Here is a 72,089-nt window from a genome sequence, read left to right on the forward strand (position 1 = left end):
ATGATTGTGTGTGAGTTAAAGTGATTTTCTCATATTTCAAATCATCATAACATGTATACACTTATGCAATCTTGCGATGTTTTTAACACACAACATGCAATATTTTTTGCCACTTTTGATACATGTGCAGGTACAATGTGATTTTGCCATCACAAAGTTTACATGTGTTAATGTACGATCACTAAACTGTCTTAACTTGTTTTTGAAATATAAAATTGGTTAGACTTGTTTAGTGTGTGTATGTGTGTTTTGGGATCCATGTGCTTAACAACTTTTGTTGAGAGATATTTTTGAGAAATCAAAATGTTGCTTAGATCTTTGGTTGAGTTGCATGTTTGATTGCATTCATATCTATGTTTTCCTCTTCTTGAAAAACTGTTTTTAAGCAATCTCGACAGCTCCTCGACACCTCTCGATACCTGGCTTATCTATCGAGCTCTTCAGTTGCTTTTTACCGCAATCTCGACACCTCTCAATAGCTAGGTGTTGTGGTTTATGCCTTAAAATCCAATTTATTGGCATGTCATAAATAATTAAATTCTTTAATTATATGAGCCTATTTATAAATGAACTAATGGGACATTATCTTAGTCCATGAGATATATTGTATGTGATTTATGTGATTTAGTCACAGAAGATGTAAATCACAAGTTCCTTGTAAACTCAAAATGTAATTCATAGTCGGTGATGAAATTGGGCGTTTCATCTGCGAAGACTATAACATATCAACTAAAATGATTTGTCTTGATCATGGAAATGGAGATTTCTAGTTGGTATGTTGGTATGTTTTAAGAGTTAAGACATATTGAACTGGGCCGTTGTGAGATTTATTATTCTCCTAATGACTGTCAAATGAATAATAAACTCACGACTTCTAATTACATGAACTCTTAATCCTGAGAGAATAATGGACCTGACCATGAGATGTAGGTTGCTTTGATATATCAGGAGTGAGATCTATTAGTCGCGGTTAAAACCTCAGTATGTTGGACAACCATATTTAGTGTTGATGGAACATATATTCTCAAGATGGAATTCATACTCTCTTAACGAAGATACAAAATATTCCATTGAGATAAGTTTAATGGGTTTGCTTATTCAGAGAGTTGGGCCCAACCACTTTAGTAAGGAATTACTAAAGTATTTATTTATGGAATTGAATTTCATAAATATATAATGAATAATTTAAGGGATTAAACCTGGTACTCAAGGATTAAGACGTAGTAATCTTCAAAGTGGCAGTTTACTTTCATGACTTTGTATTACTACAAATATTTTATGAAGGGGTTGCATGTATAATAAAGTCTTGGGATATAATTTATAGATAAGGCCTAGAGTGCAACTATATTTATATAGTGGTACTAAATATAGTTAATGGTAACATTGGACTTGTCAAGAGTTGACAGAAAAACCCAAAGCCCATTGGAGCTCGTGTCTTATTGGTCCCTTTTGGTCCCACTCCAAGCCACACACAAGAGCCCAATTGGATTGACCTAAAAGGCTAGTCCAATTAGATAATTAGTTATATATAAGGAGAGAAACATACAGAATTTCATAATAAGGTTTTTCATAAGTCTTTTTCATGAGTATTTTCGTTAAGAACATACAAGGAATGTAATGGTTTGCATGTGAGTGTTGGACACTCTCCTATTCTCTCCTTGAGAAATGATTAAGAGACCACACATCTGTCAGGATTAGTGCCCTTAAATCCTATTGTATGATGCTATGTATGTTATTATTTATGACATTATGGATGACTTAATGTTGTGTTCAACAAAGTTGTTTTATTATTATCTAAAAAATAATGGTAACATGAATATTAGGACATTATCATATAGTCCATGAGATGCATTGTATGTAATTTATGTGATTTAGTCACTGAAGATGTAAATCACAAGTTCCTTACAAACTCTATATATAGTTCGTAGTCGGTGATGAAAATTGGGCATTTCATCTGCGAAGACTATAACATATCAACTAAGATGATTTGTCTTGATCATGGAAATGGAGATTTCTAGTTGGTATGTTGATATGCTTTAAGAGTTAAAACATATTGAATTAGACCGTGTGAGATTTATTATTCTTCCAACGACTGTAAAAATGAATAATAAACTCACGACTTATATTTGCATGAACTCTTAATCCTGAGAGAATAATGGACTTGATCATGAGGTGTAGGTTGCTTTGATATATCAACAGTGAGATCAAGAGTAACGGTCAAAACCTCAGTATGTTAGGCAACCACATTTAGTGTTGATGAAACATATATTCTCAAGATGGAATTCATAGTCTCTTAACGGAGATACAAAATATTCCCTTGAGATAAGGATAATGGGATTGTTATTCAGAGAGTTAGGCCTAACCATTTTAGTAAAAAGTTACTAAAGTATATATATTTATGGATTTAGATTTCATAAATATATAATGAATAACTTTAAAGGATTAAACCGGGTACTTAAGGAATTAAAATGTAGTAATCTACAAAGTGACAGTCTTCTTTCATGATTTTGTATTACTACGAATATTTTATGAAGGGGTTACATGTATAATAAAGTCTAGGGATATAATTTATAGATAAGGCCCAGAGTGCAACTATATTTACATAGTGGTATTAAATATAGTTAATGGTAACTTTGGACTTATCAAGAGTTGACAAAAAAACCCAAGGCCCATTGGAGCTAGTGTCTTATTGGTCCCTTTTGGTCTCACTCCAAGCCACACACAAGAGCCCAACTGGATTGACCTAAAAGGCTAGTCCAATTAGTTATATATAAGGAGAGAAACATACAAAATTTCATAAGAAGGTTTTTCATAAGTCTTTTCATGAGTATTTTCGTTAAGAACATACAAGGAATGAAATGGTTTGCATGTGAGTGTTGGACACTCTCCTATTCTTTCCTTAAAAAATGATTAAGAGACCACACATCTGTTAGGATTAGTGTCCTTAAATGCTATTGTATGATGTTATGTATGTTATTATTTATGACATTATGTATGACTTAATGTTGTGTTTAATAAAGTTGTTTTATTATTATCTAAAAAATAATGGTAACATAAATATTGGGACATTATATTATAGTCCATGAGATCCATTGTATGTGATTTATGTGATTTAGTCACAGAAGATGTAAATCACAAGTTCCTTGTAAACTCAAAATGTAGTTCGTAGTCAGTGATGAAAATTGAGCATTTCATTTGCGAAGACTATAACATATCAACTAAGATGATTTGTCTTCATCATGGAAATGGAGATTTCTAGTTGGTATGTTGATATGCTTTAAGAGTTAAAACATATTGAACTAGACCGTGTGAGATTTATTATTCTTCCAACGACTGTAAAAATGAATAATAAACTCACGACTTATATTTGCATGAACTCTTAATCCTGAGAGATTAATGGACTTGATCATGAGGTGTAGGTTGCTTTGATATATCAAGAGTGAGATCTAGAGTAACGGTCAAAACCTCAGTATGTTGGACAACTACATTTAGTGTTGATAGAACATATATTCTCAAGATGGAATTCATAGTCTATTAACGAAGATACAAAATATTCCCTTGAGATAAGTATAATGGGATTGTTATTTAGAGAGTTAGGCCTAACCACTTTAGTAAGAAGTTACTAAAGTATATATATTTATAGAATTGGATTTCATAAACATATAATGAATAATTTTAAAGGATTAAACCAGGTACTCAAGGAATTAAGATGTAGTAATTTACAAAGTGACAGTCTTCTTTCATGACTCTGTATTACTACAAATATTTTATGAAAGGGTTGCATGTATAATAAAGTCTAGGGATATAGTTTATAGATAAGGCCTAGAGTGCAACTATATTTATATAGTCGTATTAAATATAGTTAATGGTAACTTTGGACTTGTAAAGAGTTGACAGAAAAGCCCAAGGCTCATTGGAGCTAGTGTCTTATTGGTCCCACTCCAAGCCACACACTTAAGCCCAATTGGAAAGGCCCAAAAGGCCAGCCCAATTAAAATAACCGGTTAGACACAAAGGGAGAAACGTACAGATTTTTCTGTAAAGAATTTTGTAAGAACTATTACAAAGTGGTGCAAAAGAAAGTGTTAGACACCTTTTTGACATTCTCCCTTTGAACTGATTGAGAGACCACACATCTTGGGCGTTAGTGGAATTGGAATGAAGATTGAACGTGTTCCCAAGTGCTTCTGATCTTCGGTTTTGAAATTCACCGCTTCAAGGTACACTCTCTTATTCTTAAATTCTGAAACTTACATAGCACATGTTAACATTTATGAATGAAGTAGATCCGTTATTTTTTTAGCTGCGCACATGCATTTTTCCATGAACATCTTAGGCATTGAGTGGAATTGGAGTGAAGATTAAAAGTATTCCCAAGTGCTTCTAATCTTCGGTTTTGAATTTCACCACACCAAAGTATGCTTTCTTATTCTCTAATTCTGAAACTTACATAGTACATGTTATCAACTGCGAGTGAAGTAGATCCGTTAATTTTTCGCTGCGCATGATTTGTATGAGATACAAATACGTATTTTCCATGTGTTTTTTTCCAACAATTTGTTAGGATTAGTGCTCTTAAATCCTATTGTACAATACTATGTATGATACTATGTATGTCATTATGTATAACATTATGTATGACTTAATGTTGTGTTTAATAGATTTGTTTTATTATTATCTAAAAATAATGGCAACATGAATAGTGGGAGATTATCATATAGTCCATGAGATGCATAGTATGTGATTTATGTGATTTAGTCACAAAAGATGTAAATCACAAGTTCTTTGTAAACTCAGAATTTTAATTCGTAGTCGGTGATGAAATTGGGCATTTTATCTGCGAAGACTATAACATATCAACTAAGATGATTTGTCTTGATCATGGAAATGGAGATTTCTAGTTGGCATGTTAACATGTTTTAAGAGTTAAGACATATTGAACTAAACCGCTGTGAGTTTTATTATTCTCCTAATGACTGTTACATGAATAATAAACTCATGACTTATATTTGCATGAACTCTTAATCTTGAGAGGATAATGAACCTGATCATGAAGTGTAGGTTACTTTGATATATGAGGAGTGAGATTTATAATTATAGTCAAAACCTCCGTATGTTGGGCAACCACATTTAGTGTTCATGGAACATATATTCTCAAGATGGAATTCATAGTCTCTTAACGGAGATATAAAATATTCCCTTGAGATAAGTTTAATAGGTTTGTTATTCAGAGAGTTAAGCCTAACCACTTTATTAAGGAGTTACTAAGGTATATATTTATGGAATTGAATTTCATAAGTATATGATGAATCATTTTAAAGGATTAAACCGACTACTCAAGGATAAGATGTAGTAATCTACAAAGTGGCAGTCTACATTCATGACTTTGTATTACTACGAATATTTTATGAAAGGGTTGCATGTACAATTATGTCTTGGGATATAATTTATAAATAAGGCATAGAGTGCATCTAGATTTATATAATGGTATTAAACATAGTTAATGGTAACTTTGGACTTGTCAAGAGTTGACAGAAAAGCCCAAGGCCCATTGGAGCTAGTGTCTTATTAGTCCCTTTTGGTCCCACTCCAAGCCACACACTTAAACCCAATTGGAAAGGCCCAAAAGGCTAGCCTAGTTAGATAATCAGTTAGATACAAAGGGAGAAATGTACAGAATTTTCTGTAGAGAATTGTAAGAACACTATTGTGAAGTGGTGTAAGAAGTGTTAGACACTTTGACATTCTCCTTTTGAAAACTGATTGAGAGACCACACATCTTAGGCATTAGTGAAATTGGAGTGAAGCTTGAAAGTGTTCCCAAGTACTTCTGATCTTCGGTTTTGAAATTCACCGCTCCAAGGTACACTCTCTTGTTCTCAAATTCTGAAACTTATGTAGTACATGTTAACTTTTATGAATGAAGTAGATCCGTTATTTTTTTCTGCTGCGTATGTTTTGTATGCGATACAAACATGTTATTTTCCATCAAATGGTATCAGAGCAGTCTTCATTTCATATCTGTTTAACATGTTTAGAGTTTTGGAATTATAGACAATAGTTTCATGTTGTTAAAAATTGGTTTTCTGCATGGTTGTTGAAATTATTGTTTGATAAAAACTAATTTTGATATTATGATGTTGTTTAATTCTGTAGTTTAAGTATGTTGAACTGAACTTTAAGGCTATAGCATCAATGTAATTCAGTTTTGATATCAATTTATGTTCATTATGATCATATGATGGTTGTTTTGTTCATGAAAACATTAAAAAACTGTCTTAGAAAAATTCTGGAAAATTCAAAATTCGCGGCGCTCGATCGATCGAGCATCTGTCGAGCATCGATCGAGCTTCGCGGAACTATTTCTCGATCGATCGAGCATCTGTCTAGAATCGATCAAGCATCTATCGAGGATCAATCAAGCATCCAGAAGTTTTTTCAATCGATCGAGCACCTGTCGAGGATCGATTGAGGACTGAGGATCTAGAATTTTCTCTAAGTGTTTTTAACATATATTAAAGAACAAGGCTATGTGTAATTAGATTATGCATGTTTTATATTTAAAAACCTGTATTTTAAAACAACTAGTGGAAGAGAGATACAAGAGTTGGATCTCACGGCCTCCATTGTTGGTTCATAATAGTGTGAAATATGTACTTTGTCTTTGCCTTGAGCTTAGCATTCCATGCGGAGAGTATTTATTTCATGGTCCTACAAGATTGAATTTCCTAGTTTATAGTAGTTTGATCAAACACCTTGTCTTAGCTTCGAGCTTCGCATTCCATGTGGGGGGGTGTTTTTATCATGGTACTACGAAATAAACTTGTTAAAGGGATGAAATGTGGCTACACATGATTCTAGACAATGGTATACACTAGACTAAGTATTATAGTATCCTCTATGCTAAGTTCTTACTATTATTACTTAGAGGCAAAAGGTAATATGATATATTATTAGTGTTTGATAAGAGTTATCATCATAGCACTAATAATGAGAATAGTTCTCAATCATGAAGGAAAAATTCTGGTTTTGCATCTCATGCAAAACCCACAACGGAAGCAACGAACTAGGGTCTATTTCATTCATGATTGATAACGTGCACAATGTAAATTTCAGAATTTAAGAACAAGATAGCGTACCTTGGTGTGGAGAAATTCAAAACAAAGATTAGAAGCACTTGGGAACACTTTTAATCTTCACTCCAATTTCACTTTACGCCCAAGATGTGTGGTCTCTCAATCAGTTTTTCAAAAGGGAGAATGAAAGTGTGTCTTACCCTCTCTCACACACCGTTTCTTTTTCTTTTTTAATCTCTTCTTCACTAATAAAAATTCTGTATGTTTCTCCCTTTATAACTAACTGATTATCTAATTGGGCTGGCCTATTGGGCCTTTCCAATTGGGCTTTAGTGTGTGGCTTGGAGTGGGACCAAAAGGGACCAATAAGACACTAGCTCCAATGGGCCTTGGGCTTTTCCGTCAACTCTTGACAAGTTCAAAGTTACCATTAATTATATTTAATACCACTATATAAATATAATTGCACTCTAGGCCTTATTAATAAATTATATCCCAAGACTTTATTATACACGTAACCCCTTCATAAAATATTCGTAGTAACACAAAGTCATAAATGTAGACTGCCACTTTGTAAATTACTACATCTTATCCTTGAGTACCCGGTTTAATTCTTTAAAGTTATTCATTATATATTTATGAAATCCAATTTCATAAATATATACTTTAGTAATTTCTTACTAAAGTGGTTAGGCCTAACTCTCTAAATAACTAAACCCATTAAACTTATCTCAAGGGAATATTTTATATCTCCATCAAGAGACTATGAATTCCATCTTGAGAATATATGTTCCATCAACACTAAATGTAGCTGCCCAACATACTGAGGTTTTGACCGTCACTTCAGATCTTACTCCTGATATATCAAAGCAACCTACACTTCATGATCAGGTCCATTATTCTCTCAGGATTAAGAGTTCATGCAAATAGAAGTCGTGAGATTTATTATTCATTTGACAGTCGTTAGAAGAATAATAAATCTCACAGCGGTCCAGTTCAATATGTTTTAACTCTTAAAACATATCAACATATTAACTAGAAGTTTCCACTTCCATGATCAAGACAAATCATCTTAGTTGACATGTTATAGTCTTCGCAAATGAAATGCCAAATTTCATCACCGACTACGAACTATAAATTCTGAGTTTACAAAGAACTTGTGATTTACATCTTCTGTGACTTTTCACATAAATCACATACAATGCATCTCATGGACTATATGATAATGTCCCATATTCACGTTACCATTATTTTAGATAATAATAAAATAATTTTATCAATCACAATATAAAGTCATACATCATGTCATACATAATGTCATACATCATGTCATACATAATGTCATACATAATATCATACATAGCATCATACAATAGGATTTAAGGGCACTAATCCTAACAAATCAATCATAGTATTTAATGTTCACTCTATGCTGAGGGATATTAGATATGAGATTAGGTTGTCGTTGCATATATTATGTTATGGTTTTATTAAGGTTCCATACTATATGTTTATATGCTAAATTGATAATGAGTTTACTTATTATATTCATGTTTATTGTTTTCAGATTTTATCATGGCATCATTTAGTCCACTTGTTTCTATTCTTAATCAAAACAAATTGACTGGATCCAACTATGTTAACTGGAAAAGAAATTTGGATATAGTTTTTACAATTGAAGAGCACAAATATGTGCTTACTCAACCATGTCCTAGCTTTTCTTCATTAGATGCTCCTCTTGAGGAAAAACAACGATATGATCGTTGGCAAAAATCTAATGAAATGGTCAAGTGCTACATCCTAGCATCTATCTCAAATGTTCTACAGCATCAATTGCAAGATGTAGAACTAGCTTCGGACATTATGTAAAGTCTGAAGGAGATGTTTGGTGAGCAAGGTTGTTCAGCAAGGCAAGAAACCATGAGGAAAATTTATAATACCAAAATGGATTAAGGTAGTTCAGTGAGAGAGCATTGTCTTACAATGATCTCTAATCTGAATACATTAGAGGTTTTAGATGCCGACATTGATGGAGAATCCCAAGTGGATATGATACTCCAGTCACTACCGGAATCATTCAAGGAATTCAGACTCAATTACAATATGAACAAAAAGATTTATTCTTTGTCTAAATTAATGAATGAGTTAGTGGCGGTGGAAGGCATCCTTGGTACTTCTAGTGTTGAAGCCAATGTGGGTGAAGGTTCTACTTCTCAACCTAAGTCGAAAGGCAAGGGTGAGAAGATGAAAAAGAAGGACTTCACTAAGCAAGAGGGTAAGCAAATTGCCTTAGGGGTTCCCGATAAAGGAAAGAAGATCAAAGGAAAGTGTTTCCTTTGTGGTGAGAAAGGACATTAGAAGAGGAATTGTCCAAAGTTTAAGGCTGCCAATAATAAGGGTATGAAAATTTCATTCCTCCTTGAAATATGTTTAGTACAAAATCCCACAGATTCCTGGTGTGTGGATTCAGGTTGTACTAATCATATCTGCAATTCTTGCAGGGGTTCCAAGAGACCAGAAAGCTTCATGAAGGGGAATTGTTAATTTGTGCTTTGAGTCTAGGGTTTTAATATTGAAAGACTGTCTTTATGTACCTAATGTACGTAGGAATTTAATTTCTGCAACTTATTTAGGTAAAGATAGATATTGTGTTATCCTTAAAGGCAATGTTGTAATAAAGAAGGGTAAAATGTTTATCTATTCTGGCAATATTGTGGATGGTCTTTATATTTTAACTCCTGATAAGCATGAATTATACAATTCTGAATTAAATAGTAACTCTCATGTAAAATCATTAAAGAGAAAGTTTCCTTCTAATGATGCATATCTTTGGCAATTGCTTTTGGGTCATATTAATTCAAATAGGATTCAAAAACTAATCAAAGATGGACTTTTATAGCCCATGGACTTTGATGAATTTCTAGTTTGTGAATCTTGTTTGGAAGGTAAAATGACCAAACGACATTTTAATGTAAAAGGTAGAAGAGCCCAAGAGTTGCTTGAATTAGTTCATATTGATGTATGTGGACCTATGTCAACCCAAGCAAAAGGAGGTTATGAGTACTTCATCACTTTTACGAATGATTACTCAAGATACGGTTATGTGTACCTAATGAGACGGAAGTCCGAAGCCTTTGAAAAGTTCAAAGAGTTTAGGGCTGAAGTTGAGAACCAATTAGGCAAACACATAAAGTCCATTCAATCTGATCGAGGTGGCGAATACCCTCTTGGGAATTACAAGGATTACTTGATTGAAAATGAGATTATATCCTAGTTGACTGCACCTGGAACTCCACAACAAAATGGTGTAGCGAAAAAAAGGAACAAGACTCTTTTAGGTATGGTTAGATCCATGATGAGTTATTCGACTCTACCAATTTCCTTTTAGGGATATGCCATAAATACTACAATGTATCTTTTGAATTTGGTACCTTCGAAGTTTGTTCCTAAAACACGTGTAGAGTTGTGGAATGGGTGTAAGCCTAGTATGAGACATCTCCATATTTGGGGTTGTCTAGCACATGTGTTGAAAGGAAAGTCTGACAAGTTACAGTCTAAAACAGAAGTGGTTTTTTTTGTAAGGTATCCAAAAGGAACTGTTGGAGGTTTATTCTATAGTCATAAAGATAATAAAGTGTTTGTTAACACAAATGTCAAATTCTTGGAAAATGACTATATGAATAATTTTACTCCTAGAAGTAGAGTTGTCTTAGCTGAAATGAATGAACCTATAGTTAAACAACCAATGTATGAAGCTAGGGATGATGTGGTTGTATTAGATTCACCGTAAGATACTACTCATGAGATGTCTAGTACACAAGTGCCTCGTCGTAGTGGGAGAATTATTCAGCCTCCTATGAGATTTATAGGTTTGGGAGAAACGTATGAAGCTACCTTAGAAGAGACTAAATCGAATCCTTACACTTATGAGGAGGCAATAAATGATATAGATTCACATCATTGGGTCAATGCTATGAAATCAGAATTAGATTCTATGTATTCCAATTAAGTTTGGGATCTTGTAGAGGCGTCTAACGGCATTAAACCTGTTGGTTGCAAATGGGTTTACAAGAGGAAGAGAGAGATAGATGGAAACATTTAAAGTAAGACTAGTGGCGATAGGGTATACACAAAAAGAAGGCATTGACTATGATAAAACTTTTTCGCCAGTAGCCATGCTTAAATCTATAAGAATTCTCTTATCCATTGCTGCTCATTACGATTATGAGATTTGGCAAATGGATGTCAAGACTGCATTTCTTAATGGCAATCTTGAAGAAGAAATCTATATGTTGCAACCAAAAGGTTTCATAGCAAAGAACCAAGAGCATGTGTGTACAAAAGACATCATGACAAAGTAGTGATGTTCCTAGTGCTTTATGTAGATGATATTCTACTCATTGGAAATGATGTAGGGGAAATGTCATCGGTTAAAGTTTGGTTGTCAAGCCAATTTGATATGAAGGACTTGGGTGAAGCTAACTATATTCTAGGGATCAAGCTTTGGCAAAATCGAAAGAATAGGATGTTAGGTTTGTCACAAGTTGGACATAAAGATAAGGTTCTAGAATGGTTTAGCATGCAAAACTCCAAGAAATGATTACTTCCTTTTAGACATGGAGTTCCTCTGTCTAATGACCAAAGGCCTAAGACTCAAGTGGAAGAAAACATGATGAGACAGGTTCCTTATGCTTCTGCGGTGGGAAGTCTCATGTATACCATGCTTTGTACTAGACCGGATATTTGTTATTCAGTTGGCATGGTCAGCCGATATCAATCAAATCCAGGACCTAAACATTGGCAAGCAGTAAAGCATATTCTTAAGTATCTTAGGAGAACGAGAAATTATATGCTTGTTTACCGATGTGAGGATTTGATTCCCATTGGCTATACAAATTCAGATTTTTCAGTCGGATTTAGATTTCAGAAAATCCACGTCGGGATGTGTTTTCACCTTGGGAGGTGGAGCCATAAGCTGGAGGAGTGTTAAACAATCTTGTATTGCTGACTCCACCATGGAAGCCGAATATGTTGCTGCTTGTGAGGTGGCAAAGGAGGTTGTTTGGCTCAAGAAATTCCTTTCTGATCTTGGTGTACATTGTTCTATGACAATAGTGGAGCGGTTGCACAATCCAAGGATCCAAGGAATCACAAGAAAGGAAAGCACATAGAAAGAAAGTACCACATCATTCGAGACATTGTTGCTCGAGGAGATGTGGTTGTAGCAAAGATTGATAGTGCAAAGAATCTAGTAGATCCCTTTACCAAAACCTTGCCCTAAACGACTTTCGAGTCACATTTGGAGGAGGTGAGAGTTAGATTAGTGCACAATAGTCTTTAGGGCAAGTGGGAAATTGTTAGGATTAGTTCCCTTAAATCTTATTATACGATGCTATGTATGATACTATGTATGTTATTATGTATGGCATTATGTATGACTTAATGTTGTGTTTAATAAATTTGTTTTATTATTATCTAAAAATAATGGCAACATGAATATTGTGACATTATCATATAGTCCATGAGATGCATAGTATGTGATTTATGTGATTTAGTAACAGAAGATATAAATCACAAATTCTTTGTAAACTCAAAATTTTAGTTCGTAGTCGGTGATGAAATTGAGCATTTTATCTGCAAAGACTATAACATATCAACTAAGATGATTTGTCTTGATCATGGAAATGGAGATTTCTAGTTGGTATGTTGATATGTTTTAAGAGTTAAGACATATTGAACTGGATTGTTGTGAGTTTTATTATTCTCCTAAGAATTGTCACATGAATAATAAACTCACAACTTATATTTGCATGAACGCTTAATCCTGAGAGGATAATGGACTTAATCATGAAGTGTAGGTTGCTTTGATATATCAGGAGTGAGATCTATAGTTACGGTCAAAACCTCAATATGTTGGGCAACCACATTTAGTGTTGATAGAACATATATTCTCAAGATGGAATTCATAGTCTCTTAACGGAGATACAAAATATTCCCTTGAGATAAGTTTAATGAGTTTATTATTCAGAGAGTTAGGTCTAACCACTTTAGTAAGGAGTTACTAACGTATATATTTATAGAATTGGATTTCATAAATATATGATGAATAATTTTAAAGGATTAAACCGGGTACTCAAGGATAAGATGTAGTAATCTACAAAGTGGCAATCTACATTCATGACTTTGTATTACTATGAATATTTTATGAAGGGGTTGAAAGTATAATAAAGTCTTGGTATATAATTTATAAATAAGGCCTAGAGTGCAACTATATTTATATAGTGGTATTAAATATAGTTAATGGTAACTTTGGACTTGTCAAGAGCTGATAGAAAAACCCAAGGCCCATTGAGGCTAGTGTTTTATTGGTCCCTTTTGGTCCCACTCCAAGCCACACACTTAAGCCCAATTGGAAAGGGCCAAAAGGGGAGCCCAATTAAATAATTAGTTAGATACAAAGGGAGAAACATACAGAATTTTCTCTAGAGAATTGTAAGAACACTATTGTGAAGTGGTGTAAGAAGTGTTAGACACTTTGACATTTTCCTTTTGAATACTGATTGAGAGACCACACATCTTGAGAGTTAGTGGAATTAGAGTGAAGATTGAAAGTGTTCCCAAGTACTTCTGATCTTTGGTTTTGAAATTCACTGCTCCAAGGTACACTCTTTTGTTCTCAAATTCTAAAACTTATGTAGTACATGTTAACTTTTATGAATGAAGTAGATCCGTTATTTTTTTCCGCTGCATATGTTTTGTATGCGATACAAACATGTTATTTTCCATCACAATTGGTTTCAGAGCTAGGTTTTCAATTTCGAATTGTATAATATGTTTTGTGAGTTTTGGAATTAGTGACAATAGTTTCATGTTGTGAGAAATTTAATTTTCTGCATGGTTGTTGAAACTATGATTTGATGAAAACTGATTTTGATGTTATGATGTTGTTTAAATTTTAAGTTTAAGTATGTTAAACTAAATTTTAAGGCTATAGCATCAATGATATTCAGTTTAGATATCAATCTCTATCCATTATGTTTATATGATGGTTGTTTTATTCAAGAAAACGTTAAAAAACTGTCTTAGAAAAATTCTGGGAAATTCAAAATTCGCGACGCTCGATCGATCGAGCATCTGTCAAGCATCGATCGAGCTGACAAAACTTTTCTCGATCGATTGAGGATCCGTCGAGCATCGATCGAGCTTCGTAGAATTTTTCTTGATTGATCGAGAATCTGTCGAGGATCGATCGAGCAACTAGAAATTTTCTCTATCGATCGAGGTACATTCTCGATCAATCGAGAACTAGGTATTCAGAATTTTTTCTAAGTGTTTTTCGCATATATAAAGAACAAGGATGTGTGTGATGAGATTACACATAGTTCTAACTAAAAGACCTAATGAGATCAATGGTATTAGTTAAATAGAACTCTTAGTCCTAAATAGTTTGAGACTTGTCTTTTAAGAAACATTATAATAAGATTAGAATTGTTGTATGATTGAAAGTCCTTAATTTATTTTAATTAGAAGTTTTAATGAGATTAAAGCTTAATTAAAAGGTATATAGTTTCTAATGAGATTAGAACTTTTCATTTAGTAAATTAAGGATAGAGTTCTATATAACTAATTTTTGATTCATTAGTGTTTAAGGAATCCTAAATAGTTTAGGACTTCCATTTTAGTTAGTGATTCTAATAAGATTAGAGTCTTCAACAAGTGCAAGGTTATAAGTTGTGATGGGATCATAATTATCTAAGAAAAACCCAAATAACGAATGGGAGTGTTTAAATATCCCTTTTGTTAAGTTTATTGTAATGTGAATAGATACCTTGTCTTGACTTCGAGACTTGCATTCCATGCTGAGGGTATTTACTTCACGGATTACAAGGTTAAACTTCTTTGTGATTACGCGAATGTTCGTTACGCTGTTGTGACGTGACTTAGTAACATCACATCGAATTTAAACAATCAAACACATTTGATGTATAGGGTTAAAATTTTGATGAGATCACAATGATTTCAATACAATCCACTTGTTTTAAAATTTCTAGTGGGAGAGAGATTCAAGGGTTGATTCTCACGATCTCCATTGCCGGTTTATAGTAGTGTGATTAGGCACCTTGCCTTGGCGTATATGCCTTGCTCTCTTCGGAGGGTGTTTAATTCATGGTACTACAGATTAAACTTCTTAATGATAGATGAAGTGTGTTTTTACATTGAGAACGACCACGCTTCCGTGGAGTTACTTGGTGACTCACATGGATTCTAGGCAATGGTGTACACTAGACTAAGTGTAATGTTAACCTCCCTTTGGAGCTATATCATTATTACTTAGAGGCTAAAGGAAAAGTGGCAAATGATTTTTATTTGGTAAGAGTTACCATGATAGCATTAATAATGAGAATAATTCTCACCTGATCATAGTGATTGGTATGACCTCGCTTCTGAGGAATATTAATTGCGGGATTAGGTTGTCGTTGCACCTAATATAATATGTTTTTATGAGTTCCATATTATATGGTTATGGTTGCAAAATATAATGTCCTTGTAATTGTGTTCATAGTCTCAACATAAAGTTGTCATAAATTTTGTTCTCAAGCTACTATTTTAATTGAATCACATTAACTAAGAAATAATTTTGGACATGTTGCTTAAAGGAGCTAAAGTACATAAATATGTTTCGATTCAGCATTGTCATGATTTCTTACGCATAATGCATTGATGGAATATAGCTTATGATATGATCATAGTCTCCATCGAAATGCTATAATGTTTCATTGGCTTCTATCTCAGTTGTACTACCGCATGAGATGCAAGAGTTAGTACTAGACTTAGACTTTATATTAAGTCTAAATGATTTATTCAAATTCTTAGCCTAGACTGAAAGGTAAGGGTGGTAAGAAGAGGAATTATAATACCAAACAGTTGGACAAGCTAGTTGTCCTAGTAGTTGCCAAAAGGAAATTAGACTCAAAAGCATGACCAAAAAGAAAGTGTTTCCGGTTTTGGTAAAGCTAAGCATTGTCCATGATTATTTTCTAGATGGAAATTTACATGTTTTACTTTTTAAAGAGAAAGTTTTCATCCTTTAGCAATGTAAGTTTTGACACTTATGTTTAGATCTTATTAATCTAAACGATATTCAAGATTGGTGAAAGATGGCCTTTTAGAACCATTATTTTGTTATATTCCAGTCTATGAATTCTATTTAGAGGATAATATGATCTAGGGCTCCTTTTGTAAAGGAATGTAGTTTCAATGACTTTTTCAAGTCAGTGCATACATGAAGGAGGAATAAGACTCTTTTAGAAATAGTAAAGTACATGATAAGTATTTCCATTTGCTTATTTATTTTGGAGATATACTGCAATTAATAATATACATTTTCTAAAACTAATTTTAAAAGTTTTTTCCTAGGAAATTTTTCTAATTGTGGATTGGGTGAAAACCTAGTATATGATACTTCAACTTTTGGGGATGTCCAGCACTCGTGCTAGAAAGGAAGTCTAACAAATTCAAATCAGAGATAGAAAAATGTGTTTATGTTGGGTATCTAAAAGGAATTGTAGAAGATTGTTTTGGTAGTCATAAAGAAGACAAGATGTTTGTAAACTACAAATACAAAGTTCTTAATGATAACTATGTGAATAATCTTAAAGCAAAACGAAGAATCATTCTAGAACAAAAATGTGAGAATTTGTTTTAAGACAACTATAGAATACATTTAGAAATGAGATGGTCGTATGAGATACACCACAAGGCATTATTCTAAATATATAGCTAGTACACAAGTACAATATCGTAGTGGGAGGATTGTTAATTACCAAATAAATTCACACTTTTGGAATAAACTTTTGAAGTAATTCCACAAGGATATGAATTTGATCATCGGTCCTACGTAGAGACAATAGATGATATGAATATGGATTACTAGATCAACGTTATATGAATAGAATTAGATTCTTTTTAAAGTCTAGAACTTGTAGAGGCACCTAAGTGGCATTAAACCTATTGTTCTCAAATAGGTCTACAAGAAAATGAGACTGATAGATTTGAAGGTGCAAACCTTCAAAGTCATGACTAATGGTGAAAAGATTTATTAAGAATGAAATGATTCGACTATGAAAAGATTTTTTCATCAATAGTCAAGTTTGACACTATCTAGATTCTCTTATCCATTATATTTCATTTGGATGAAATATGACAATGGATATCAAGAAAGCTTCTTTTAGTAGCAATCTTGAGAAAGACATCTTTGTGATCTAATTAGACTTGTACATAACAAAGAACCGGTAGTGTTTAGTATGCAAGTTGCTTAAATTCCATTTATGGACTAAAGCAAGCATATGAATCATAAAATATCATCTTTGATCAAGAAATCAAATTGTTCGATTTTGATCAAGTATTAAAAGGCCTTATGTACGTAAAAGCTATATAGAATAATAAATTTCTTAATGTATGTTGATGACATTCTAATCATTTAGAATGATGTAGAGTTATTGTCATCAATGGAGTTTTTGGTTGTCTAGTCCAGTTTGATATAAAGTACTTGGAAAGACTGGTCACATCCTAAGAATTAAACTTTGTTAAAATTCAGAATTTAGGATGTTGGGTCTATCTCAAACTGCTTGAATAGATTAAATTCTAGCCAAGTATAGCATGTAATACTTCAAGAAAGGATTCTTTCCTTTTATGTTTGAATTTCCTTTATATAGGATTGTGGTCCTAAGACATATAAAAGGAAGAGCATATTAAGACGGTTCCTTATACTAAATCGATAGGAAGTCTTTATGCTATGCAAAATACTAGGCTAAATATCTCTTTTGTAGTGGGCATGGTAAGCAAATATCAACTGAATCAAAGATTACTTAATTTAGTAGGAGTAAGGCATATACTCAAATATCTTAGGAAAATGAGGGATTATATGCTTGTCCACCAAAGTGAGGTTTTGATTATTACTGGATGTACAAATACTGATTTGTAGTTTGACTGTGATTCATGAAGTTGGACTTCAAGATATGTGTTCATCCTAGGTGGTGAAGATACACATTAAAGCGTAAGTATCATCTCATTAGAGAGATATGAGTACATGTGAAGTAGTAGTAGAAGAAAAGATAATTTATGCAATAAATTTGGCTGTAACTTGTTTCCAAGCCTTGCCTTAGAGTGATTATGAATTAAAGGGAGACAAGTTTCGGACATATGATAAATTGTCTTTGAGGGCAAATAGGAGATTGTTGGGGTTTATGCCCTAAAATCCAATTTATTGGCATGTCATAAATAATTAAATTGTTTAATTATATGAGACTATTTATAAATGAACTAATGGGACATTATCTTAGTCCATGAGATGCATTGTATGTGATTTAGTCACAGAAGATATAAATCACAAGTTCCTTGTAAACCCAAAATGTAGTTCGTAGTTAGTGATGAAATTGGGCATTTCATCTACGAAGACTATAACATATCAACTAAGATGATTTGTCTTGATCATGGAAATGGAGATTTCTAGTTGGTATGTTGATATGTTTTAAGAGTTAGGACATATTGAACTAGACCTCTATGTGATTTATTATTCTCCTAACGACTGTCCAATGAATAATAAACTCAGGACTTCTATTTACATGAACTCTTAATCCTGAGAGAATAATGGACCTGATCATGAGATGTAGTTACTTTGATATATCAGGAGTGAGATCTATTAGTCATGGTCAAAATCTTAGTATGTTGGGCAGCCACATTTAGTGTTGATGGAACATATATTCTCAAGATGGAATTCATACTCTTTGAACGGAGATACAAAATATTCACTTAAGATAAGTTTAATGGGTTTGGTTATTCAGAGAGTTGGGCCCAACCACTTTAGTAAGGAGTTACTAAAGTATATATTTATGGAATTGGATTTCATAAATATATAATGAATAACTTAAAGGATTAAACCGGGTACTCAAGAATTAAGATGTAGTAATCTTCAAAGTGGCAATCTACTTTCATGACTTTGTATTACTGCGAATATTTTATGAAGGGGTTGCATGTATAATAAATTCTTGGGATATAATTTATAGATAAGGCCTAGAGTGCAACTATATTTATATAGTGGTATTAAATATAGTTAATGGTAACTTTGGACTTGTCAAGAGTTGACAGAAAAGCCCAAGAGCCCAATTGGATTGATCTAAAAAGCTAGCCCAATTAGATAATCAGCTATATATAAGGAGAGAAATATACAGAATTTCATAGGAAGGCTTTTCATAAGTCTTTTTCATGAGTATTTTCATTAAGAACATACAAGGAATGAAATGGTTTGTATGTGAATGTTGGACGCTCTCCTATTCTCTCATTGGAAACTAATTGAGAGACCACACATCTTAGTCATTAAGTGGAATTGGAGTGAAGATTAAACGTATTTCCAAGTGCTTTTGATCTTCGGTTTTGAATTTCACCACACCAAGGTACGCTTTCTTCTTCTCTAATTCTGAAACTTACATAGTACATGTTATCAATTGCGAGTGAAGTAGATCCGTTAATTTTCCGCTGCGCATGATTTGTATGAGATACAAATACATATTTTCCATGTGTTTTTTTCCAACACTAGGTGGATCGATCGAGAATCTTTCTGTCCCCTCGATAGCTCCTCGACAGCTACCTCGATCTATCGAGCTTCTTTTGCCTTGGACACCTTCTCGATAACTACTTCTATCGAGCTCTTTAAAGCTCAATAGATCCTAGACACCTCTCAATCTGTCGAGAATTACTAAGGTACTATATAAGGGGAGCTCGAGATCTCAGACTCATTTTGCTCGATATCTCCCGATCTCTCTAGCCTTTTCACCTCCCAAAACCTCTCTCTTTTACCTTAAACCTCTTCCTCAAGGATTCTTCGACCTTAATCAAGATTTCTTCAATTGGTAAGTGTCTAAATCCCTCATACTCGTGCATTTCATGATTTTTAACCTAAGTTTTTTGGGTTTTTCAAAATCAAAGAGGTTTTTGCAAATTTTTGGGATCGGTTTTAAAGATTTAATCTTAAAAACTTCATGCATTGCATCTCATGTGCATTATAACTATATTTTCATGCATTTAGATGTGTGTTATATATGTTATCTGATTGTGTGCTGGTAGTATTGGATTGGGCTGAGCCCATAATGCCTTCTCTATTGCATGTCACATGTTCATGCATTCCTATGCATACGTTCCTCTTTTTCAATATATTTTGATATATTTGAACTGCTTAGGACTTTTCTGATTGTCTATTTCTCCCTCTCTCTCTTCTGTTTGCATTAGTCTGCTTCTATGGTACCCAAATGCAAATCTACTCCATCCCGGAACCCTCTTCGTTCTGGGGCATCCACTTCCGCTAATCCTACTCCCTCACATGTCTGGTTCCATGATGAGAAGGCCAAATCAGACTTCTTTAAGAACTTTTTCTGATAAGGCATTCATTCTAAACACCGAGTCATCTTGTCGGACTTCTCCGACACTGACCTTCTCACTATCATCCACAGTAGGGAATGGAAGTCACTGTGTGACGTCCCGGTCACATGTCCATCCATGCTAATCCAGGAGTTTTACTCCAACATGAATGGATTTTATTATTTAGTACCTCTTTTTGTTACTCTCATTCGAGGTACTCGCATCATGGTCACTTCGGATATTGTATCCGACGTGCTCCATGTCCCTAGGGTAGCGCATCCGGACTACCCTGGTTGTGATCGTCTTAAGGCAATGTCTAAAGACGAGCTTATTTATGCTTTTTGTGAGCACCCTTCTGATTGGGGTGAGCGTTAGTTCACTTATTGTTCAAGCTTTTCTAAAGGCCCTCGGTTTTTGAACATGGTTATCACTTTTGTTCTTCATCCTCTATCTCACTATAATTCTATCACAGATCCCCATGCTCAGTTTTTGCTTTCCCTTCTTAAGCATCTTAATATAGATTTTCCTTCTCACTTTTATTCTTTCTGTCATAGATGTGTATAGAGATTCAGCGACCCGTGATAAGCTCATCTTCCCTTCGGTTATCACGAGGATTTTATGCCATTTTTCTATTCCCTTTCCTGCATCCGATCACTTCCCTATTATAGGTGCTATAGATGCCGCTATCGTTAAACCGTTCGGGTCCGTAGCTCCTCCCACTCCTTTACCTCAATCCACATCTGCTCCCTCTTCTTCTACGAGCGGTATGACTCTCAAGGACATCATGGTGCAGCTTCAGCGCATGGATGCTCGCCTCGACACTCTCAGTGATAAGTTGTGTCAGGTGAACACCCGTGTTGGTCGTATTGCACGACGGTAGGTGGTCATGGGTGGCTTTGTTGCTTCTTCTCCACTTACTCTAAAGGCTTCTGAGGATGAGGATGATGTTGATGATGATACTGCTGTTAGGATTAGTGCCCTTAAATCCTATTGTATGATGCTATGTATGATATTATGTATGACATTATGTATGACATGATGTATGACTTAATATTGTGATTGATAAAGTTATTTTATTATTATATAAAATAATGGTAACATGAATATGAGACATTATCATATAATCTATGAGATGCATTGTATGTGATTTATGTGAAAAGTCACAGAAGATGTAAATCACAAGTTCTTTGTAAACTCAGAATTAATAGTTCGTAGTCGGTGATGAAATTGGGCATTTCATCTGCGAAGACTATAACGTGTCAACTAAGATGATTTGTCTTGATCATGGAAGTGGAAGCTTCTAGTTGATATGTTTTAAGAGTTAAAACATATTGAACAGGACCGCTGTGAAATTTATTATTCTCCTAATGACTGTCAAATGAATAATAAATCTCACGACTTCTATTTGCATGAACTCTTAATCCTGAGAGAATAATGGATCTGATCATGAAGTGTAGGTTGCTTTGATATATCAGGAGTGAGATATGAAATAACGGTCAAAACCTCAGTATATTGGGCAGCCACATTTAGTGTTGATGGAACATATATTCTCAAGATGGAATTCATAGTCTCTTGATGGAGATATAAAATATTCCCTTGAGATAAGTTTAATGGGTTCAGTTATTCAGAGAGTTAGGCCTAACCACTTTAGTAAGAAATTATTAAAGTATATATATTTATGAAATTGGATTTCATAAATATATAATGAATAACTTTAAAGAATTAAACCCTGTACTCAAGGATAAGATGTAGTAATTTACAAAGTGACAGTCTACGTTTATGACTTTGTGTTACTACGAATATTTTATGAAGGGGTTATGTGTTTAATAAAGTCTTGGGATATAATTAATTAATAAGGCCTAGAGTGCAATTATATTTATATAGTGGTATTAAATATAATTAATGGTAACTTTGGACTTGTCAAGAGTTGACGGAAAAGCCCAAGGCCCATTCGAGCTAGTGTCTTATTGGTCCATTTTGGTCCCACTCTAAGCCACACACTAAAGCCCAATTGGAAAGGCCCAATAGGCCAGCCCAATTAGATAATCAGTTAGTTATAAAGGGAGAAACATACAGAATTTTTATGAAAAAAAAGATTAGAAAAGAAAAAGAAACGGTGTGTGAGAGAGTGTAAGACACACTTTCATTCTCCCTTGAAAACTGATTGAGAGACCACACATCTTGGGCGTAAAGTGGAATTGGAGTGAAGATTAAAAGTGTTCCCAAGTGCTTCTAATCTTTGTTTTGAATTTCTCCACACCAAGGTACGCCATCTTGTTCTTAAATTCTGAAATTTACATTGTGCACGTTATCAATCATGAATGAAATAGACCCTTGTTCGTCGCTTCCGCTATGGGTTTTGCATGAGATGCAAAACCAGAATTTTTCCTTCAACTGCTTCCGATGATGTTGATGATGTTACTACTTCCGATGATGAGGATGGTGAAGATGCTAGCTCTTCCAGTGCTGATGAGATGTCTACTTGACACTTTTACCCTTTGTCACTCGTGACAAAAAGGGGGAGTAGTTTTAGATGGATATGAGAGTAGTCATTTTTAGGATTTTAGGGGGAGAATTAGTATAGGAGACTTTTGTTAGGGGGAGTGTTGACTCTGAGGGATGTAGTGAAGATTTCATGTATCTTTTTCCTTTCTTTCTACTTTAGATACATTGTTCTCGTATATGGGTCTTGTGACCATTTTGACATACATTGTACTTATATTATTTATATATTGATGTATGTTGTTCACCTACCCTTACTTTTTTCTTCTTTCTTTTTATGCACATGCTTCTTATATCTTGTATGCATTCTATTACTTTTGTTTCATACAAAGATGCCTTTATGAGTTTTGTTTAAGTATTTCTTGCCATGAACTCTCTTCTTGCAAAGTTTTTCAAGAGTTTGTGTTAGGATAAATTTTATCGTATTCAACAAGTGAGTATGAGTTGAGTAATTTATGACTTCTCTCATATGTTCATTTGTTTGTTGTAGTTTTGGCACAGATTGCCAAAGGGGGTGATTATTAGTACATATGTGATTCAATGTTAGGAACATATGTCACTATTTTATGTAATTGACTAATCCTTTGACAAAACACACTTTACTTGTAATTGGGTAGATCTAGGATGTGTTTGATGCTTCAAGAAACCTTCTTTCAAGTTCAAGTGTTAAAGCCATGCAAGTTTGTCCAAGATTCAAGTGTGAAAAGTGTTGTTCATTAAAGCTTGACAGCTAGCATCTATTGAGCCTTGAAGAGCTATTCAAGCCCGTGGCTCAACAAATAGGGTATCTGTTGATGTTTATGAAACTCAAAATTTCTGGTCTGTTTTTCATCCAATCCGTGATTGTATGTTTGGGCTTTCTTTTCTCACAAACCCTAGACATATAAAATGATTATTTTAAGGGCTGTCAAAGGTGACATAAGTTACACAAGTGTTGAGCAAATTTTGTTCATGCCAATTGTGACCGGAGATAGAATTTGTCATAGTTCATCTTTCTTGTGAAGAAGGTACTGTGTTTGTACACCGTAGGGTTTTGTGACCAAGGAGCTTCTTGATCTTCATCGTGTGATGAACTGAAGAATTTTGCAGCCAACAACCTTCTCTAGTTGGTGATTGAAGTCACGTACTAGGATCCACGCAATTGGTTAGTCATGTACTGGGAGCCATGCATTGAAAGGAGAGATTGTCACTACAGAACAAGTCCAATTGGGTATTGGGGTAAGTGTTCAATTGTAGGTTGGTAGAAGGTACTGGGATTCCTTTACTTGTAACCGCTTGTTGTGATAATTGTGAATTCTCGGGAGTGGTGACCTTAAAATCACCCGATGGGGTTTGTGCCATGTAGTTTTCCCCATTCGTAAACAAATCACCGTGTCAATTTATTTTCCACTACATACTTTAGTTAATTGGTGATTTGTTTGTGCTACCACGCATTTGCATGTTAATTTGATTAATTAATAAACTTGGCTAATTAATTAATTAATTAATTCATCACAATGGGTTAATACATTCTTGGCCTATTAGAGTAAACCCCATACAGACACATGAGCTTAAGTCTTCTTCAATTGCATTAAGACTCTATCTTCTTCCTCTTTGTCCCCTTTAGGTTTTGTGGGTTTGGGCCTCTCCCCTAAATCTCTACCGAGGTGATCCTTTTCCAAAAAGGATGGCTTGTAGTGCTTCTCACTCCTAATGATATTTGCTACATTGTCTTCCAAGATCCTTTTCTTTAATTCCATTACTCCATTAGGAAGTATTCCCTACATTTGTGGTCTCTATCAACTTTGAGTAATCCCATTCGATCTTATCTATTTGCACCTAATTTTGATATAAAGGAGGAGCCCTATGGTAATCAGGGAAAAGGTTCTTTCTTATGTTGGGTTTAGGGATGATGTTGGAATTTGGAAGGGTTCCATTGTTTTTGAGGTCTTGTATCTCATGTTTGAGGTGGAAGCAATTGTTGGTTTTTGAGATTAGACTTTTGGTGGTAAAGGAAATATTCATTTAGGTTCCAAGTGGGAGGTATGGGATTAGGCATGGGTGTAGGGTCTAAAGGTTTGATGAATCCCTTTACAGATAGGATTTCATATGCTTGAATGAAGGTCATTCCTAGGTCGAAGAATTCTCAGTGAGCTTTCTTTGGGTAGGCTTTTGTTTGTTGGGGCATGATGACACTTACATTTATGGGATTAGGTGCTTCAGTGGTGGTTGCTCCCCCTCCATATGTTTCTTGGTTAGAGTCTTGCTTTCCCCTTTCTCTAGTTGCCTATTGTTGAGGGCATCTTCGATTCATGTCCCATAATCACATAATTCTCCAAATGAGCTAATAGGCGATGACAAAAGCCTACTATTATAATGCAGAAGCAAGTTCTTGATGATCTTGTTGATTTGGTCTTTCTCATTTGGCCTATTTACCATTTTAGATGCCTTGGTCTTCCATCTAGTCATGTATTCGGAAAATGTCTTCCCTACACCTTGTTTGGTAGTCTCCAAATCCCTTAGAGTCACATCAATCATGGTATTGAAGATGAATTGGTCCACAAACAACTCCACTAGTTCATTCTACACCTTAGTTTTGCTTGGATAAGGCTATAGTACCACCTTGATGCACCTCTCGTGAGTAAGAGGGGAAATGCATGCAAAATTTGCTTCTCATTTAGCTCGTTCATTTCAATAATGCTTAGGTATCTTCTTATGTGTTTCTTTGAGTCTCCAGTCCCATCAAAATTTTCTGCATCAGAGATCTTAAACTTAGGAGACAATGCAATAAGAGCTTTTGAACTCACTCCCCCATATGTTACAGAGGTAATCACCCATCCCTTGTGTCTTACAGAATAAAAGTTGCATTTTCTCCATCTTTTCCCTCATAGCTATGGTTTTTGTAGTGAGATTCTTAAATTTCTTGTTCCTTTCATATTCTGCTTTATCCTTTTCGTCCCATTCTTCCACTTCCTCCTCATCATCATGGATTTCCACATGTGCGGATTTCTTGAGCTTAGACTCCTCCAACCTAGTGAGATGCCCTCCTATTTTCTTGAGGCCTCTCCATGTTCATCCAAAGCCTTAAGGATCTTTTGTGCCGTTGAGTCTTCTACGGAGGTAGTCGTCGTTTCTTGGAAGGTCGCTTCCTCTTCTTGGTCTGTGTCTTCAATCTTGATCAAACACCTTCCTTTCTCTCGAATCCAAATGGAAGTGGGGACATGTTTTCTTGACTTTGGTGGTGCAATGAGGCCTCAAAAGAAGCCCTACTTTCATCAAGTACATGTCCCAATTAAAGGTTTTTTTTAACTTTTTAGATGTCCTTAGAAAATTCTTAAGTTCATTTTAATGAAGACCCAATTACAACATCACTCCCTTCCCTCTTATGGATTTTTCGCCCCTGTTTGATTGGGCTTTGGTCCATTTACAATAAAGGTCTCATCTTACTTTCATAGGCTTTCATTAGAATGCAATTAAAAATTTTCAACCCTTTCTCTCAAACATGGGCTTACAATGTATTCATCACTTTTGGGCTTTTCATTTTTATTTCATTTTTCATTCTTTTTAGGAAATAGCCCTTTAGCTAGAATATATTGTAGCCTTCCTCTCAAAGCTCATGAAGTTCTCATCATTTTGGGCCTAGGCATACAACAAGGAGGCCCAAGATTTGGGAAGTTCATATTGGCTTTGTAGGATTTTGGATGCTAAGTCCATAGCATATTTGTTACCTTAGGCCCAAAATCCCCTTTTCAAAAAGGGTTTTTTTCCACTTGGGCCTACAATAGCAATTAGGCTATGGTCTTATGAACCTTTCAAGTTAAGATATACCTTTGGATTTAGGGATAAGCCTCTTATATGTGAAAACTTTTCTTTTATTGCATAACATCTTTGGGTATACCATGACTTTAGTGTCATCCCTTCTATTTTTATACATTTTATTTGTTCTTTAGAATTAGGTGAACACATGATATATGGTTGAACAACAAGAGATATAAAGGGTATCCTTCATGATATGGTCTAGGATCTCTCTAGTGTGGATAGGCTCCCTAAGGCTAAAGGGATAGATAAGTAGATCACTCACAACTAGATGGGCTATGATTCCAACCGAGGGCCTAACCGGACCCCATAGTGGATTGGTAGCAAACCTTTAATGTACTCAAAGCCTATTATAGTCGATGAGACCGATTGTGAGTTGGTGGGATGAACTTCAGAAGATTTGGGCTTGAATGGAGCATTCCATCTTCCCACTCATCACCAATCGAGGTTAAGGGAAAAAAAAGAGAACAAGTTATGTGTGTGTAAACAAGTATTGAAAAAGTTTTTATTAAGGTTAAGAAATAAAACACATAGGAATTAAACTCACTATCCCAGTGGAGTCGCCACTGTTTACACAAGGGGTCTCGGAGTTGCCACCTAGTTTTTGCAATGATCTAGGAACCATATATATAACGTCCTTTTGAAGAAGGGCCTTTGATCTTACTACCAAAGTATGGGTTTGGAGTTTAGGTATGCTTTTGGGAAGGTGTTAGGCACCCAAGATTTCTCAACCCTAAGGTTGGCCTACAATTTTTGTGTCTTGCGTCTTAACCTTATTAAAAACACTTTCAACACTTGTGTCTTAAACTCACACACACACTAGCATGCATCTAAACATACAATCATGGCATTATTATCCCAAAACACATACTAATCTATCCATTAAAGAAAAAGAAAGCTAATCCACGTAAATATACAAACCCTAGCTTTCATCTAGCATGTGAAAACCCTATTATATATCTAAAACAAGGCAGCAACCTAAGCATGGCAACAAGCATATAATAGCAATCACGAAATCATATGAAGCATATGATTGGATTTGAAAGACATAAAATAAAACATTCAACAATATACACCATCCAATGCTTGTTCATACCAATGCATGGCTTACCTTTACTTACCTTTCAACACCTCAGCACCTTTGGCATTGTGCATGGACATGTGAATGCATGTTCATGGTAGTTAGACAAAAAATAAACATAAAACCCTAATCTAAACATATTAAAGATAAGCAAGCATGCAAGACAAAGACTCAGATGAGTAGAATCATATGAAATGGGCTTAGACAAATGCAAAACATGTGAAACAAGCAAACCAAACAACATAAGAAATTTGAATTAGGGTTTTTGGGCAAGTGCCTACATGCGTAGCCAAAGGCCTGCGTATGCAAGGCTTAATCTGCGTACACATGCTCATGACATGCGTGCGTGGGACTTGTTCAATAACCCTAACGCAAAACACAAAACTGAAAACAAAGCATAAAAGAAAACCCTAATTCTAACAATGTAGCTTGCTCAGAACATAAAAAGAACTATAAAACTAACCTAAACAGACATGTATAAACATAAACTAAGCAAAAAATAAGATTAAAATGCAAAAAGAAAAGCAAAATAAAAAGAAAGGGCTTGATACCTCAAAAAGAAGTTCTCAAGCTTTGATTTGACCAATCCCCACAGTCAAATCTATCACAATCAATAAACGTGTGAAAAACTGACTTGAGAGTGTTTTGTGAAAAACTCATTTTTGACTTGAGGATTGGGGCCAGAAAAGGTCCCAATCAATTAAAATTGACTTGAGAGTGTTTTGTGAAAAAACTCCTTTTTGTTTACTATTTTCTAGTGAATCTTCGGTTTTTTCCGTGAGATTTCTATGTGTTTTGAAAATGTACCACGTACGGCTTTATATGGAGGAAAAAATAGGGTTTGGAATATCTCCCAGATGATGTAGGATTCATTCCAAACCTCAGTCATTATTGCTAAAAACTTGTCTTTCTTATCTTTCTAAAGCCCTACCTGTGTACACAAGAAAGTGCCTATATACGCATGCCACTGCCCACATACGTGGGCCGAGGGACTCTTTGGTCATTTTATTTTCAAAAATAGATTTTTGCTCATTTAAAAGGTAAATTTTCCATTTTAACACTCCTTAAATAAATTTAATATCTGATTGGGCTCTAAACTGGCCTTAGGCCTTAGAGCTTGAGCATCATTAGGGAACAGGGACCCGAGTTGTAAGGGGTATAAAATGTGGTGTCTACACTAAGATCGATGGGCTAGGCTAGACTAAGTTATAGACTAACAAAAATCATATGATGGGAAATTGTCTTACTAAATATGCGTTTGTGAAGTGCAGTATTTAAGGGGGCTTCATTTTATCCTAAAAAATAGGTCCTTTTGTGAGCGCTTTTTGAGTTCATCAAAAATACTTTTTCATTAGAAGGTATTTTTGTTCAAGTAATCAACATCAATCAATTTGCATTTTTGTTGCAAATTTTGGTTAGTTATATTGGTGGAATCTCTTGGTGTCGAATAAAAAAGCTAAGCTCAAATCCCCCACACCAAAGAAAAAGAAAAAACACAAACTAATGGTTGTCTAGACCTTGTCTTGATTGTAAAAAGAATATATCTTGATTTAAAAAAATAATTATCATAAACACCATAAATTTCAAATCCTATTGTATTAGAGAGAGAAAGGGGGGGGGGGGTGAGGGAAGAATGCATTTTAGATTTGAAGAACCTCATTATTCTCAATCTCAGCTACTTTAATTAAGCATTTGCATGTATACTTTAATTTTGGCTCTAGGCATATAATACTAACCAGGGCCAACTCAACAACTTTGAGGACCTTATGCGAAAATTTTAAGTGTGGCATTTTTATATTTAAATATTAATTAAATAAATTATTAAAATTTTTTATTTTGATTTAAAATCTATTTTTCTTGCTTTTTGAGATGCAAAATTACTAATTAAGTTTTTGTATTTAAGTTCCTCTAGCATTTCTTTTTCAATTGATAATATGACTAATCCACTTAATTTTTCTTGTGATATAGTACAAAATAATAGAACATGGTTATTGCAATTTTCTAAAGTCGTGACCTTTTTATACTTTAAAGTCTAAACCTACACAAATAAAAATTAGATTATTACATGGTTCTATAAATTAGTATCACTATAATACAAGCTAGTTGCTAACATGTGCTACGAACGGGAATCTATCTATTTGTGAGGTAGACTAAAATAATTTTATAAAATCTTAAATTGATTAAGAAACTACACCATTGCATGATTTTCTTTTGTATGACTTCAATTTGTGTTACAATTTGATGAATAAGTCATTACTTGAATGTGCAATGGTTTAAAAAAAAAAAATTAGACAATTTCAAATACTGTAAAAATAAAAAATAAAATAAAAAAAACTCAAAAATTCAAATGTTAAAATTTCTAAAAGGTCAAAAAATATTAAGGAATCAGATGATTCACTGCTTAGAAATTATTGAAACAATATATATATATATATATATATATATATATATATATATATATATATATATATGACTAAACAATAGAGAAATATAAAAGAAAGATGAGCTATATTCAAAAGAATAATTCCAATTCTTGCAACATTTTCTATCTTGTAAAAAAGACTAAAAAGAGTTTGGTGGTTTATGTACGAAAATTACTTTTTAAAAAAGTTGCAGTAGAATTCTTCTACTATCCAAAGAAGTTGAACTTTATCAATAGTTGATGATTTTTATATTTATCCAAATAAAGCCACGTCTAGGATAATCTTAGTATAGGATTTATTCAAAAAAAAAAAAAATTATCAATGTTTGAGGTTGAGTTTAAGTTAGACTTATTAGAGAGATAGAGTTTCACTCATTGTTAAGTTTGGACTAAATAAAAATAATTTTGTTAAAAAAAATGACAATAAAGAGTTTGAGTTTAAGCTGGACTTGTTAGAGAGAAAGAGTTTTACTCCTTGTTAAATTTGGACTAAACAAAAATAATTTTATTTTAAAAATGATAAAAAAATGATGTGTTTGAATTTAAGTTGGACTTGTTAGAGAGATAGAGTTTCATTCCTTATTAAGTGGGTCCAAATTATGGATTTCTTATTTGACAAAAAAAAAAAAAAAACCTTATGAATTGAAAATCCGCTACTAAAATATTATTTTGTCCTACCTATTAGAAGCTTCTAACATATATATCTTGAAATAAAATGTGTACTGCCCATTTAGATTTATGCTCTGAAAATATCTATACTACCCTCGGTTTTCTTAGAATACGAATCCAAAAATATCAAAAAAATATAATAATATGCCTTGAAAGATTCTATCTGATAGAATAGCATCTCTTAAAGATTTAAAAGGCTTCCAGTTCAGTTTACGCGTTGTTGTTAAAAGAATCTGATACAATATCATGTCTCAAAGAATACTCCATCACTTCTCTCCCATCTACCACTTGGTTGAAATGATTCCAAGTCACTTTCACTTGAGTTATGGAACTCAACTATATATAGATGTGTCTTAGTGGAGCTAATACTTGAGGCCAGCAAGGTAGACACGACTCTTTCAGTGAAGAAGAGCTAGAGCATTCACACAAAAATGGCATCACTCAAAGCTGAGAAACCCGTTGGCACCCAAGCACCAGGGCAGGTCAAGAAAGAGCCTGCCAAACCTAGCGAGAGCACACCCAAGGCTCCGGCCTCCAAGCCGGCCCCTAAGAAGGCTGAGCAGAAGCCACGAGAGCCTAAGAAGAAGGTACTACATCCATGCATAAACCTTTAAAATCTATAAAGAAGTAGAAAATTGTGCTTATAATTATTTTGTATATACTTAATATTTTAATTTAATTTAATTTTTGATGGTTTTTTAGGCAGCAGGAGCCAAGTAGAATGAGGATGACAAGGCATGCGTGTGAAGGGTCCATGAAGATGTTAATTCATGCCGGTCCTCCTTGATGTTTAGCAGTATTATATATGGAAGTTGCTTGTGATTTTATATCAATGTCTGTCTTTTTAGGCTTGGCCTAATAAATAAAATATACATATTCCAATAATGAGTTTTTATTTGGTAATCTATACATGAATGGGGAATTGTTTTACACCGAGTTCAGGTGATCATTCGGTATACTCATGATGAATTCCAGATAATGAATTCCCATCTACGTACGTACTTTATATGATGGATATGTATACAAGAAGAAGAAACTGAATATCATGACACTTGCTTAATTAACAAACTGACATATGATACTTATCAAGCAGTTGAGAAAAAAAGTGGGGATAATTACAAATTCACAAACTTACAAGCACACAACACGAGCAAAATCAAATCCAATTTTCAGATGGACTCCCACTGCATTTTATTTACTGAGGTCACTATCAGTACCTCATAATTACTCTTGCTGGGTGAAAATTCTTTAGGAATAAAGTGGTCCTTCATTTTAGTGGGGTCGAATCCAAATTTGTTTTACTCGCCACCCCATGTGGACACTGTCGATTAAAAAGATATTGCTATTTCGGTGGGAGAATTTTGTCTTTATTGTAATGATAGGAATGCAGTTGGATTCTGGATTAGGGGCATTGTAGCAAACCAACAGGGTTTCGCATCGCATATGGCATGTACTAGTAGCGTTTCGCAAATTCGCATGTAGTTTAGTAGCGTGTATTGACTTGTGTAAGTCCAAAAATGTAGTGCTACTTAATTCTGCCACCAAAACCTTTAGATCATGATGTGTTTAGATTTGTCTAAAAACTAGTGATTAGGATGTGAGTCTTTGTTCAATGATCAAGCCAAGATATTGTTCTTGTTAAGATCAAGTAGTCATATTTACTTGAGTACTGCATAAGTATGAGAGCCTCGAATCTTCACCTTCAAATGTCTACGTGCATGTCACCTGACCTTTTAAAAGCAACCTAGAGTGAGTCCATCGTAACCACCACTATAAAAAACTTGTCTTACACCAGCGTTTTTTCCCAGCACTTTTCAAAACCACCGTAATAGGTTACCTTATAACAGCGCTTTTAGAAACCGTTGGTATAGGTTGCCCTATTACGGCGGTTCAACAGTGGCGCTTTTTCAACCGCTACTATAGGAGTCTTATAGCGGCGGTTTTAGAAACAGTTGGTATAGGTAGACCTATTACAGCGTTTCAAACCGCCGCTATAGGGTAGAAATATCAATTTCTTTTTTAATTATTTTCTTGTTTGTAAAGAGCCTATTCCGACAGTTTTAAAACTGCTGCTTTAGGGTTTTTCATATGTAAAACCTATTCCAGCATTTTTGAAACTGCCTAGACAGGTTGTTTATAATAATATTTTTATTTAAATTTTTTTTTTAATCTTAAATCACCTATTACAGCGCTTTGAAACCGCTGGTATAGGTTGGTAATATTGAAAACCTGTTCTAGCGTTTTTGTTAGGACGTGTGCCCTTAAATTCTATTGTATGATGTTATGTATGTTATTATGTATGACATTATGTATGACTTAATGTTGTGTTTAATAAAATTGTTTTGCTATTATCTAAAAATAAAGGTAACATGAATATTGAGACATTATCATATAATCCATGAGATGCAGAGTATGTGATTTATGTGAAAAGTCATAGAAGATATAAATCACAAGTTCTTTGTAAACTCAGAATTTTAGTTCGTAGCCGGTGATGAAATTGGGCATTTCATCTGCGAAGACTATAATATATCAACTAAGATGATTTGTCTTGATCATGGAAATGGAGATTTCTAGTTGATATGTTGATATGTTTTAAGAGTTAAGACATATTGAACTGGACCGGTGTGAGATTTATTATTCTCCTAACAACTGTCAAATGAATAGTAAACTCACGACTTATATTTGCATGAACTCTTAATCCTGAGAGAATAATGGACTTGATCATGAGGTATACGTTGCTTTGATATATCAAAAGTGAGATCTAGAGTTACGGTCAAAACCTCAGTATGTTGGGCAACCACATTTAATGTTGATGGAACGTATATTCTCAAGATGGAATTCATAGTCTCTTAACGGAGATACAAAATATTCCCTTGAGATAAGTTTAATGAGTTTGTTATTCAGAATGTTAGGCCTAACTACTTTAGTAAATAGTTACTAGAGTATATATTTATGAAATTAGATTTCATATATATATGATGAATAACTTAAAGGATTAAACTGGGTACTCAAGGATAAGATGTAGTAATCTACAAAGTGACAGTCTACATACATGACTTTGTGTTACTACGAATATTTTATGAAGGGGTTGTATGTACAATAAAGTCTTAGGATATAATTTATAAATAAGGCCTAGAGTGCAACTATATTTATATAGTGGTATTAAATATAGTTAATGATAACTTTGGACTTGTCAAGAGTTGATAGAAAAGCCTAAGGCCCATTGGAGCTAGTGTCTTATTGGTCCCTTTTGGTCCCACTCCAAGCCACACACTTAAGCCCAATTGGAAAGGCCCAAAAGGCCAGTCTAGTTAGATAATCGGTTAGACATAAAGGGAGAAATATACAGAATTTTCTGTAGAGAATTGGAAGAACACTATTGTGAAGTGGTGTGAAGAAGTGTTAGACACTTTGATATTTCACCCTTTGGAACTGATTGAGAGACCACACATCTTGGGCGTTAGTGGAATTGGAGTGAAGATTGAAAGTCTTCCCAAGTGATTTTAATCTTCGGTTTTGAAATTCACCACTCCAAGGTACACTCTCTTGTTCTTTAATTCTGAAACTTACATAGTGCATGTTAACATTTATGAATGAAGTAGATCCGTTATTTTTCGCTGTACACATGCATTTTTCCTTCAGCTTTTAAAAGCGCCGTAATAGGGTATTATTCCTTTGCTGATATTGAAGACTTATCTCATTGCTTCTCAAAGAACTGTAATAGGTTTTAATCCTTCTCTTATGTGATTGACTTATCTCAGTGCTTTTAAAAAGCACTGGAATAGGGTTTACTCATTCCCTTATGTGATTGACCTATCCCAGTGCTGTTAAAAGCGTTGGAATAGGGTTTAATTTTTCCTTTATGTGATTTACCTATCCCAGTGCTTCTAAAAGTACTGTAATAGGGTTTACTCCTTCCCTTATGTGATTGACCTATCCCAATGCTTTTAAAAACAATGGAATAGGGTTTACTCATTCTCTTATGTGATTTATCTATTCCAGCGCTTTCAAAAGCGCTATCATAGGGTTTACTCATTTGCTTATGTGATTTACCTAGCTCAGTGCTTTTAAAAGCACTGTAATAGGGTTTACTCCTCCCCTTATCTGACTAACCTATCCCAACGCTTTTGAAAGCGCTAGAATAGGGTTTACTCATTCCCTTATGTGATTTACCTATCCCAACATTTCTAACAGCGCTGTAATAGGGTTTACTCCTTCCTTTATGTGACTGACTTATCCCAACGCTTTTAAAAGTGCTGTAATAGGGTTTACTCCTTCCTTTACATGATTGACCTATCCCAGCACTTTTAAAAGTGCTGTAATAGGGTTTACTCTTTTCCTTTTGGGTAGATCCTATTACAACGCTTTTAAAAGCGCTATAATAGGGTTTACTCTTTTTTTTTGGTTTTTAAGAGGCTCTTTTTAAACTTTACCAAAAGACCCCCCTAAGAGTAAAACATGATCGAAATACCTCCAAACCTAGAAATACCCCCGATGCCTATAAATGACCAAAACAACCTCAATGCATAAAATAGACCAACATACCCCCGTAAACCTAAAAAATGACCAAAATCCTCTCGTAAACGTAAACAATGTCTGAAATAAACCACGAAACCTAAAAAATGACCGATATACTACTAAAACCTAAAAATTGACCGAAGTATCTTCGAAACATAAATAATGTCTGAAACACTCCCAAAACCTAAAATTGACCAAAATTACCCCCAAAGCCTAAAAAATGACCAAATACCCTCTAAACATAAAAATTGACTAAAATACTCCTGTAACCTAAAAATTAGCCAAAATACCCTTGGAATTCTCCCAAAACTTAAATATGACCGAAATCACCCTAAGACTTGAAAAATGATCGAAATACCCCCGAAATGTAATAATTGACCAAAATACCTCATACGCCTAAAAAATGTCCGAAGGTATTTTGGTCTTGGGGTATTTTGGTCACTTTTTAGGTTTCAAGGTTATTTTGGACATTTTTTAGGTTTTAGGAGTATTTTATTAATGTTTTAAGTTTCCATGGTATTTTGGTCATTTTTTTTGCTTAAGGGGTATATTGGTGATTTTCTAATGCTTAGTGGTAATTTGATCATTTTTAGCTTTTAGGGGGTATTTTGGTCATGCTATTTGGCTTATGTGATATTTCAGACATTTTTTAGGATTCGAGAGTGTTTTTGTCATTTTTGAGGTATCAAGGGTGTTTCAGAAATCTTTTTATGTTTCAGGGGTATTGTGATCATTTTTTAGGTTTTAGGTTGTTTTGGACATTATTTAGGTTTCAAAGGTATTTCAGTCTTTTTTTAGGTTTTGAGGGTGTATCGATCATTTTTTAGGGTTTGAGGGTTTATTGGTCATTTTTTATGTTTTAGGAGTATTTTGGTCATTTTTCAAGTTTCAGGGGTATTTCAGTCATATATATATATATATATATTTAGGAGGGTATCTTGGTCTTTTTTTAGGCTTAGGGATATTTCAGTCATTGCTTAGGATTAAGGGGGCTATTTTTGGCGATTTTTTAGGTTTAGGGGGTATAATTTTGGAATGGTCCGATGTGGAGCAAGTGGAGGATCTAGTCCATCGATCATGTTGCCTCCATTACTGCAGCTGCTACATTGTTGCCATTGTTGTTGTTGAGGACTTGTCGGTTTTTGAGTTTTATATTGGCATGGATCTCATTGGAATATTGTAGGCAATATATTTTTCATGAGAATATTGTAGGCAATATATGATATATTGCAAAAAATTTCACTTAGTTGTTAATTTATTTTAAAAATATTTCACGTTTTCTGTGGTTGTAATTTGATTAAAAATATAAAAAAATTTGTTAAATATATAAAATAGTCCTTCTATTTGAAGTAATCCAAATGCTTGGGCCACAATAACAAAAAATATCCAAATTGTACTTGTAATTTCAAAAGAGCTAACAATGTGTGTAATTTCAAATTTAATAATATTCTGACTTTTAATTTCAAAAACTCGCTATAGGGCTTACGTTAAAACTGCCGCTATAGGGTTTACATTAAAAACACTTTTTCTCCTTTAAAATGACCTAACGCGTTTTGTTTTGGTTTTTTCATTATTTATTTATTATTATTTTTTTGTGTGGCAACTCATCACTTAACGCATTTAGACTTAGGAAAGAAAAAAAACAAAAAAAACAAAGGAAGAAAACGAGCTTTGTTGTTGGTTGTTTTATTTTCTTAGGTTGTTTTTTAGTTTTTGGTTGTTTTATTTTCTTAAGTTCTTTTTTATTAAAAAATAAAATCCAAAAACATTGAAAATTTTCAGAAAGACAAAAATATTTTATTTTGTGTCTAGATTTATTTTCTTAAGGATTACATGAATTATGACATCTCTCTCTTGATTTAGAATATACTTGACATTGTGGAGAAACTTGAATGGTATGTATTGTTCAACTAAGTGCTTGAATATTTTGAGATAAATATGATTTTGTATGAGTACGTACTAGTCTGTACATATACTTAAGGGTTAATTAAGAAATTGATATTTCTAGTTTGTGTACCCTCTATATCTTAGTTAAGCATTGTCATGCATTGCATTTGCATTTTTATTTTTTTTATCATTCAGCATAATGTGTGCATTTTAGTTTTGGTCATAAATTTTTTTTGAAACCAAAAAGATTTTAATTTCTTTTGTATTACACATCATGAATATGAAATCAAGGTTGGCCTATTATCTTTACATGACATGCTTATGTACCGTGTTTAGCTTGGATGAGGTTATTTTATTACACTTTGCTAGTTTTGGCTATGTAGTGCATGTTGTGTGGGAATTGTTCATAGTTTTTTTATCACATGATCTTAATTTTGAAGTCACGTGCTTTTGATTGTTGGGACTAGAAAATCCTAAGAGAAAGACATAAATAACTATCTCACCACTGTTTACTAGTCAATCATGAACAACTTAGTGCATATCATAAGATTTTGTGTTTGAGAAAGTGTGACACATTCACAAAAAGAACATAAGGTGTAGCCTCGGATTAATAATAAAATTGGTGTGTACATTATCTGGCTTAAATATCAATTTAACAATGAAATAAAATTGGTGTGTACATTATGAGGCAAAAATAGAAAGAAACTTACATGATTGCAAGCTTGTTTTCTAGGAGATGTGAGAGTTATATGATGTAACTCCTTAGGTGATAGTCTCTTTCAAACTTATGTGATGATTGTTGTAGAAATTGTGATTGATTACTATCTACATATCACCTCACATGTATCTCATGTTGTTACTAGTTGCACACACTTCACAAGTTATTCTTTGCTAAACTTTGTACATGGAATTGCTTGTGAATCTAGTTTGGCCATCCAAGATTATGTTTTCTATGGTGTTTGATGCAAATTATGTTTAAGGATTGGCAAAAATTATGCTTTTGTTGATTAAAAACTTTGTTTTGAAGTTCAGGGTTGAAACTCATGTTTTTGAAAAACTTTTAAACTCATTCTCATGCATTCCATTCATGAAATTATTGGAACCAAGTGTTTTCTACATAAAATTCTGTTGTTTTTCAAAAAATCCAATTTTCCAGAATTTCGACCAATCAAATTTGTTTTTCGATCTATCCAAAATCCCTTGATTTTTAATCATTGCTTTCTGCCTGACTCGATTGGTATTTGATCGATGCTCGATCGATCGAAACTAAAAAAATTTCAGTTTTTAAGTTTTTGACCAAATTTTTTTTATGCATCATTTTTGTTTAGGATTTCATTGCATAGCATTATTTTTTGTATCCATCTTGCAGTTTTGCAGTCAAATCTCTCATTGTTTTCACACATAACATGCATAAACTTTGCTAAATTGGGTACTCAACTTGATTTAAAAATTGATTAATTAATTTTTGAGTCCTTTGTACATTTTAGTATATGCTATTTTTTATGTGTAAACTGAAGAAAATATTTTTCTTAAGAGATATGATGGATAATCAATGTGCAAATATTTTCTCTACTCATGTAACTGCTTATGGGTCACATAATGTCAAGTTTGCATATTTTGAAAGAGAGAATATTTTTTTTAAGTGTATCCTCAACTTTTGTGTTTTTACTTTTCCCCACCTCCTATATTTTCCCCAAATTTTTTTTTCCTATTTTTATAGGGGGAGAAGCTTGTTTTTAAACTTTGTTGTTTTTAGGGGGAGTTGTCTCCTTGATTCTCTATTTCCTCTTATCCTTTGTTGCGTATGTTTTCTATTTACTCTTTGATTGAGTTGTCTTTGTCAATACTTGACAAAAAGGGGGAGAAGTAGATGAAATTTGGAAAAGGTTTTTAAAATGTTTTGTTTAGGGGGAGATAAAATTGTTTTTGAAAGGGGGAGAATATAACAACTTTTTGATGTATCCAACTTAGGTGGAGAGTTAGTTTACTTTTGTTTTTATATTGTGTTTCTTATTGGTTTACATGCATTTTCCACACATGCATTTATGTGTTTGTTGAGTGTTTCAGGAATTTACAAGTTAATTCATTCGAAGCTGCTGTCTACTTTTGCAACTGATAGATAGTAGTTAGGTTGAATTGTAATATGGGCAATTTATTCTACTGGGTTGTTCTTGTATTTGAGCATTTCATATTGTATGTAAGTTTTGTCACGAATTGCCAAAGGGGGAGATTGTTAGGTTATAAAAGTTTAGAATAATTGGCAAATTGTGAACAAAACCTTGTCTAGATATAGATCCTAGAGTCTATAGGTATTAATAGACAATGCTCAAGGTGATTCAAGTTAAGATTCAAGAACATACAAGCAATAGAAAGAAGAATTCAGAATCTGCCTGGTTCGATCGATCGAAAGACAGGCTTAATCGATTAAGAGTTGTATTCGTAGAAATTTAAGTCAGCTCAAACAGCAGTTCAAGCCCATTAAGGATTAGGGTTTCAGATCTACTTCTTCTAGTATATAAAGGAAACCTTAAGCACGTTTTTTAAGGAGGCTTATAGAGAGAGAAGAGTGTGCCTTTTTTGTAGATCTAGGGTTTTGTACCCAAAAGCTCTCTAGAGTCTTTTTGTTTGTGTTGTCTATTGAATCTCTTGTGAGATATAGAGGTATTTACCTTCATACACACTTAGGGTTATCAAGATTAAGATTTATGTCAAGAACTTGGTGATCGTTTTAGTTGCTGCAAAAAGAAAATTCAAGAAGATCAAGATTCACAAGTAGGAGAACTTGTGGTTGCTGCAGATCAAGGAAATAAGTACTCCGTTGTTGGGAAAACATGGTTTGTATCTCATACAAAATATACGCAACGAAAAATTAATGGATCTATTTCATTCGCGATTGATAACATGAACCATGTAAATTTTAGAATTTAAGAACAAGAGAGCGTACCTGGAAGTAGTGAATTCTAAAACAAAGATTATAAGAACTTGGGAACACTTTTAATCTTCACTCCAATTCCACTAACGCCCAAAAAATGTGGTCTCTCAATCAGTATCCCAAGGAGTATTAGAGAGTGGCTTTCTCTCATACATACAATTCTGTATGTTTCTCCCTTTGTATCTAACTAATTATCTAATTAAGCTGGCATTTTGGGTTTTTCCAATTGAGCTTAAGTGTGTGGCTTGGAGTGGGACCAAAATGGACCAATAAGACACTAGCTCCAATGGGTCTTGGGTTTTTCTATCAACTCTTGATAAATCCAAAGTTACCATTAATTATATTTAATACCAATATATAAATATAGTTGCACTCTAGGCTTTATTTATAAATTATATCCCAAGACTTTATTGTACATGCAACCTCTTTATAAAATATTCGCAGTAATACAAAGTCATGAATGTCGACTGCCACTTTGTAAATTACTACATCTTAATTCCTTGAGTACTCGGTTTAATCCTTTAATGTTATTCATTATATATTTATGAAATCCAATTTCATAAATATATACTTTAGTAACTCCTTACCAAAGTGGTTAGGCCTAATACTCTGAATAACCAAACCCATTAAACTTATCTCAAGGGAATATTTTGTATCTCGGTTAAGAGACTAGAAATTCTATCTTGAGAATATATGTTCCATCAACACTATATGTGGCTGCCCAACATACTGAGGTTTTGATCGTTACTTTAGATCTCACTCCTAATATATCAAAGTAACCTACACTTCATGATCAAGTCTATTATTCTTTTAGTATTAAGAGTTCATGTAAACAGAAGTCGTGAGATTTATTATTCATTTGACAGTCGTTGGAGAATAATAAATCTCACAGTGGTCCAGTTTAATATGTTTTAACTCTTAAAACATATCAACATACCAACTAGAAATCTCCATTTCCATGATCAATACAAATCATCTTAGTTGATATGTTATAGTCTTCGCAAATGAAATGCCCAATTTCATCACTGACTACAAACTAAAATTCTGAGTTTACAAAGAACTTGTGATTTATATCTTCTGTGACTTTTCACATAAATCACATACCATGCATCTCATGGACTATATATTAATGTCCCGATATTCATGTTACCATTATTTTTAGATAATAATAAAACAATTTTATTAATCACAACGTTAATGTTATACATAGCATCATATAATAGGATTTAAGGAAACACATCCTAACCTTCGTGGACTCGGAGCTATCATGGGGTCGTGGTAGTAAGTTTTATACTCAAGGTAGCAATAGGATATTAGTGGTCTAAGTCTTATTGTACAAACTTCAATTCTTTCTAGTGGATTTGCTTTTTACCTTGAGGATAGCTAGCTTAAATCATCCTCGGGTTTTTTACCGGTTTGGTTTTCCTAGGTCTTCAGATCTTTGTGTTCTTTATATTTTTTACTACTTTACATGATATGATTTTTTTTTAACCTAGATCTGAATAATAAACCTAAGTATTCACTTGGGTAATTAATTAGGTTAAACAACTTGTGTTTTATAGGGATCTAAAAATTTAACACATGCCTAGTGCCAATACAAAAGAAATTTAAAAAAAAATCCAATTAAAGCTTTTTTTAACTTTAAACAATAGAAAAATCTAGTTATAACCTAAAAAAAAAAAGCAAACAAACAAACAAACAAACAAAAGCATGTCATGCCCAAGAAAAAAAAAAGGAAAAAAATGTAAAAAGAAAACTTAACAAAACAGGTTTATTAACAATAAAGAAAAGACAAAGGGCTTATTAACAATAAAGAAAAGACAAAGGGCTTATTAACAATAAAGAAAAGACAAAGGCAAACAATAAAAAATAAAAAATAAAAAGAAAAAGAAAAAGAAAAGAGGAAGCATATCAGTGATATCAGGTCCAAGGAAAGAAAAGGAGAAATAAAAATAAAAACAAAACAAAAAAGGATTGGATCAAAGCAAATAAAAAAAAAAAAAACCAAAAAGCTTTGGTTAGGGTTTTAATTTTTCTTTTCTTTTCTTACCCATTACACCAGCCGTCACTCTCTTTCTCCCTCACCCTTACCCTCACCTTCGCCTTTCTCTCTCTCTCTCTCTCCCTGCCTCCCTCACCTATCCTTTCTGCCGCCGCCACCACTTCCCACCCTGGCCACCGCCGTGCCTTCACCTCCTCTCCCCTTATTCTCGACTCTCTCTCTCCCTTATCCTCGCCTCTTTCTTTCTCTCCCTCACCCTTGCCACTCTGTCGCCAACCACCGCTACCGTCGCCCTACTCTTCTTCCCCTTTCCTCCTCTCATGTCCTCCTTCGCCACTAGTCTCCTCCACAACCAATTTTTTGATGGAAATATGCATATACGCAGCGGAAAAATAACTGATCTACTTCATTCATAAATGTTAACATGCACTATGTAAGTTTCAAAATTTGAAAACAAGAGAGTGCACCTTAGAGCGGTGAATTTCAAAATTTTAGATCAGAAGCACTTGGGAACACTTTCAATCTTCACTCCAATTCCACTAACGCCTAAGATGTGTGGTCTTTCAATTAGTTTCAAAGGGAGAATGTCAAAGTATCTAACGCTTCTTACACCACTTCACAATAATGTTCTTCCAATTCTCTCCCCAGAAAATTATGTATGTTTTTCCCTTTGTATCTTACTGATTATCTAATTGGGCTGGCTTTTTGAGCCTTTCCAATTAGACTTAAGTGTGTGGCTTGGAGTAGGACCAAAATGGACCAATAAGACATTAGCTCCAATGGGTCATGGGCTTTTCAATCAACTCTTGACAAGTCCAAAGTTACCATTAACTATATTTAATACCACTATATAAATATAGTTGCACTCTAGGCCTTATTTATAAATTATATCCCAAGACTTTATTATACATGCAACCCCTTCATAAAATATTCGTTGTAATACAAAGTCATGAAAGTAGACTGCCACTTTGTAGATTACTACATCTTAATCCTTGAGTACCCGGTTTAATCCTTTAAGTTTTTCATAATATATTTATGAAATCTAATTTTCATAAATATATTCTCTAGTAACTATTTACTAAAGTAGTAGGCCTAACATTCTGAATAACAAACCCATTAAACTTATCTCAAGGGAATATTTTGTATTTCCGTTAAAAGACTATGAATTCCATCTTGAGAATATATGTTCCATCAACATTAAATGTGGTTGCCCAACATATTGAGGTTTTGACCATAACTCAAGATCTCACTCCTGATATATTAAAGCAACCTACATCTCATGATCAAGTCCATTATTCTCTCAGGATTAAGAGTTCATGCAAATATAAGTCGTGAATTTATAATTCATTTGACAGTCGTTAGGAGAATAATAAATCTCACAGCAGTCCAGTTCAATACGTCTTAACTCTTAAAACATATCAACATACCAACTAGAAACCTCCATTTCCATGATCAAGACAAATCGTCTTAGTTGATACATTATAGTCTTCGCATATGAAATGCCCAATTTCATCATCGACTATGAACTACAATTCTGAGTTTACAAAGAACTTGTGATTTATATCTTCTGTGACTTTTCACATAAATCACATACTATGCATCTTATGGATTATATGATAATGTCCCAATATTCATGTTACAATTATTTTAGATAATAATAAAACAACTTTTTTAATCACAACATTAAGTCATACATAATAACATACATAGCATCATACAACAGGATTTAAGGGCACTAATCCTAACACTTTCTAGTACCTCCTCTACCCTTTGTAATTTTTGTTTTGTAATGTTTGTTTTTGGATTTTCAGTTCAATATATAGGGTGTGGTTTATGGTACCTCCTTTACCCATCAGTGAGTGCCTTTTTATTTTTTTATTTTTTTAATTGTAGAAATTTCACATAAAATCATTACAAGAAAATCATTGATTTGAATTTCATATTTTTGTGATTGAATATACTGTTTGGGGTTTAGGTTGCAATGTTATTATGATTTACAATTTTTATTTATTTATTTATTTTTTCCGTATTGGGTCTTGGGGTTTTTGTTTTTGGTTGATTGTGAATCCATAGGTATTTTTTGATTTGGGTTTTTCAGAGTTGGGTATGTATATTGCTTGTGCTCATTTGGCTATAGGTTTGGGTTTGTGCTTGTGTTTGAAATGCTACCTGTGTAACTTGTGGTCATTTGGTTGTGGGTTTTAAATTTCAGGTTACAAGGGTTTGAGATTTTTCACTGCTTCATCTTTATTGCCAGTAATTTTACGCTCTCCTTTTTTAGAGGTTTTTGACAGGATTCCTAGTGCAGCCTAGGATTTTGGTAGCTGGTGTGTAATAATATTATTGTTTTAATGGATCCTAGATTCATGGGGAGATATTGAAGTAAGTTTTCTCAAATTATTGTGTTTATGTTTCATTTGTTATATTTAGGTTCTTTTTATTTTATTTTATATATAAATTTTTTTTGTAGGGTTGAATTTTTAGGCATTTGGAGAACAGATTGAGCTCCTAATGGATTCCTATAGATCAATGACACATGAATCATAAAAACTTCAAGTTTTCCTAATTATTTAGTTTTTTTTTAAATATCATGCTGTATACTTTTAGTCACAATCCCTATGATACTTTTAAGAATAGGCAATTGGGTAATAGAAGTATTTATTGTTTACTATTATTTCTTATCGTGGATTCATGAAATGCTCATTGCTTGGATTTGCTTTACTTGTCACTTTCCCTTCACACACCCCCTAAGACCAATTCATTTGCAAAGTGTATATTGAGTGAAGAAAACATATTATTTGATTATTTTTTTCATGTTGTTATTTGTTAATTTGAAATGTACCATACTGAATCTTCCAGATTTACAATATGTAGGTAGAAGAAATGTTGATGCGCAAGTTTTTCGAAATATTGATAGCTCATGGTTTAAGAAAAAAGGTATGTTTACTTTCAGTATATATACAGTATTATGTTGTAATGTCCTACATATCTTATTTAACAATTTCAAGTGTTCTTGAGAAATAATGGCACCTTACAAATGTCTAAATAATTTCATGATCACCTTGGATTTCTTGGATAGGAACCAAATATATCTTGCTGTCATTTTCATTTGCAATTGCTTTTGGACCTTTACATTTCTGGCAGATAGTTTGGTGAATAAAATCTGCTTCATATTACCCTACTAGCCTATAATTATATGTCAAAATTACTACTGTGGTGGGTTGTTGATATGGATCTAGCAGGTGGCTTGCATAGTGATATAAGGTGGTGTATTTGGGAGTGTTGATTGATTTGTGAATATTGCAAATTTTTATTGTTCAAGGCATTGTCCATGTAAATTAGACTTAGCTTTTGAATGATAAGAAGCATTAGTTTGTGGTAAGTTTGGGTTTCCATGGCTGTGCTTATTCTTCTTTTTCTCTTAGTAGCTTCTGTAGTTGCAGTAGACAAATGTGACTCTCTTTCTTTCTTTTCTCTATTGGATGCGTTCTTTATACTTGTTTTGTGAATTTTTTTTCTCTGTTCATAGTATTTGGTTTTGGTATTAATTTTACTCAATATTTTAATATCTCTGCTGTTTCTTAGAGTGTATAGTGCATTGACATGGTATGCATGTGTTCTCCACTTCTCCTTGAGGTCGTAGAGTCACTAATTTAGTGACCAATGTTTAAGGCGAATGCACCAAAAAATAAATAGAAAAAATGGCCTCTCACACTCTCTCCGTTATTGTGTATTTGTGTTTTTTTGAGGGTGGGTTAGTTCTTTCCTATACCAAAGGTTGTGTGTGTATCTTCTACTCTTCTTGCTTATGAGGGTTAGTGGGTCAGAATTAAATGAGTATAGAGTGGGAGTGGGGGTTTTGAATGCTACTTGAAAGTTTGGGATTACTTTATTGTTAAACAAGTGAAAAATGTCAGGTATTTTCTCTTGTCTTGCTTCACTTGAATGCATGTTGCATGCCAAGTGTTTGGTAAATTACCACTATGAGGTACAAAATTAGATTATTTGACTTTTGGTTGTGATAATTGTTATATGAGGTTATGAGTTGCAATCCCATTGTGTTATTTAGCAACGTTGTTGTTAAATGAGCTTATAACATTATTTTTATTATATTTAGGATGGTGATGATGCAGGTGATCACTTTCGTACTGCGCAAAATCAATCATCAAGCTTGTGGTTTTTTTTTTTTTTTTTTTTTTTTTTTTTTTTTTTTTTTCTAGTTTGTAATTGTGATATAACATTCTATACATTTGGAATGTCTTGTATTAGGCATAACAATTATTATAGCTAGAAATTGTATTATATTAATTTGATAGTTTAAATATGTTTGATTATTGTGGGGTCTATATTGGCATGTGTCAACTAGATCTAGTCATTTATTTTATATTGATTTTTGTTCAGCTAGAAACAGGGCGGGAAAACAAAATGCAGGGAAAATATTTTTCCCTTTTTTTTTAATTAAAAAAAGGCCTATAGTAGCAGTTTTGAAATTGCTGCTAAAACTCGTATTAAGAAAAGGCCTATAGTGGCGCTTTTGAAATCGCCGCAATAGGCCTTTTAAGCCTGTACTAAAAAAGACCTATAGTGGCGCTTTTGAAACCGCCGCTATAGCCCGTATTTAAAAAAGGCCTTTGACGACACTTTTAAAACCACCACTCTAGGCTATATTAAAAAAGACCTATCCCTGCGCTTTTAAACTGCCGCTATAGCCTGTATTTAAAGGAAAAAAAACCCTATAGCAGCGGTTTAAAAATCATCGGGATAGGATTCCGAAAACGCCAGGACCAATTGCCACACTCGTTGCACAGTGCTACAAAGCACTGGGAAAAAAAGCGCCAGTATAAGCCTTTTTGGCCTATACCAGCACTTTTTGGGGATATCCCAGCGGTTTAAAAATGTTGGGATAGCCCTGTTTTTTGTAGTACACGAACTCGAAAATACACCGCTAACTCTAGGGTTAGAGTAGAGAGAGTTACTTCTTATTTTAGATCTAAATATTACTTTGACCTTGTCAAGGGAGATTTTTGTTGCTTGAACATGCACATGTTGTGCATTGGTATGTTATTAGTTAAAAATTGATTTTGAAGGAGATAGTCAAGTACAGAATTCATGCCAACTAGTCACCCACTGACCACTGCCATTGTATTTTCCTTTGAATAATAAAATAAGGTAATTAAAAGGAGAAATACGATAAGACATAGTGTAGTTATAACATAAAGAATTAAGAAACAACATTGATAGCACATAAAGGGCATCAGAGATTGTTGTGTACATAATTATATTAGTGCTAGGTTAGATTATGTCAAAAGAGGTGAGAAATAACATGAATTTGCTTCTTGTGTGCTTATCAATATTGAGATTAAAAGCATTGTATTTACAAATTTAAAATAACACGTTTAATCAAGTGTTATTTATCTAGCAAAGTTATGACAAAATGTTGGTGAAGTCAAAGTAAAACTTACGATGAAACTAGAACAAAGGCATCTAGTAATTGTAATCGTATTTTTTTAAATGAAAATCAAATATTTATGTTTCATATAAAGTACTAAAAATGACCAGCAATGCTATTAAACATGAAAGCTCAGATTTGTGTGAAAACATATGAGCTTGTTCAAACCCCCAATTTAAAAATTATAGCTAGATTGCTTTTACTCTAACTTATCAAAGTGTGGAACAAGAGTAAGTAATAGCAATAAACTGGTAACACTACTCTAAGCCAGGTCCAACCATAATGAACAATAAAAGTAAAGCTTAAAGAGTAGGGAAGAGAGATACAAACACAAGATAACACCAAGATGTGTTATCGAAAAGGAAACTGAAGACCTCAGCGAAAAACCTCTCTGTGATCCTCCAAGTTGAAATTGATCCACTAGAGAATAAAGTTAGAGTACATGAATAACAAAAGACCCTCCAAGCCTAGTCTACCCTATGTACTTGAGCCCTTCAAGCTCCCGCTACCAACGAACTTCTTGGAGTTTTGTCTTCTCTAGCTTTGCGGATCCCGCAATTCAGCCCGATTGCATCCGCCACTAAATGACTTCTTCCAATGCTTTCCAACAGCATGAAAACCTCACTTGACACTCAGATTTGGTGTGGTAAGTGTTTGGGCTAAGAACCTCTCAAGGATCTAGAGATGGAGAGATAGGATCAGAGGAAAACCACAAGACAATGTGTAGATGATTGTGGGTATAACAATCTCTAACTCTTAAGTGTATTTACTAGGGTTTTCTCTATGAAAAACACTCCTTACAATTCATGGGTAATGAGGGTATTTATAGTGTGGGTAAAGAATTTGGTAAAACACTTTATCTTTTGCCAAACAAAGAGTTTTGTGGGTATCTCGTGAGATGGCCATTCTCGCGAAACACTCGCGAACTTAATAGCCTGGTGTGACTCTTTAGCTTCCAGTCATGTGCTTCACACGTAGCCTTTCGCGAGTTACTCTTCTCGCAACCTAGTTACGAACTGCACTGATTCACCTTTGAAGCTTGATTCTTCACCGATTTCTCACACTTATCCCTTACAAATAAACCCACATAAATACAAGGAAATGATTGAAGTAATTACAATCGAATTTGGCATGAAATTAAAGCCAACACAAGCTAGTTGGAAATCACAACTTTACAAAACACATTTAGCAAAGTACTGTACAAAGTTCAAGAAAGCTAAGCATACATCTTAAACAATGACAAAATAAATTATTTCTCATAATCATGTAAGAAATTTCTAGTGGGTTCCAGTTAGCTCAACTGGTAAAGTCTCTGATAGTTGTATAAAAGATCTAGGGTTCAATCCTCGACTACACCAAAAACTAATTGGTATCTTGGTCTAATGATAAAGAACTATCATCAAGAGCGGACATCATAGGTTGAAACTCTCTCTAAAAAAAAGTAAGAAGTTGCTAGCAATGTCAAATAAATAATATTAACACAATAGCATAAATTAATATCGATTACACAGTGATTTAAAGTGTTGCAATGAAATTACACAAACATAGTAAATATTGAATTAAAGCTAATGAGGTGAATTTAAATTGTAAGGCAGAGAAGGTAAGTGAAAGTGAGTTAGAGATGAGGATGAAGAACATAATAACTTTGGGAGATGTGTGCCAATAGTAGTCGTTAATCATGAAATTACGAAGCTACTAGCTAGAGTTTAATTTTGTTTCTATAAGTATAAGAAATATTTAGCAGGGAAGTTACTGTAAGTGAAACATTTAGTGGTGGATGAAATTATTTTGAGAAAAATAGTGAAAATGATTAAAAGGTATGGGATTTGCTAGTTGAAAAAAACCCCTAGTCTTGACCCCCTTGCAAATTAATTAGGGATGCCTCCCTTATTTATATGTAGTAGCTACTAGAATCTAGCTTGCTTTTGAGAATGACACATTAGAGGCCACATATATGGAGATATGAGCTCATTATAATTTCAATTTGTACTAGATTTAGATGACTTGATCATCCCGAAGGAGAAACACTATCAGTAGAGAGGGAATTAAGACTAGGCTTTCTCGCGATGTTTAAGAGCCCAATAATCAATGTTTGATGAGCTGTTAAAGCTCTTAAAATCAATAATTGGCGGATTAGAGTAATTTGTGCTAAAAAAGAAGGAAAATCAAAGAGAAAGGATGAGCAGTGCTTGAAATGATCAAATATATGATTTTTAGAGAAAGAAATATTAAGTTGTGGGTTTCTAGCTAGGAGCATACACCATAGCTTAACTTAAGCAAGGCATATATAGTGAAGGTATATGAAAATCATGTTACCCCTTTTCCAAAATTTGTGTCCAATAACCTTCCAAACCATGACCTCTTTATTATTTGATGGTGATGTTGCGTTGCTTTAGATGGTTCTTATTTGATTTTTGTTTTGCTTTCAGCAGCTTTAGTGAGGAAGAAGTTAGCTTGCTTCACAAATTGAAGAAGTTAGCTTGCTTCACAAATTGAAGAAGTTAGCTTGCTTCACAAATTGAAGAAGTTGTGCCTTGTTCAATGAGAGTTGATAGGCCAAAAACGTATTGACCCCTTGTGAAGGATTAATTGATTAATTAGCCAAGTTCAATTAATTAACCAATTTAACATGCAAATGCGTGGTAGCACAAAAAAATCACCAATAAACTAAAGTGCAACGGAAAAGAAATTGACACGGTGATTTGTTTACGAATGGGGAAAACCTTCAAGGCAAAAACCCCACCGGATGATTTTAAGGTCACCACTCCCGAGAATCCACTATTATCACAACAAGTGGTTACAAGTAAAGGAATCCCAGTACCTTATACCAACCTACAGTTGAACCCTTACCCCAACACCCAATTGGACTTGTTTTGTAGTGACAATCTCTCCTTTTCAATGCACGGCTCTTAGTACGTGACTAACCAATTGCGCGAATCCCAGTACACGACTTAAATAACCAACTTGAAAAAGATGTCCCTTAAAATAATCCTTCTATATGTCTAGGGTTATGAGAAAAGAAGGCCCAAAGACATGTCCACAAATTAGAATCAAAACAGTACTGAAAACTGTTTTTCTTAAATCTCGATAGTTAGAGGTGTCGAGGTGCTGTCGAGCAGCTGTCGAGCCACGGGGCTAGAACAGCTTCTTAAAGCTAGATAGATGCAATTGTCGAGCTAGCTGTTGAGCTTTAATGAAGAGCACTTCTTAGCTTGTTTCTTGGACAAACTAGCATGACTTTAACACTTGATCTTGAAACCTTGTTTCTTGAAGTATCAAAAACATCCTAGATCTATCCAATTACAAGTAAAGTACGTTTTGTCAAAGGATTAGCCAATTACATAAAAGAATGACATATGTTCTTATTAAGTGAACCATATATGTCCTAACAATCTCCCACTTTGGCAATCTGTGACAAAACCATAACAAACAAATGAATATATGAGAGAAGTCATAAATCACTCAACTCATACTCACTTGTTGAATACAATAAAATCTATCCTAACATAAACTCTTGAAAAACTTTGCAAGAAGAGAGTTCATGACAAGTAGACTTAGACAACTTGTATTTCGGAAACACTTTAAACAAAACACATCAAGGCATCTTTGTGTGAAGTAGAAATAATAGATTGCATACAAAATAAAGAAACATATGTATAAAGAAAGAAAAGAAACAACACATGTAGAGGTAGGTGAATAAAACATACATCATCATATATATATATACCACTTGAGAAACATCATGTATGTAAAAATAATGGTCACAAGACCTGGGTACAAGAACAACATATCTCTAACAAGAAAGAAAAGAAAAGATACATGTAATCCTTACTACATCCCTCAAAAACAAACTCTCCCCCTAAGAGTGACCACTTCATATCCAAAACTACTCCCCCTTTTTGTCACGAGTGACAAAGGGTAAGCGTGTCAAGTAGACATCTCATTAGAATAGGAAGAGCTAGCATCTCCATCCTCATCATCATCATCACCAGAACCATCATCAGGTGTCTCGGATGCCTCGGGAGGAGGAGAGGGAGACTCCACAAAACCACCAAGGTGAACCTGCCATTTAGAAATGTGGCCAACACGGATGTTCACCTGATACAACTCCGTAGAAAGTGTATCAGATGAGCATCCATGTGCTGAAGCTGCACTATGATCGCATCCAAAGTCACACCTCCTGCTGAAGAAGAGGGAGCAGAGGTTGAAGGAGCCGAAGGAGTGGGAGAAGCTGTCGAACTGGACCACCTTGTATGAAACTACGCCTCGCTCCATTTAACGGTAGCGTAGTCAATGGCACACATAAAGGAGAAGTGGTCAGATGAGGGAAAAGGAATAGAAAAATGGCATAAGATCCACGTGATAGCAGAAGGAAATATGAGCTTATCACAGGTAGCAGTATCCCTATAAACATCTATGATAGAAAGGATAAAATGTGAAGGAAAATCAATGGAAAGATCCTCAAGAAGGGACAACAAAAAACAAGAACGAGACTCTGTAATAGAGTTGTAGTGAGAGAGAGGATACAACACAAAAGTCATCACCATGTTCAAGAATCTAGGACCTTTAGCAAAAGGTCGACATGATGTAAACTGATGCTCACCCCAATCAGCTGGAAGCTCACAGAAAGCAGAGATCATCTTGTCTTTGGACACAGTCCGTAGTCGCTCACAACCGGGGTAGTCAGGATGTACAACCCTCGGAACACGAAGCACATCGAATACCAACTCTGGTGTGACGACAATGCGCGTACCTCGAACGCAAGTATGAAAGAAAGGTACTGAAGGATCAGTTCCATGCATGTTGGAGTAAAACTCCTGAATTAGCATGAAAGGACATGTGACCGAGACGTCACACAGTGACTCCCATTCCCGTCTGTGAATGACATTGGGAAGGCCAGTGTCGACAAAATCTGACAAGACAACTTGGCGTTCCGAATGAACACCTCGTTTAGAGAAGTTCTCCAAGAAGTCCTTTTGGGCTTTCTCATCACAGAATCGAACAGAGGAAGGAGTAGGATCAGAAGATGAAGAGGCCCTAGAACACAGAGGGTTTTGGACAGGTGCAGACTTACGTATTAGTGCCATTAACGCACTAACGTAAACAAGAGAGAGAGGGGGAAGAAAGAAAACTCAGATTAAGTTCCAACACAATTCAAATATAACAAATATATTGAAAGGAAAGAACGTATGCATGAAAAATGCATGAACATGTGACATGTCATATAAAAGATATCATGGGCTCTGCCCAATCCAATCCTACCAGCACACAATCAAATTGCACACATCTAAATGTATGATGATACAATTATTATACTTATGAGATGCAATGTATGACATTTGAAACTCATTTAGGCAAAAACCCATCCCAAATTTTCACAAAAACTCAACAATTTTGAAAAACCCCAAAAATTTTCAAAACTCAAAATCCTAGGTTTCAAAACATGAAACGCAGGTATAATGAAAGATAAGAGGCTTACTAAGAGAAGAAAATCTTGAAAAAGCTTGAAGAAACCTTGAGGAGAGTGTATGAGTGAGAGAAAGTGAAAAAGGGAGGAGAGAAAAAGAAGCTATCGAGAGAGAGATCGAGAGAAATGAAGCCCAGATCGCACAGAACCTACTTATAGAATCTCAGTAAATCTCGACAGATAGAGGTGTCGAGAAAAAGACGTCGACAGATGCAGCTATCGAGGAGGTGTCGAAGAACAAAACATCAGACACGAGTAAGAAGCCCGATCGATCCACCAGCTGTTGGGAATCTATCGAGAGGCCAGGAGGTTTCTCGACCGATCTAGAAGCTATCAAGGAGCTATTGAGATTGCGATAAGATGCAACTGAAAAGCTCGACAGATAAGCCAGGTATCAAGAGGTGTCGAGAACGTATCGAGAGGGCTCAAAAACAATTTTTCAAAGAGGAGAAAAACACAGATATGAATGCAATCAAACATGCAACTCAGCCAATGACCCAACTGAAGGAAAAATTCTAGTTTTGTATCTCATACAAAACACATAGCGGAAGCCACAAATAAGGATCTATTTCATTCATGATTGATAACGTGCACTATGTAACTTTCAGAATTTAAGAACAAGATAGCGTACCTTGGTGTGGAGAAATTCAAAACAAAGATTAGAAGCACTTGGGAATACTTTTAATCTTCACTCCAATTCCACTTTACGCCCAAGATGTGTGGTCTCTCAATCAGTTTTTCAAAAGGAGAATGAAAGTGTGTCTCACACTCTCTCACACACCGTTTCTTATTTGTTTTCTTTCTCTCACTTCTAATAAAAAATTCTGTATGTTTCTCCCTTTATAACTAACTGATTATCTAATTGGGTTGGTCTATTGGGCCTTTCCAATTGGGCTTTAGTGTGTGGCTTGGAGTGGGACCAAAAGGGACCAAAAAGACACTAGCTCTAATGGGCCTTGGGCTTTTCCGTCAACTCTTGACAAGTCCAAAGTTACCATTAATTATATTTAATACCACTATATAAATATAATTGCACTCTAGGCCTTATTAATAAATTATATCCCAAGACTTTATTATACACGTAACCCCTTCATAAAATATTCGTAGTAACACAAAGTCATAAACGTAGACTACCACTTTGTAAATTACTACATCTTATCCTTGAGTACCCGGTTTAATTCTTTAAAGTTATTCATTATATATTTATGAAATCCAATTTCATAAATACATACTTTAGTAATTTCTTACTAAAGTGGTTAGGCCTAACTCTCTGAATAACTGAAACCATTAAACTTATCTCAAGGGAATATTTTATATCTCTATCAAGAGACTATGAATTCCATCTTGAGAATATATGTTCCATCAACATTAAATGTGGCTGCCCAACATACTGAGGTTTTGACCGTCACTTCAGATCTCACTCCTGATATATCAAAGCAACCTACACTTCATGATCAGGTCCATTATTCTCTCAGGATTAAAAGTTCATGCAAATAGAAGTCGTGAGATTTATTATTCATTTGACAGTCGTTAGAAGAATAATAAATCTCACAGCAGTCTTGTTCAATATGTTTTAACTCTTAAAACATATCAACATATCAACTAGAAGTTTCCACTTCCATGATCAAGACAAATCATCTTAGTTGACATGTTATAGTCTTCGCAGATGAAATGCCCAATTTCATCACCGACTACGAACTATAAATTCTGAGTTTACAAAGAACTTATGATTTACATCTTCTGTGACTTTTCACATAAATCACATACAATGCATCTCATGGACTATATGATAATGTCTCATATTCATGTTACCATTATTTTAGATAATAATAAAATAATTTTATCAATCACAATATAAAGTCATACATCATGTCATACATAATGTCATACATAATATCATACATAGCATCATACAATAGGATTTAAGGGCACTAATCCTAACAATCTCCCACTTGCCCTAAAGACTATTGTGCACTAATCTAACTCCCATTGCTTCCAAATGTGACTCGAAAGTCCTTTGAGGCAAGGCTTTGGTAAAAGGATATGCTAGATTATTTGCACTCTCAATCTTTGCTACCACAACATCTCCACGAGCAACAATGTCTCGAATGATGTGGTACTTCCTCTCAATGTGCTTTCCTTTCTTATGATTCCTTAGATCTTTGGATTGTGCAACCGCTCCACTATTGTCACAAAACAATGTGATGGGAACTTGCTCCATTCTCACAACACCAAGATCAGAAAGGAATTTCTTGAGCCAAACAGCCTCCTTTGCTGCTTCACAAGCAGCAACGTACTCGGCTTCCATGGTGGAGTCCGCAATACAAGATTGCTTAACGCTCCTCCAACTTAAGGCTCCACCTCCCAAGGTGAAAACACATCCTGAAGTGGATTTTTTGAAATCTAGATCTGATTGAAAGTCTGAATCTGTATAGCCAATGAGAATCAAATCCTGACTATGGTAAACAAGCATATAATCTCTCGTTCTCCTAAGATACTTGAGAATATGCTTTACAGCTTGCCAATGTTTTGGTCCTAGATTTGATTGATATCGGCTGACCATGCCAACTGAATAACAAATATCTGGTCTAGTACAAAGCATGGCATACATGAGACTTCCCACTACAGAAGCATAAGGAACTTGTCTCATCATATTTTCTTCCTCTTGAGTCTTAGGCCTTTGGTCATCAGACAGAGGAACTCCATGTCTAAAAGGAAGTAATCATTTCTTGGAGTTTTGCATGCTAAACCGTTCTAGGACCTTATCTATATATCCAGCTTGTGATAAGCCTAACATCTTATTCTTGCGATCTCGCCAAAGCTTGATCCCTAGAATAACGTTAGCCTCACCCAAGTCCTTCATATCAAATTGACTTGACAACCAAACTTTAACCGATGACATTACCCCTACATCATTCCCAATGAGTAGAATATCATCAACATAAAGCATTAGGAACATTACTACTTTGTCACGATGCCTTTTGTACACACATGGTTCATCAAGATTTTGTTCAAAACCAAATGACTTGATTGCTTGATCAAATCTGATGTTCCATGACCTAGATGCTTGTTTAAGTCCATAAATGGACCTATTCAACTTGCATACCATATGCTCTTGGTTCTTTGCTATGAAATCTTCTGGTTGTAACATGTATATTTCTTCTTCAAGATTGCCATTAAGAAATGCAGTCTTGACATCCATTTGCCAAATCTCATAATCATAATGAGCAGCAATGGATAAGAGAATTCGGATAGATTTAAGCATGGCTACTGGCGAAAAGGTTTCATCATAATCAATACCTTCTTTTTGTGTATACCCTTTCGCCACTAGTCTTGCTTTAAAGGTTTCAATCTTTCCATCCATCCCTCTCTTTCTCTTGTAAACCCATTTGCAACCAACAGGTTTAATGCCATTAGGCGCCTTTACAAGATCCCATACATGATTTGAATTCATAGAATCCAATTCAGATTTCATAGCTTGGACCCAATGTTGTGCATCTATATCATTCATTGCTTCATCATAAGTGTAAGGATCCGATTCAGCCTCTTCTGAGATAGCCTCATAAGTTTCTCCCAAACCTATGAATCTTATAGGAGGCCGAATAATTCTCCCACTACGACGAGGCACCTGTGTACTAGACATCTCATGAGTAGTATCTTGTGGTGTATCTAATATAGTCACATCATCCCTAGTTTCATCCATTGGTTGTTCAACTACAGGTTCATTCATTTCAGCCAAGACAACTCTACTTCTAGGAGTAAAATTATTCATATAGTCATTTTCCAAGAATTTGGCATTTGTGCTAACAAACACTTTATTATCCTTATGACTATAGAATAAACCTCCAACTGTTCCTTTTGGATACCCTACAAAAAATACCACTTCTGTTTTAGACTGTAACTTGTCAGACTTTCCTTTCAACACATGTGCTGGACAACCCCAAATGTGGAGATGTCTCATACTAGGCTTACGCCCATTCCACAACTCTACAGGTATTTTAGGAATAGACTTCGAAGGTACTAAATTCAGAAGATACATTGCAGTATTTAAGGCATATCCCCAAAAAGAAATTGGTAGAGTCGAATAACTCAACATGGACCTAACCATATCTAAAAGAGTCATATTCCTTCTTTCTGCTACACCATTTTGTTGTGGAGTTCCAGGTGCAGTCAATTGGGATATAATCTCATTTTCAGTTAAGTAATCCTTGAAATCACCAAGAAGGTATTTGCCACCTCGATCAGATCGAATGGCCTTTATGTGTTTACCCAATTGATTTTCAACTTCAGCCCTAAACTCTTTGAACTTTTCAAAAGCTTCGAACTTCCGTTTCATTAGGTACACATAACCAAATCTCAAGTAATCATCAGTGAAAGTAATGAAATACTCATAGCCACCTCTTGCTAGGATTGACATAGGACCACATACATCTGAATGTACTAGTTCTAGCAAATCTTGGGCTCTTCTACCATTTGCATTAAAAGGTCGTTTGGTCATCTTACCTTTCAAACAAGATTCGCAAATTGGAAAATCATCAAAGTCTATGGGCTGTAAAAGTCCATCTTTGATTAGTCTTTGAATCCTACTTGAATTAATATGACATAAACGCAAGTGCCATAGATATGCATCACTAGTAGAAGGAAACTTTCTCTTTAATGATTTCACATGAGAGTTACTATCTAATTCAGAATTGTATAATTCATGCTTATCAGGAGTTAAAATATAAAGACCATCCACAATATTGCCAGAACAGATAAACATTTTATCCTTCTTTATTACAGCATTGTCTTTCAGGATAACACAATATCCATGTTTACCTAAGTAAGTTGCAGAAATTAAATTCCTACGAACATTAGGTACATACAAACAGTCTTCCAATATTAAAACTCTAGACTTAAAACACAAATTAAACACTCCAACAACTTCAACCGGAATCTTGCTCCCATCAGCTAAAGTAAGAAATAGTTTTCCCTCATTCAACTTTCTGGTCTCCTGGAACCCCTGCAAAGAATTGCAGATATGATTAGTACAACCTGAATCCACACACCAGGAATCTGTTGGATTCTGTACCAAACATATTTCAAGAAGAAATGAACTTTTCATACCTTTATTCTTGGCAGCCTTGTATGTTGGACAATTCCTCTTCCAATGTCCTTTCTCACCATAATGGAAACACTTTCCTTTGGTTTTCTTTCCTTTGTTGGCAACCCCTAAGGAAATTTGTTTACCAGCTTTCTTAGTGAAGTCCTTCTTCTTCTTCTTCTTACCCTTGCCTTTTGACTTAGGTTGAGAAGTAGAAGCTTCACCCACATTGGCTTCAACACTAGAAGTACCAAGGATGCCTTCCGCCGCCACTAACTCATTCATTAATCCAGACAAAGAATAAATCTTTTTGTTCATATTATAATTGAGTCTGAATTCCTTGAATGATTCTGGTAGTGACTGGAGTATTATATCCACTTGGGATTCTCCATCAATGTCGGCACCTAAAACTTTCAATGTGTTTAAATTAGCAATCATCCTAAGACAATGCTTTCTCACTGAACTTCCTACAACCATTTTGGTATTATAAATTTGCCTCATGGTTTCTTGCCTTGCAGAACGGCCTTGCTCACCAAACATCTCCTTCAGACTATGCATTATGTCCGAAGCAAGTTCTACATCCTGCATTTGATGCTGTAGAACATTTGAGATAGATGCTAGGATGTAGCACTTGGCCATCTCATTAGATTTCTGCCAACGATCATATCGTTGTTTTTCCTCAAGAGGAGCATCTAATGAAGGAAAGTTAGGACATGGTTGAGTAAGCACATATTTGTGCTCTTCAGCAGTAAGAACAATGTCCAAATTTCTTTTCCAGTCAACATAGTTGGATCCAGTCAGTTTGTTTTGGTTAAGAATAGAAACAAGTGGGCTAAATGATGCCATGACAAAATCTGAAAATAATAAACATGAATATAACAAGTAAATTGGACATTATCAATTTAGCATATAAGCATATAATATGGAACCTTAATAAAATCATAAAATAATATATATGCAACGACAACCCAATCTCATATTCAATATCCCTCAACATAGAGTGAACATAAAATACTATGATTGATTGAGAACTATTCTCATTATTAGTGCTATCATGATAACTCTTATCAAACACTAATAATATGCCGTTTTATATTTAGCCTCTAAGTAATAATAGTAAGAACTCAGCCTAGAGGATACTATAATACTTAGTCTAGTGTATACCGTTGTCTAGAATTATGTGTAACCACATTTCATCCCTTTAACATGCTTATTTTGTAGTACCATGATAAAACACCCTCCGCATGGAATGCAAAGCTCGAAACTAAGACAAGGTGTTTATCAAACCACTATAAACCAAGAAATTCAATCTTGTAGGACCATGAAATAAATACTCTCCGCATGGAATGCTAAGCTCGAGGCAAAGACAAAGTATATATTTCACACTACTATGAACCAACAATGGAGGCCGTGAGATCCAACCCTTGAATCTCTCTCCCACTAGATATTTTAAAATAAAGGTTTTTTAAGATCAAGAATGATAATAATGCTAGACACGTGAAAAAATAATCCTAATCTCATTAGGAATAAATTTCATAATCCTAGCATTAATATATATAAATATATATATATAACGTAATAAAAATCTTTATTACATATAAAAAACCATATTATATTATATATAATATAATATACAAATTCATATATAATATATAATTATTACTTTATATATATATATATAATATATGATTATTATATTATATTATATTTTATATATATATGATTGTCAGAGAAGGTTAGAATCCATACGGATTCACCTTTTCTAAGGCATGCAAAATGGCGGCCAAGCCATGCAACCATATTCATTAAATCCAATCCGTGACATTAAGAACCCAAGCAGTACAAAAACTGAAGCAGTTTTTTTTTTTTTTTTAAGCGGTTACTTCATCAATTAATAACTACCATAAAGCATGGCAATCCGTACATCAACTATAAATATAACAATCAATGCATCAACACTCAATTGTATTCATTTCCAAGCACTTTACTACAAGACACGGCTTCACACAAAAAACAATATATCCTTGTGAAGAAACGGATATGTATATACAAGTGATGCAATTCTCTTCATTATATTCATATGATGCAGAAAATTAAAAACACAAAGACAACGGTTTTTCTTAAATTCTAAAATTTAATCACATATTATACAATCATGATATGAAAACCTGGCTCTGATACCAATTGAAGAAAAAATTCTGGTTTTATATCTCATACAAAACACAGCGGAAGCAACAAACAGGGATATATTTCATTCATGATTGATAATGTGTACTATGTAAATTTCAGAATTTAAGAACAAGATAGCGTACCTTGGTGTGGAGAAATTCAAAACAAAGATTAGAAGCACTTGGGAATACTTTTAATCTTCACTCCAATTCCACTTTACGCCCAAGATGTGTGGTCTCTTAATCAGTTTTTCAAAAGGAGAATGAAAGTGTGTCTTACACTCTCTCACACACCGTTTCTTATTTGTTTTCTTTCTCTCACTTCTAATAAAAAATTCTATATGTTTCTCCCTTTATAACTAACTGATTATCTAATTGGGTTGGTCTATTGGGCCTTTCCAATTGGGCTTTAGTGTGTGGCTTGGAGTGGGACCAAAAGGGACCAATAAGACACTAGCTCCAATGGGCCTTGGGCTTTTCCGTCAACTCTTGACAAGTCCAAAGTTACCATTAATTATATTTAATACCACTATATAAATATAATTGCACTCTAGACCTTATTAATAAATTATATCCCAAGACTTTATTATACACGTAACCCCTTCATACAATATTCGTAGTAACACAAAGTCATAAACGTAGACTGCCACTTTGTAAATTACTACATCTTATCCTTGAGTACCCGGTTTAATTCTTTAAAGTTATTCATTATATATTTATGAAATCCAATTTCATAAATATATACTTTAGTAATTTCTTACTAAAGTGGTTAGGCCTAACTCTCTGAATAACTGAAACCATTAAACTTATCTCAAGGGAATATTTTATATCTCTAGGGAATATTTTATATCTCTACCAAGAGACTATGAATTCCATCTTGAGTATATGTTCCATCAACACTAAATGTGGCTGCTCAACATACTGAGGTTTTGACCGTCACTTCAGATCTCACTCCTGATATATCAAAGCAACCTACACTTCATGATCAGGTCCATTATTCTCTCAAGATTAAGAGTTCATGCAAATAGAAGTCGTGAGATTTATTATTCATTTGACAGTCGTTAGAAGAATAATAAATCTCACAGCGGTCCTGTTCAATATGTTTTAACTCTTAAAACATATCAACATATCAACTAGAAGTTTCCACTTCCATGATCAAGACAAATCATCTTAGTTGACATGTTATAGTCTTCGCAGATGAAATGCCCAATTTCATCACCGACTACGAACTATAAATTCTGAGTTTACAAAGAACTTATGATTTACATCTTCTGTGACTTTTCACATAAATCACATACAATGCATCTCATGGACTATATGATAATGTCCCATATTCATGTTACCATTATTTTAGATAATAATAAAATAATTTTATCAATCACAATATAAAGTCATACATAATGTCATACATAATATCATACATAGCATCATACAATAGGATTTAAGGGCACTAATCCTAACACCAACCAACATTTTAACCTATCAAAAAATCTCTCAATCAACAAAGAGTTAAGCAATTAGCTCCCATAAACACACACACAAACACTAAACAAGTCTTACCAATTTTATATTTCAAAAACAAGTTAAGACAGTTTAGTGAGCATACATTAACACATGTATACCTTGTGATAGCCAAATCACATTGTACCTGCATATGTTTCAAGAGTAGTAAAGAATATTGCGTGTTGTGTGTGAAAAACATCACAAGATTTCATGAGTGTCTCAAGGTTATGACGATTTGAGATATGAGAAAATCACTTTAACTCACACATAATCATAACTGTTTGATGGGGACTATCACCTTTGAGGTACATCCTATAACTCCCACATCTCCTAGAAAAAACGCTTACAATCATATTTAAAGCATTTTGTTCTTTTTACTTTTATTTTCTTTGCATATTTTCTTTTTATTAAGCAAACCATACATGGGTATACAAAGGAGAGAGAAGAAATACCCAATTATGTTAAGCTTTTAGACATTGCGCTTTTGCTATGCCGAAGCATACAGATTTCATATCATGATTGGCGTCTAACAGTGGTGAGATGGTTATTTATGCATTTCTCTTAGGATTTTCTAGTCATTCTCATCAAAAAGAGTGATACGAGTGTTAAATACAAAAGATCACTTAACCTTACTCATCACAAACAAAGAGCCACAAAGCTCACTTGCTTAGTTGTGCATAAGAATGCTCATCTAAACTACAAGAGATACAAAGTTTAGAAAACTCTATTTCAAAGGCCATTGTAAGGTTCACAAGAATCGATGTACACATACACACACTATTTTTTTATTTTTCTGAATTTTTCAATTTTTTTTCTTTTTTGAATTAAAACAAAACAACTAAAAACTAAAAAACTAATAACCAAAAACATGCAAGACAAAACCAAGCAAAGTGTAAAAACTAGACTGACTCAAAACATTAAAGAAAAACACACAAGTAATGCAAAAACAAAAACAAAAGAAGAGAGAGAAAAAGTGATTCGATCACTTGGAACCCTTTTCCTTCCACACCTTGGAAGAACCTTTCCTCTTCGCAAACCCTTGAACCGTCGATGAGGGGGAAGAATTGATATCGTTCAAGTTCAAAAGGAATATGAGGCGCTTTGAGAAGATCTCCAAGAGGAGCAAACGAGGACGGAAACTGATTCTGGTTTCCTGACGCCAACATGCAGTTGCTATTTTTAGTGGCTAACCACTTATAGTAATTTGGTCGAGTGTGACTAGCTGCTTCACAGTGATGACAAAGATGCTGCTTCTTTTGTTTAGGCCTTTGAGAGATAGCCTTCTTAGCCCTAAGGTTTTTAACTTCCTTCTTATCCTGCTTAGGGGGTGCTCCTAAGATAGATTTACCCTTGTCTATGTTCTCACCAGCTAATTTAGTTTTAACAGTAGTGTTCTTAATTTCAACATTAATGCAAGGGGGAACAAAAACAATAGTACTAGCAGAAGTACTATTAGAGGAAGAGAAGTCATACCCTAAACATGTTCGATCTGAAGCAGATTTTTGAAAGCCGAGCATCTCATCGAGCTTAGCACTTGAAGTCCTTTCCAGCTGAGCTCTGACTTGGAATAGTTCTGCCATAAGTTTCTTAGTCTTCTCAGTTAAGAAGTTATTTTCAAACCTCAGTGCTCCAATAGCTTGATTTGCTTCATCAAACTTTGTGGAAAGCTCTTCACGTTCAAGCTCCACATCACTAAGCTTCTTGGTAGTTAACCTATACAACTTCTCGTGCTTTCCTAAGACCTTATATAATTTTGCATAGGCTGTGTGAATGTCATCTTGATCATCCATCTTCTCAAACTTGGCTTCCACCAATTCCTCTTCTTCATCCACATCTTCAACAATCCCCTCAGTAGGATTAACTGTGGCAGTGAAGGCATTCAAGATTCTGTCATCCTCATTGTCGGAATCATCTTCAGGCTCGGTGTCGCTTAGCGTAACAGCAAGTGCCTTACTTTTTCTAATCGTCTTGAGATACGTTGGACATTCCTGTTTCATGTGTCCAAAGCCTTGACACCCAAAGCACTTAGGTCCTGTAGGAATAGTGTACTGACCACCATCCCTTGCATCCTTCTTCCCTTTGTCTTGACCCTTGAACTGAAAAGAACTGGATTGCCTACAGTCCTTGTTGAAGCCTTTCCCATTGGCATTCTTCATGAACTTCTTGAATTGCCTTGTGATGTAGGACTTCATCTTAGAATCTTCATCGTCTGAAGACTCTTCTGTCTCACTGCTCTTGACCTTCAGTGCCATATTCTTGCTCTTGCTCGTTTTCCTGATTCTAGGCAAACCCAACTCGTAGGTCTGTAGATTTCCAACCAGCTCTGTCAAAGGAATTTTATCAATATCCTTCGATTCCTCAATCATGGTGATCTTGGCATGAAATCTTTTAGGCAGAGATATAAGCACTTTTCTCACAATCTTGGGTTCTGGGATAGTTTCTCCAAGACTAAAGGCAGAGTTCACTATGTCTTTGAGTTTTGCATAGAACTCATCAAATGACTCATCCTCCTCCATCTTTATCTCTTCGAAGCTTGTAGTGAGCCTTTGTAGCTTCAAATCCTTGACAGCCTTAGTTCCTTCATAGGTTGTCTGGAGGATGGTCCATGCTTACTTTGCAGTTTCAGTGGAGGATATCTTCTTGAAACCCTCATTTGTGACTGCACTGAACAATGCATTTAATGCCTTGCTGTTGAAGTTTGCTGCCTTGATCTTTGCCTCATCCCAATTGGTCGGCGCTTCCTTTAGCTTGGTCCAGCCAATCTCTACAGCTTGCCACACCTTCTCATCTAGAGACTGCAAAAAAGCTCTCATGCGTACTTTCCAGTATGCATAGTTAGTCCCATAAAAAAAAGGGGGGATAATAAGAGATTTTCCTCTATCCATGACAACATGGGTCAATGGACCACACACAAGGATTAAACCCTAATCATAGTGTGCCTGCTCTGATACCACTTGATAGGCCAAAAACATATTGACCCATTGTGAAGGATTAATTGGTTAATTAGCCAAGTTCAATTAATTAACCAATTTAACATGAAAATGCGTGGTAGTACAAAAAAATCACCAATAAACTAAAGTGCAGTGGAAAATAAATTGACATGGTGATTTGTTTACGAATGGGAAAAACCACCAAGGCAAAAACCCCACCAGGTGATTTTAAGGTCACTACTCCCGAGAATTCACTATTATTACAACAAGCGGTTACAAGTAAAAGAATCCCAGTACCTTATACCAACCTATAGTTGAACCCTTACCCCAATACCCAATTGGACTTGTTCTGTAGTGACAATCTCTCATTTTCAATGCATGGCTCCCAGTACGTGACTAACTAATTGCACGGATCCCAATACGCGACTTCAATCACCGACTTGAGAAAGATGTTGGCTGCAAAGTTATTCAGGTTCATCCTCACAATGAAGAACAATAAGATGCTTAGTTACAAAACCCTATGGTGCAAAGACACAACAGCTTCTTTACAAAGAGATGAACTAGGGCAAACTTTGTCTTCGGTCACAAATTGCTTGAATAGACTTTGCTCAATGCTTGTACAACTTGTGCTTACTTTTATCGGCCTTAAAATAATCGTTTTATATGTCTAGGGTTATGAGAAAAGAAGGCCCAAAGACATGTCCATGGATTAGAATCAAAACAGTACTGAAAATTTGTTTTTCTTAAATCTCGACAGCTAGAGGTGTCGAGGTGCTGTCAAGCAGCTATCGAGCCACGAGGCTGGAACAGCTTCTTAAAGATCAATAGATGCAGCTGTCAAGCTTTAATGAAGAACACTTCGCAGCTTGTTTCTTGGACAGACTTGCATGGCTTTAACACTTAATCTTGAAACCTTGTTTCTTGAAGTATCAAAAACATCCTAGATCTACCCAATTACAAGTAAAGTGCGTTTGGTCAAAGGATTAGCCAATTACATAAAAGAATGACATATGTTCTTATTAAGTAAACCACATGTAGGAAAAACTGGTTTTGTATCTCATACAAAAAACATAGCAGAAGCAACAAATAAGGATCTATTTCATTCATGATTGATAACGTGCACTATATAAATTTCAAAATTTAAGAATAAGATAGTGTACCTTGGTGTGGAGAAATTCAAAACAAAGATTAGAAGCATTTGGGAACACTTTTAATCTTCACTCCAATTCCACTTTACGCCCAAGATGTGTGGTTTCTCAATCAGTTTTCAAAGGGAGAATGAAAGTGTGTCTCACTCTCACATGCACACCATTTCATATATTACTAATAAAAATTCTGTATGTTTCTCCCTTTATAACTAACTGATTATCTAATTGGGCTGGCCTATTGGACCTTTCTAATTGGGCTTTAGTGTGTGGCTTGGAGTGAGACCAAAAGGGACAAATAAGACACCAGCTCTAATGGGCCTTGGGCTTTTCCGTCAACTCTTAACAAGTCTAAAGTTACCATTAATTATATTTAATACCACTATATAAATATAATTGCAGTCTAGGCTTTAGTAATAAATTATATCCCAAGACTTTATTATACATGCAACCCCTTCATAAAATATTCGTAGTAATACAAAGTCATGAACGTAGGCTGCCACTTTGTAAATTACTACATCTTATCCTTGAGTACCCGGTTTAATCCTTTATAGTTATTCATTATATATTTATGAAATCCAATTTCATAAATATATACTTTAGTAATTTCTTACTAAAGTGGTTAGGCCTAACTCTCTGAATAACTGAACCCATTAAACTTATCTCAAGGGAATATTTTATGTCTCCGTTAAGAGATTATGAATTTCATCTTGAGAAATATATGTTCCATCAACACTAAATGTGGCTGCCTAACATACCGAGGTTTTGATCGATACTTTAGATCTCACTCCTGATATATCAAAGCAACCTACACTTCATGATCAGGTCCATTATCCTCTTAGGATTAAGAGTTCATGTAAATAGAAGTCGTGAGATTTATTATTCATTTGACAGTCGTTAGGAGAATAATAAATCTCACAGTGGTCCAGTTCAATATATCTTAACCCTTAAAACATATTAACATATCAACTAGAAGTCCTCACTTCCATGATCAAGACAAATCATCTTAGTTGATACGTTATAGTCTTCGCAGATGAAATGCCCAATTTCATCACCGACTACGAACTATAAATTTTGAGTTTACAAAGAACTTGTGATTTATATCTTCTGTGACTAAATCACATACTATGCATCTCATGGATAATATGATAATGTTCAAATATTCATGTTACCATTATTTTAGATAAAAATAAAGCAACTTTATTAATCATAACATTAAGTCATACATAATGTCATACATAGCATCATACAATAGGATTTAAGGGCACACATTCTAACACCACATATGTCCTAACAAGAGTGTATTCTCTTTTGCTACCAACCCCAGCCTTACCAATGCTCATATTCATCTAATATTTCTAATGTTGAATAGTTCTTTGTCAACACTACTCCCTCCAGTTCACATTTTGTGTCCCCTTCTTCTTCTTAATCTTCCAATCCTGCTGATTCTTTTCCTTTCTACTTCAATCTTCATTTCCCATTTTTGTGCCTGACCCTCCATTGTAATCTCTTTCTACTTCGTCTTCCACCTCCATTTCTATACCTTCTTCCACTTCTCTTCCTAGTTCTTGTTCAGATCTCTCTAGTTCTATAATTCTTGTTATTCCTGCTACTACATCTAATCCACTTGATTTTAATCATACTGTCAATGCTCATACTATGCTTACAATATCAAAGCTTAGTATCTGTTAGGATCTAAATGTATTAGAACTTCAATATGTAATTAAACAACTTCAATATGTGTTCACTCTAGGTGGTGAAAATACACATTAAAGCGTAAGTATCATCTCATTAGAGAGATATGAGTACATGAGAAGTAGTAGTAGAAAAGATAATTTATGCAATAAATTTGGCTGTAACTTGTTTCCAAGCCTTGCCTTAGAGTGATTATGAATTACTCTAAAGGGAGACAAGTGTCGGATATATGATAAATTGTCTTTGAGGGCAAGTGGGAGATTGTTGAGGTTTATGCCCTAAAATCCAATTTATTGGCATGTCAGAAATAATTAAATTGTTTAATTATATGAGACTATTTATAAATAGACTATTTATAAATGAACTAATGGGACATTATCTTAATCCATGGGATGCATTGTATGTGTTTTAGTCAAAGAAGATGTAAATCACAAGTTCCTCTAAACTCAAAATGTAGTTCATAATTGGTGATGAAATTGGGCGTTTCAGCTGCGAAGACTATAACATATCAACTAAGATGATTTGTCTTGATCATGGAAATGGAGATTTCTAGTTGGTATGTTGATATGTTTTAAGAGTTAAGACAAATTGAACTGGACTGCTATGAGATTTATTATTCTCCTAATGACTGTCAAATGAATAATAAATCTCACGACTTCTATTTACATCAACTCTAAATCTTGAGAGAATAATGGACTTGATCATGAGGTGTAGGTTGCTTTGATATATCAGGAGTGAGATCTATTAGTCACGGTCAAAACCTCAGTATGTTGAACAACCACATTTAGTGTTGATGGAGCATATATTCTCAAGATGAAATTCATAGTCTCTTAACGGAGATACAAAATATTCTCTTGAGATAAGTTTAATGGGTTTGGTTATTCAGAGAGTCGGGCCCAATCACTTTAGTAAGGAGTTACTAAAGTATATATTTATAGAATTGGATTTCATAAATATATGACGAATAACTTAAAGGATTAAACAGGGTATTCAAGGATTAAGATGTAGTAATCTTCAAAGTGGCTGTCTACATTCATTACTTTGTATTACTACGAATACTTACATAGTACATGTTATCAATTGTGAGTGAAGTAGATCCGTTAATTTTTTGCCACGCATGATTTGTATGAGATACAAATACGTAATTTCCATGTATTTTCCAACAATTGGTATCAGAGCCAGGTTTTCAATTTCGAATTGTATAACATGTTTTGTGAGTTTTGGAATTAATGACAATAGTTTCATGTTGTGAGAAATTTAATTTTCTGTATGGTTGTTGAAACTATGATTTGATGAAATCTATTTTTGAGTTTAAGTATGTTAAACTAAATTTTAAGGCTATAGCATCAATGATATTCAGTTTAGATATCAATCTATGTCCATTATGTACATATGATGGTTGTTTTGTTCATGAAAACGTTAAAAAATTGTCTTAGAAAAATTCTGGGAAATTCAAAATTTGAGATGCTCGATCGATCGAGCATCCATTGAACATCGATCAAGCTGACAAAACTTTTCTTGATCGATCGAGGATCTATCGAGCTTCATGGAATTTTTCTTGATTGATCAAGAATTTGTTGAGGATCGATTGAGTAGCCATAACTTTTCTCGGTCGATCGAGGTACATTCTTGATCGATCGAGAACTGGTTATTTAGAATTTTTTCTAAGTGTTTTTCGCATATATAAAGAACAAGGATGTGTGTGATGAGATTACACATAGTTCTAACTAAAAGACCTAATGAGATCAATGGTATTAGTTAAATAAAACTCTTAGTCCTAAATAGTTTGGGACTTGTCTTTTAAGAAACATTCTAATGAGATTAGAATTGTTGTATGATTGAAAGTCCTTAGTTTATTTTAATTAGAAGTTTTAATGAGATTAAAGCTTAATTTAAAGGTATATAGTTTCTAATGAGATTAGAACTTTTCATTTAGTAAATTAAGAATAGAGTTCTATATAACTAATTTTTGATTCATTAGTGTTTAAGGAATCCTAAATAGTTTAGGACTTCCATTTTAGTTAGTGATTCTAATGAGATTAGAGTCTTCAACAAGTGCAACCTTATAAGTTGTGATGGGATCAAAATTATCTAAGAAATACCCAAATAACGAGTGGGATTGTTTAAATAACCCTTTTGTTAAGTTTGTTATAATGTGAATAGATACCTTGTCTTGACTTCAAGTCTTGCATTCCATGCGGAGGGTATTTACTTCACCGATTACAAGGTTAAACTTCTTTGTGATTGCGCGAATGTTTGTTACACTGTTGTGACATGACTTAGTAACATCACATCGAATTTGAACAATTAAACACATTTGATGTGTAGGGTTAAAACTGTGATGAGATCACAATGATTCCAATAAAATCCACTTGTTTTAAAATTTCTACTGGGAGAGAGATTCAAGGGTTGATTCTCATGGCCTCCATTGCCGGTTTATAGTAGTGTGATTAGGCACCTCGCCTTGGCGTATATGCCTTGCTCCCTTCGGAGGGTGTTTAATTCATGGTACTATAGATTAAACTTCTTAATGATAGATGGAGTGTGTTTTTACATTGAGAACGACCACGCTTCCATGGAGTTACTTGGTGACTCGCATGGATTCTAGGCAATGATGTACACTAAACTAAGTGTAATGTTAACCTCCCTTCGGAGCTATGCCATTATTACTTAGAGGCTAAAGGAAAAGCGGCAAATTATTTTTGTTTGGTAAGAGTTACCATGATAGCATTAATAATGAGAATAATTCTCGCCTAATCATAGTGATTGGGATGACCTCACTTCTGAGGAATATTAATTGTGGGATTAGGTTGTCGTTGCACCTAATATAATATGTTTTTATGGGTTCCATATTATATGGCTATGGTTGCAAAATATAATGTCCCTATAATTATATTCATAGTCTCAAAATAAATTTGTCATAAATTTTGTTCTCAAGCTACTAATTTAATTGAATCACATTAACTAAGAAATAATTTTAGAAATGTTGCTTAAAGGAGCTGAAGTAAATAAATATGTTTTGATTCAGCATTTTCATGATTTCCTACGCATAATGCATTGATGGAAGATAGCTTATGATATGATCATAGTCTCCATTGAAATGCTATAATGTTTCATTGGCTTCTATCTCAATTGTACTATAGCATGAGATGCAAGAGTTAATACTAGACTTAGACTTTATATTAAGTCTAAATGAGAGTTTTGGTATGAATCATATTGAGTGCTAAGAAATGCTTAAGGAGTTCCAATTTTATGTCATTTAATGAAAATATTTTATTTTTAAAATGAATTGGAATTCTTGGATGTAGAGATATGTTAATCTCATATGGATGTGATCCATAAGTCCCTGTTAGAATCATTTGATCAATTCAAATTGTTTTGAAAATAAATTTCTTTTATATTATCTGAATTGATGAGTGAGTTCTACGCAAAGGAAGACATCCTAAAAGCTAAGGCTAGGATTAATATGATTTAATTCAAATTCTTAGCCTAGACTAAAAGGTAAGGGTGGTAAGAAGAGAAATTATAATACCAAACAGTTGGACAAGCTAGTTGTCCTAGTAGTTGCCAAAAGGAAATTAGACTCAAAAGCATGACCAAAAAGAAAGTGTTTCCGGTTTTGGTTAAGCTAAGCATTGTCCATGATTATTTTCTAGATGGAAATTTACATGTTTTACTTTTTAATCATCCTTTAACAATGTATGTTTTGGCACTTATGTCTAGATCTTATTAATCTAAATGATATTCAAGATTGGTGAAAGATGGGCTTTTAGAACCATTATTTTGTTATATTCCCAGTCTATGAATTCTATTTAGAGGATAATATGATCTAGGGCTCCTTTTGTAAAGGAATGTAGTTTCAATGACTTTTTTAAGTCAGTGCATACTTGAAGGAGGAATAAGACTCTTTTAGAAATAGTAAAGTACATGATAAGTATTTCCATTGGAGCTAGTGTCTTATTGGTCCCTTTTGGTCCCACTCCAAGCCACGCACAAGAGCCCAATTCGATTGGCCCAAAAGGCTAGCCCAATTAGATAATCAATTATATATAAGGAAAGAATTATACAGAATTTCATAAAAGGTTTTTATAAGACCTTTACATTAGTGTTTTCATACAAGGAATGAAATGGTTTGTATGTGAGTGTTGGACACTCTCCTATTCTCTCCTTGGAAACTGATTGAGAGACCACACATCTTGGGTATTAAGTGGAATTAGAGTAAAGATTAAAAGTATTCCCAAGTGCTTTTGATCTGCGGTTTTGAATTTCACCACACCAAGGTACGCTTTCTTGTTCTCTAATTTTGAAACTTACATAGTACATGTTATCGATTGTGAGTGAAGTAGATCCGT

General features: G+C 34.2%; 1 long non-coding RNA gene across 1 annotated transcript; it reads left to right on the forward strand.

The window, feature by feature from the left end:
- Positions 1 to 31,311: 31,311 nt before the first annotated feature.
- LOC142628117 (uncharacterized) lies at positions 31,312 to 31,843 on the forward strand. Its single transcript, XR_012842983.1, has 2 exons — positions 31,312 to 31,545; positions 31,661 to 31,843. It is a non-coding gene; the product is annotated as an uncharacterized LOC142628117 (long non-coding RNA).
- The last annotated feature ends 40,246 nt before the right edge of the window (positions 31,844 to 72,089 follow it).

Source organism: Castanea sativa, chromosome 3 (genome assembly GCF_040712315.1).
Source record: "Castanea sativa cultivar Marrone di Chiusa Pesio chromosome 3, ASM4071231v1".
NCBI lineage: Eukaryota > Viridiplantae > Streptophyta > Magnoliopsida > Fagales > Fagaceae > Castanea > Castanea sativa.